Consider the following 72,089-nt stretch of genomic DNA (forward strand, 5'->3'; position numbering starts at 1 on the left):
CCCTAACCCCCTTACTCAAAAGCGTTCAGCTATGTGAGCGTATAAGCATGTATACTTCGATTTACTGAATGAATGGATGAGTGAATAGTATAATATTCATCCCTGGGTATTGTTATTCATGACATTATAATAAGGTATGGGGAATGAATCTGACTTTCCCGAAGCCACCCAAGCCATACGCCACCGTATGAAACACCCAAACACCCCGACAGCGCTCTTGAGAAACAAGTCTTCCAATCCTTATCCCAAGTCCCTAAGCGTAAACCATACATCCTTAAGAGTCTACTATATGTTTATTTCTCTACTATTACCAACGAGACACCTCCGGCAATTAGGAAGATTTTTTTTGTTTTTGTTTCTATGTTAAATAAATCACAGTTTTCTTCCCTGTGCTATTTTCCTTTCATTTCATTTAGGCACAGTTTAGAAAGCCCGAGAAAATCCTCTCAAAGCATCAAAACATTTGTAGTCTGCGCCAGCATCAGACGGAAGATACGCCAAACTGGCAGCCGCACCTTCCGGGTTGATCAGTGGCTTTAACTTGATGTAGTGCAAAGCCATGTCACTTCTCTTCCAACCAACATGATCCATAATTGCATGAAAGTCCACACCAGCCAGTTATAGAGACTGCCGCCCCACTACGAAAACCATGAGGAGTGAAGTGTTCCCTTGTTAGCTGCCAGCGTAAAGACACGGGGTAAACATTTGGCATCGTCTAGGCAGCTCGAGAGGTAATGCATTGAGAAGACACTGTCCCTGTCTTAGAAACAGGGCGGAAAAGGTAGCCCGAACCAAGCTCTATTCCCAGAAGGCCTCAAATGCGAACGTAGAGCTCTAGGCCACCGAGAGGACACACCATCTTATTAGTACCCCTCTTGAAGGTGAAGACGTGCTTGTCCCCCGATCGCAACGTCTTGGTCCAGATATGGTTGAGTAGGAAACCCGAGTTATCCGGAAATGCAAAATATCACCAGTTTTCAACTGTAAAAGATCAGCCGCCCGATCCCCTGCAAAGAATAACACCTTGAACTGTGCCTGATCTCGTGCCAAAACAAAGATTTGTGAAGGTTCTAAAGACGAGCTTTGCAGGAGCCGAGTTTCAATATGCTGAGAAATCACTGCAAGATCAGCCAGGAGGACCAGTTCCGATGGACAAGGGACAATTCTTGACTTTAACTGTTCCTCTTTTACATCTGCCAGGTACTTTTTTACCGTTCTGCATGCCGCCGGGCTACCCACCCCTAGAAGAGGCTGCCAGTCGGAACCCCTACCCTGCGTAGCAAAAATGGAATGCAACTTCCCTATCAAGGCGTCCACTGTTCCAAACGCAAGGTGCCTAGGACAGCTACAAGAGTGCTGTAAACTTGGAGTGTGCACGAACCATACACAATCACACAATCACGCAGATGAACGAGCGTTTTACCATTACGGTCCTTCCATACCAGAAAAGCTAAGCTTAGGGGATGATAAACTAGACAGAAAACTCGCGAGCTCCCTCTCCAAAGAATTCTTCTGCCTGGAATAGTTAGAGGAAGACTGTTGTTTCGATAACCGCTGCAAACGTTTGCCAATCATTCCCTAGTCAATTTCGTCTCTATGAGGGGGATCGGGTACAAAAACATTCCTCCTTGCGTACCAACACCGTTGATAAAAACGAAAATTTTCATCATTAGCATACGCGCACTTTGGGTAGGCCACCGCAGAGGTAAACAGCTTTGGCACCTTGGGTAAAAAAAAAGGGAAAATAGAAATGTGGAAAACCCACAGAAAACACACGAAAATACAAGTTCTAGGGTCAAAAAACACCTTTTTTGTTTGTTTTTCTCCTTTGTTCTTTCCTTTTGTCTTACCTATTACCTAGTTCACAATTCTATAAAGGAGATCACAAAAACCTGCCCGGTAACAACACCCCACAACAAAGCGATAGATGCACAAAAACGGGAAAAAGTGTCTGTAGCGTCCACTCATAGCTACTTGAAACTGTACTTTAGTCAGTTGTTCACTTGCTAGTTCGTTTCTAATCTGCACATAACTTGTATTCATTCCATTCACAAATTGCACGTGAAAGAGAAAGATTCGCTGAAATAACAACAACGCAACTATTACAAAGATGATATCGACCGAATAACCGAAAATACTGCATACTTACAAGTTATTGTGCCTTCTTAATGGAAAGGAAAACTTGTCCTGACGAAACGACAGTATAACTCCATAACAAAACATGTGCTTTTTCGTGGGAAAGAGCGCCCGCGATATTTTGTGTGCGGTCACCGAAGACCACACCATATAACGTTTATTTTCTCTCTTACACGCTCCCCCCCCGAAAGACGACTGGGGAGTCTTTCTACTTTAGCACAAACTAGTACTGAGCGTACAAAAAACCAGTCGAAACTATCCGATCAGTACAAAGTTCCTCAAAAGTTCCCTCAGTTATCTTAACCTTTCGGAACAGTTCAGACACTTCTCGGTGCCCTTCCTACACACATGAACTGGTAGCTTCAAAGAGGTTTTGGCCGCTGTTCCAAGCCACCTAGTAACTGCTCTTCCAATAGACAGAGCTTCCGGACATCTCTGCGGTACACTCCGTCCGCTGTTCTGACGACAACTTGGTGTACCATGCCTTCGCTATCAGGAAAGGTTTGCTCGACCAAGCCCTTTGGCCATTGACCCCGGGGCAAATTCTTGTCTGCAAGCAACACTAAATCTCCTACTATAAAGTTTGGCTTAGGTTGTAACCACTTCTGGCGTTCTTGGAGCGTTGGCAGATATTCCCTTGTCCACCTCTGCCAAAATTCATTTGCGAGAAGATGAACGTGCTTCCATCTGGCTTTGAATCGATCTGACTCCTCGAATAAATCTGGGGATGAAGACGGGTTTCGGCGCAACAGAAGGATATGGTTCGGCGTCAGTGCTTCCAAATCCTTTGGATCATCAGAGACCGGCGTGATTAGTACCGTTATCACTATAGATAATACCTGGAGGGCCTCTTCTACCAACGAAGCATTGATAAAACTGTCAGTGGAGAGGTTGTTAACTAACTCTATGTGAACTGCTCGATATCTTAGGCAAGTGAAGATGCAGCCGTAACGTTTGTTCAGAGAAGGGTCTCTCCTTGATCTTGTGTTAGGTCCTATCTTCACGTAGAGGGGCCCGAAGTAATCCAACCCAACTGCAGCAAATGGATATACGAGCCTGTGACTGTCCGAAGACACTCTAACAACTGGAAGTGGTGCTGTCACTTGTTCTCCTAACTTGGCGTTCTGACGTTTGCACACATGGCACTTGCCAAGAACTTGCTTTATCATGGAAACTGCATTCACGATCCAATAGCGCTGCCTAATTTCGGCCAGAACTTGATAGGTTCCTACGTGTCCATTCAAGTGATGATAGTGGCGAATTATCAACTCAGACACAGGGTGCTTTGCTGGCAGTATCATCGGGTGCTTGGCATCATATGGCAAACTCGAGTGATTCAATCTTCCACCGACACGTATGATTCCTTCATCTTCGAATGGCTTAAGTCTGGCTAGTCTGCCTTTGATGACTGTTTCACTTTTCTCATCAGCAAACGACTGTTCCTGGACGAACTTCACAATTTTCTTCTCCGCTTTGTCCACGTCATGGATTGATAAGGTTTTAGGACTATACTTCACACTTCTATCTTTGTCGTTCTGGTACTGGGACTGGATCGGTCTGTTGAAAGCTCTACATAACCACCCAACTATTCTTCTCAATCGATCCCACGATGAATATCGTTGGAACAAAATGCTCCAGAAATCCGCATGAACTGTGGATGCTCCAACAGTGACTTTCTCCTTTTTCACTCCTTCGTCTGTATCTAGGAGGTCTCCCAATTCCTCTGGAGGCTGCGGGGGCCAATCTGCAACTTCTCTACACAAAAATTCTGGACCACGGCGCCACCTTTCCAGTTTTCCAGTCTCCGAGGCCTTGATCCCTCGGGAAGCATAATCCGCAGGATTGAGCTCTGATCGTACATGCCGCCACTGCCCTGGATCTGATTCTTGACGTATGACAGCTACCCGGTTTGCGACGAAGGTTACAAATCTTCGTACTTCATTGGCAATGTTTTAGAACTATCATAGAGTCAGTCCAGTAAGTCGCACTGTTAATCTTCAGTCTTCCTTCTAACTCTCTCGTTATGACCTTGTTGACTTTCGTTGCTAGAGTAGCCGCTGTCAACTCCAGCTTTGGTACTGTTACAGCACTTTTCAAGGGTTTCACGCGAGACTTTCCCATTACGAAACAGCAATGAATTTGCCCCTGACTGTTAACAAGACGTAAATAAGAGGCTGTCCCATAACCATGCTCTTGGGATGCGTCGGCGAAATGATGAAGCTCTACATTTTTCTCTTCACCGAAGTCCTTTGGCTTAAAACATCGAGGAATACTGAATCCTTGCAAGCTCATAAGCCCTTCTCTCCAACTCTTCCAACATTCACACAATTCTCTTGGGAGCTGATCATTCCAATCCAACTTTAGTTTGCACAATTCCTGATTCATTTCTCTTCCAGGTAAGAGTAGGGGGCTGGCGAATCCGAGCAGGTCATACACCGTTGCAATAGATGATAAGACACCTTTCCGATTCTCTGGACGCTCCTTGTCATTCACTACAAAGTCAATGGTGTCATGTTCAACATTCCAGTGGATTCCTAGTGCTCTATCTGTAGGCAAACTTTCTGATTTCAAATCTAAACTCTTAATGGTGGGTGCTCTTTCCTCCACTGGGAACGCTGACAACACGCTGCGAGAATTGGAAATCCATTTTGTCAATTCAAAGCCTCCTCTCGCAAGTAACTCCTGTAGCTGCTTACTGACTTGTACTGCGCGTTCTGAATCAGCAAAGGATTTAAGCAAGTCATCTACGTAGAAATCCTTAAGCACAGTGTCAACTGCCTCTTGGGAGAAGTCTTTCTCATTATCCTTAGCCGTCTTTCTCAGGGCGTATCCTGCTACGCTCGGCGAGGACTTTGCTCCAAAAATGTGCACGAGCATTTGGTAAGTCTTCGGTCCCTTTGACAGGTCACCATTCGGCCACCATAAATAACACAACGCTCCACGATCTTCTGGTGCTACGAAGACCTGGTGAAACATTCTCTTAATATCTGCCGTAACTGCAACGTCATCTACTCGGAATCTCAGGATCACTCCTATCAGGATGCTGGTGTTTTCAGGGCCTCTCAAAAGTTGCTCATTCAAAGACGTTCCACCACTCCTTGAGGCACAATCAAACACTACTCGCGGTTCTTCGGGTTTTCTAGGATGCCACACCGCATGAGAGGAAGGTACCATAGCGGCTTAAGCACTGGGACTTCGTCATCAGGTACCCGTCGTGATGCTCCCTCGGTCAGGTACTTGTCCATTACGCCACTGTACTTTCGGTGGAAAACTGGATCCTTCCGCATCTTTCTCTCTAGCCAACTTAACCTGCTTGTGGCCGTCGACAGACTCTCAGGAAGGTCAGGCTTCTCTTGGCGAAAAGGAAGCTTAAGCTGATAGTGTCCATTCACTAAGGTCGCTGACTGGTCCATAAGTTCCTGTGCTTTACGGTCCTCAACAGACATGCCTGCCTCAGCATTGGCTTTAGCTTCAACAAATTCCTCATCATACATGCGCTCTAGCTGAACGCTTAAGCTATCTTGGCCGGTGCGAGTAAAGTTCATGTGAACACGGTCCTTAACGGTTTCTCCAATCAGGCCGTGGACTGTCCACCCAAGGGGCGTCCTCACTGCAACAGGTTCGCCTTGGTCTCCTTCTTTCTGATCTAACTGCTTGTCAATCAGGTCTGGGCGATCGTTTCCTATCAAAATTGTCACTTTCTTATCTCCTGTTTCGGGTAAGCTAACGTCACAAAGATGAGGCCAACGCTTAATATCCTCGTTTGTGGCCATTTGTCGTGCTGAAACGGGAAGATTGCTTGTAGTCAAGACGTTTTCGAGTCGAAACTTTGCATCTCCTTCTAACGATTCAATTTCTAACTGGACTTCATGACCATGTCTTAGCTCCCCGTCCGCACAGTTGGTGGTGGTCATAGTATAGCTGATTGGCTTCATATCCGTTACACCTATTTCACGCACCAAACTATCTAGACAGAGCGAGGCGTCTGAACCGCTGTCTAGGAAAGCGTGCGTTATAATCTCTCTGGCGCCTCCCGGACATCTAATCTTGACTGGAACTACCTTAAAGCATACTCTGGGTCTGCCCGCTTCGAGCGCAGCAACCGTCACCAGATCCTGTTCCCTTGCACTTGCCATCGAAGGGCTGCTATCCTTCGTGTTGGGCGCTTGCACATTGCTACTGTTCACTGAACCTTCCACCGCATTACTGCTGGGATTTCTAGGGTTCTTTTCATCAACGCTCTCCGACGGGAAATGTAGCTGGTAGTGGTGATCCTTGCCGCAACCTGATATTCGGCAGGTGAATCCCCTATCACATTGTTTCGTAGTATGTCCTTGGTCAAGACAAAGCTTACAAAGTCCACGTTGACGAACAGTCTTTAGACGGTCATTCAATGAGGCACTTCTGAACTTTCGGCACCTCCAAACATTGTGGGGTCCGGAACACTGAGCACACTTCCAAGGGGGCCTTGGTGATGTTTTCTGGCTTAGGCAGTTCTGGTCAGTTTGAGTCGCGAGGGTAGTAAACTTGGGAGGCGGATCCTTTATCTTGTTTGGTTCCTTTTTTTCTCGGTTACCATGAGAAGAGGACCCTAATTCTTGCCCGTATCTATTGTTTATACGATCTGCAACTCTTCGAACAAATTCAACAAAGTCCGCAAAGTCCGCTCGACCTTTTCGCTTGATGAGATCTCCTGCTTTATCCACCCACTTCCTTTTCAGGCCCTCATCAGGGAGCTTTCGCATCAACGAGATTATGACATCTTCGTTGTCTAACTGACTCACGTAGTTGTGACCCATACTGGTCAGGACCCTCCTAGCATCTTCCAGTCGCCTTACAAACTCCATAAGAGTCGTCGCATCTGCTTTCCGCACTTGAATTTCTCTCAGTTTCTTCATGTGGGCTTCTACTATCATGTGAGGCTGGCCAAAGTTCTCGCTAAGAGTTCTCCAGGCTTCTGTGTACCTTTCACCCACTGTCAAATTAACACAACTCCTAATTGCTTCTCTAGCTTTGCCTGAGCACTGAGCTAAAAGGCGTGTCAGTCTTTGACTCATCAGACACCTGGTTCTCAATACTGTCTCTAAAGTTCGTAACGAACTCCACATACTCCAAAGGGTCTCCACTGAATTTCATCAACTCTACTTTCGGTAAGGATGGCCCTTGCTTGATTGCTTCGGCAACTGCCACCCAAAGATCAGGTTGCATGCGTGACTGCGGACTAGCTTGCTGCTCAAAAGGAGGGGCTGAATAAATGTACGTTGATGTGGATTGCTAAGGAGTGTTGGCAGGATAGAACTCGGTTGCTGATGCATCTAAACCTACAGTTCGTGGACTACAAGACCATGTAGGCATTCCTGGTGATTGGTGCATAGACATTGGTGATGCCGCAACAGCTGTGGATGTTGCCCTTGGCAAATTAAAACGAGGTACATAACTGATAGGCGTGCTGAACTTAGTACAATTAATTGGAGCCTGGGTAGTTAAACTACTAGAATTCGTCCTGTGAATTGCAACTCTTCCTACGTTTGGACCAGAAGTCGTGACCGCTGACCCTGATGCTACGTAACTCGCAGTCACCAATGATGAAAGTGAAGTTTGGGCAATATCTTGTGCTGAAGATGTTTGCATTTTTCCATTGTCAACAACTGGCTGGGATTCTGAAGAGGGTGTGGCACCACCCGTAACAGGCTGTGACAAATGCCCCTTCGCAGGAGGATAATTGGCACTATGCTCTTTTAAGTAATCATTCATCCCATCCTTCGCTTCATTCTCTTCGCCGCGCTCCAGCAATAAGTCAATTTCCGCCTGCTCCATCTTAGTTTTAGCACTCAACAGCTCTAATTTCCTGTTTAACTCTGCTTTACTTCTTTCTACTTCTTCTAATTTGCGTTCTAGTTCCTGCTTTTCCTTTAGGGTCTGCACTTCCAATTTAGCTTCTACTGCCACCCTTCTCTTCTCTTTAACACTGCTTCTATTTGACACAGAACTTCTCTCGCTCGTGTCAGACCCATGGCTCAATCCAGATTCAGAAGGAGGTGTACCTACTCCCTTTTTCCTCCACTGATTTATGAGGATTTCTAACTGTAATTTCACTTCTCGTTCATTCTGATAACTGTCAATAATAAATTGTTTTTTCTCTTCATCATCTTCAAAGCTGAAGTAATTATCATGACTGACAACGAAGTTACGAAATGCTTCTTCATACCTGTAAATCTCGGCTTCCACTCCACTTATCTGTGTGCTAGGGCTTAAAATCAATTCTTGTACACAATTTCGCCGTTTCCGCAGTTCTCCAAGATACCAGTTTCGCTGACGCTTCGTATGAACCGCTTTCTCTACTCGAACTTCCAATTCATCTATTCTTTTGTTCGGCTCCCTTAATCTAACAGGCCTGGAACTACTGCCTTGTTCTACCGGATCCTCGCCATAGAAACCAAATTCCACGTTTCCACTTGTTAATGATGGCCCTACTTGCTCTAATCCACCATTCTCATCACCTTGGAACGTGCGTTGAGGCGATTTCTCTGTTGGCGTCGAATCGGGAACATTTTCCTTCTGTGGAGTCACGTGAGTCGCTGCTTGCTCGTGTCCACCTTTCTTAGCACCACTTTTCGATTTCTTGCTCTTCGAATTCTTGCCAGTCATTCCGTTCCTTTAACCACAGTACTGCTTGAGATCAATAACTTCGAATGATGTAGCGTCCACTCATAGCTACTTGAAACTGTACTTTAATCAGTTGTTCACTTGCTAGTTCGTTTCTAATCTGCACATAACTTGTATTCATTCCATTCACAAATTGCACGTGAAAGAGAAAGATTCGCTGAAATAACAACAACGCAACTATTACAAAGATGATATCGACCGAATAACCGAAAATACTGCATACTTACAAGTTATTGTGCCTTCTTAATGGAAAGGAAAACTTGTCCTAACGAAACGACAGTATAACTCCATAACAAAACGTGCTTTTTCGTGGGAAAGAGCGCCCGCGATATTTTGTGTGCGGTCACCGAAGACCACACCATATAACGTTTATTTTCTGTCTCTTACAGTGTCCTAAGTTTATGGACCACGCATCGATACACATCTGAGGCTTGGTAGGTTCCACTGTCAAGGGCTAGACCACATGTGGAGGAGCAGACACACCCACTTTCCCCCAGACTCTAACGGCCCCACTGACTAGACGTTTCTTAATTTCCAAAGAAACAAACTTCAAGAACCTCTTGCAAGACGCATGATTTACAAAACGTCTCGCGAGCGGCCAATCCGAACGATAATGGACACCTTTATACGAGCTGTAGAATGGTTAACTGAAGTTCAAAATATATACTTTATGGCGAATCCAACCGAGATTCTCCTGTGCCAACAGGTGATGGCTTAAGATCAATTCCCAAGCATTCGGATTGGTGTGGAGGCCACCAGCAATAAACTCATAAGGGTCCCTCAACCTTCACGTCCCTAACTGTGGCTCAACACCCGACATCAACACGTCTTTTCAATGTACCTTTAACTCCTGCTTTCCCTCCCAGTCGGAAACTCCATCTACACTAACCCAAGATTGGGATATTCTGGGTTGCAAAGAGATGACCTTCTTGACAAACTCCTCAACCCCTTCCCTATTTCCGCTTTCCACTCCATAAATTTGCAGTCTTCTTTTCATTAAGGGCGGAATCTAGGAGAAGGGAAACGGAAGAAATGATATGAGAACAGAAATACCCCAAATGAGAAAATATAGACGGAGTCCCCGACCAGGAGAGAGCAACCTCAAACGACTGATAACAGATCGTCCCCCGACTACTGAGAAATGCAGTAGGCTGACGGGGGTTACTCACCCAGATCTGGGAAAAGGTCTTAGCCCTCCCCCAGGGCAACAGGGAAACCCACACAAGCACACACAACGTCCAAAGTAGAATAATGAATTATTCTTTATTGCAACACGCTCTGTATCCATTGAACAGACTTTAACAAGGCAAGCTACTTTTTAAGTTGATCGGAAAATCTGCCTCTCTAAGGTGGGCTAAAACCAGCCCTTCGCAGCAGATGGAGCGGGCAGGAATTTTGATAATGGCCAAACTGGTAACAATAATAGCACTGAACCGAAGAGCAGTTTACACGCTCAGCACCCCTATAATAACTGAACCCGCGAGTGGCCAGTGGGGAAGAAATTCTCATCGCCTTATCTACTTTAGCTATGGACTCCAACACTTTCTCGTGATCCTTATCACCGAGCAACACCTTCAGGTACTTCTTAAATTGGCCATCCGTCGCACCGGTCTTTTCTCTCAAAGCCCGAAAGACTGCCTCAAAAAAACCAATCTTTGGATGATTAGCCTCTTTAGCCACCATCTTGAGATTCAATAGACGATCCTAAGCACGATCCTTTGTGAACATTGGCGACTTGACCAAGTGTGTGAATTCCTCCAAACACGAGTCCACTGTAGCCTTTTGAGCATCCTCGAGCCTTCGAAGGCGTGTCATTACTGCGTCCACATTTTGAGCATCCTTAAACAAACAAGGACAGTGTAAAAAACTGATGTCAAAACAAAATAAAAACAAACCACATTGTCATGCCTTGACTGAGGTCTCTCACAATTTTGTCGGCAACAAGCTGGAAAGAAATTGACGTAACAAGAATTTGCAGATCCAAACTAACATATCCAAGATAAGTCATAGAATGAAAATAGTTTAAAACACGCTCGTTTGTCTGAGCCTCACCTTGTTCTATTTCTTTCAGACAAAATTACTAAAAACCTGTAAACCATAAAACAAGATATACTAAACATGATCCGAATGAAAACGAGGCAAAACAGTGTCACCATTAGTCTGCAAAGTTATCTGAATTCACCCAGGGTATACCGGACAAGCGTGCAGCCCAGTCAGGAAACCGGATTTCGACGAAGCTCTTTCCTTTAGCTCTTTTTCTCCTTGATTTTAATTTATTTCATTTATTATTATTATTATTTGCACAGCAAAAAGTGGCTCGCACTGCCATTCACAGTGTAATGGAGTTAGAAAACAAACGATTAAATGCGAAAACCACAGGAAAAAAACAAGATGTCAATGTAACATCAAATAGAAAATAAAACAAGACCGGAACAATACTAAGCCATTGGGATTTAAATTCCACAAACATACGCTTCTCACCAGACAGGCGTAAAGAAAACTCACAAGTTTACCACTCCACAGGCATAAAAACCACAAAAAAACGTGCCGCCACACAGGCGTAAAAAACATTCACAATTTACCGCCACACAGGCATAAACCTACAAACTTGCCACCTCACAGGCATAAACTTAACACCACACCGGCGAAAATGAAGCTCACAATTTTACTGCCATACAGGCATAAAACTACAAACTTGCCACTACACAGGCATAAACTTATCGCCACACAGGCCTAAATAAAACTCACAATTTACAGCCACACAGGCATAAAAGTACAATTTTTCCGCCTCCCAAAGAAAAACGAAACCCGGCCAAATGAGGGAACTTAAATATACGACCGAAAGATATAAAACACGATACTTCAAGAGGTGGAGCGTTAGCGTGGCCTCCGCCATCATTTGGAGCATTGACAATTTGTTGGACCAGAACTTGAACCTCGGGCTGTCTAGGCTGATTACCAGCTGCCTCCGCTACAGCCAAAAGCAACCTGCTCTGCAGCGGGTGGGTGAAGAACTTGCTCATTCGTGTTTGCCACCATCTTTAGCGAGTAAGTCGTGTTCCACTACCTTCGACGCCAAACGCCCTTCTTGTCACACACAGTGAAGTGAATGGGACAAAGTGTGCTAGTGTTTCCTATTACATATACTCATTTGCATATTATTAATTAATCCCCAGGGATGATATTTACAATTCAGATGGAACGTGAATAGCATTATTTACCGAGGGTGACACTACGAAGTTTAGAACTAGTAAACTTGTGGTCCTTCCCTAAAATATGTAAAACCAGTTTATGAATATTAAAAAGGATAAAAGCAGTGAAAAAAGGTAAAAACGGGTAAAAAGAATGTAATATTAAAAAGGGGTCCGAGGATATAAAAAGTTATGAAATGGCAAAGCTATCTAAGCCAGCATAACCTTCCTTTATAAAATTACAATAGTTCTGTTCGAATGAATTAATACTCATGCTAGATCTTACATTAACAGGTAGAGAGTTCCAAAGTTGTGTGTCTGTAACAAGAAAAGTTTTATTTCTAACTTCTGTCACGGTTATACCTTGGACAGTGTATAGTTATATCGCCATAGCATGAGGTTCTGGTCGACATGTTGCTGATACGCACCAGTCTACTACCTGAGTACTCTGGATATTGTCCATTTAAGCATTTGTAGAATAACCATAATTTCATGTTTCCGTCAACGTAATCGGAAATATATTCTTTGCGGAAACAGGAGTTTATGAGTCGAAAACAGGTGATTCCAAGTTATTTCCATCGCGATAAAAGCACCGTTCAGCGTATTGTTTAACTGCTGTTCACCATTTCTTTCTGAGGGGAGGGGGTGGTTGTACAGAGGCTGCATCTTTGGATGGTTTTTCCCTTTTTTATAGTAAAACTCCATTTTTTTAACATTTTAATGACACAAATACCATAGTGATTTTTTCAAGTATACTTTCTTTATTCTCCTTGGTTCTTAAATTGGCAATCAGGTTTTAAAACAAAAACAGTCCGTTACTTTATGATCATTTCTTCATTCTTTGACAAAATTGTTTCACAAATATGCGGTAGTTTAGAAAAGAATTAATACGCCGATTTTCAATTTGTAACGAATCGCCCAGCGAGGGCCATTAGTTGGGTGGGGTTTTGCTGATGTTGCCTCGCTTATTCGGGCACTTGTACGCTGTTGCTTCTCGCTCAGTCCTTGCAAGTATGTTTCATTGAGTTTAGCCTTGATGTTTTTCAATTTACTGCGCTCCCAGGCCAGCTTTCTTATTTTTCGAGGCTTAGTGCCTTTAGACTCTCCAGCTTTATCTTTGCTTTATCTGTCGACATAAAATCTACCGCATTGGGGGAAGACAGAATCTGAATTTGAATGCGACGGCATGCATTATTACCTTATTACATGAAAAGACTAAAAAAGATGTGTCATGTTCGCAGGGACAGATACGATTTCGATATTTAAAGGAACCAGTTTCGACAAAACTCTTTCTGTTTTCTGGTCTCTAAAAACATCCCAGATAACTATTGCTTTATGGGTAGGTGGTAACTTCAACTTCTAGGGTGTCTGTACCAGATATGGGTTGATGACGGAATCAATTACTTAAAGAGTTTCCTCTTTGTTGGAGTAGTGTTTTGGGTTTTGTGTAAGGCAAAATCCCTTCGGAAATGCAAAGTTTTGAGGAAGACTTGCTTTGGTTTTGTCAAGCTGAAATGACTGAAATGTGCTCGAATCCCTATGGACTGAGTTGACATGTTTGTGTTGAATCCTCTTACAAGTTGGGAAGTCTTGACTAATATCAACTAAGAACATTGCTTTCAGTATACCTTACCCTTTATCCAAAAGTGACAGATGCAACACTTAAACTGGCTACACTACAAAAAGTACAAATCTTTGGTAGTTAGTGGTGAAAGGTATGGCTCCACAATGGGCTCCAGACTTTGTCCATAGCTAACATCATGGCCTCATGGTGCAGTGACAATGGAACTCTTAACCCTGGAATGATGAGGCCTGGAATTGTGCGCAACTATATTGTCCATGGCGTGGAGATTGTAGGGAAGCATATGTTTGCAGTTGTAAACTAGATGAAAGCTGCAGAACAAGACCTTGGGTTTGGAAATTCCCTCTCTGTTTGGCTTGCAGGGCAAGCAACATCTTTGCCTGTTCAAAGGATCCACTCCAACTACTTATGTGCTGAAAAACTTTACTCTGGGCAAAGATTTTTAATTTTCTCTCCCATTCGCGGGAGAATATTGCTCTTAATTAACTACTGTTAAATAGTACATTGCACCATGGTTTAGAACATTTAGGGGACACATCTAATGATGGAATACGGTGGGTCTTCCTGAGACGACCATTCTTATTGTTTTTGCTTTCAAGACAGTATTTTGCTTAAAGGAAACTTGCTGTTGCTACAGAGTAGTTGGTTGTTTAGAGAGCCACAACTTTGTAAATAGGGTGTTTGCAAGGCAATGTTTTTGTGTTACATTTTTCTCATAATATGGCTAAATCTGCAACACGACAGACACTTGTTCCACTATGCAATACTTCTTAAAAAATTGTGGTAATATTGTGAGAGCCACTTCAAAAAGTTTACCAAAATTATGTAGTACGTGTTAAAATGATTGCAGCAATCAAACAAATTGTCATTTTTCAGGCATCTTGCTGTACCAAACATTGCTAAGTGTAACACTGCATCTATATAAGAACAAGTAATTATCAGAAATAAGAACATAATTATTGGGTGTGCTTTCTATATCTTTTCTTAATGAGTATAGTGTATCTGTGTCAGCACTGCCTAAATGAAACGTTTTCAGCATTTATTTTATATGGTCTTTTATCAGTATTTTACACAATAGAAAGATGAGGCATTTCTTACTTTCAACTCTCCGGCGTCACCTCGTGGTCTGCTGTTTACTTTCGAAATAGGCTTTATTTTTTAGTTTATTGGCCAAATATCGAGTTAAAAACAAGCAAGAGCATTAATTTACTGATAGAAGTCATAGAAAAAGCAAGGTTTTGGAGGAAAAAAGCTAATTCACTTCGAATTCACTGGGCTTGAATAATGTGTGTGGCAGACATAGCCGATTGCGACTCGGTGAATTGCACAAAAAGATTCCTACTGTTTTCCTACCTCGATTTGCACGTTTGTTTTGCTCGCTATCCTCCAGAATCCTTCAAAATAATTTGCTTGACGTGTATTTGGTCGAAATTGGTCAACACAAGCTTTCGTTCTTCGCAAAACTCGCGACGAAATGCTCCGCTCAACGGCCACAAGTTTTGTCTATTTAAAAAGATCATTAGTTGAAACTCAAAACGCCCCAGGGGCTGGAACTAAATTTCGAGCAGTCGGAAGTAAAAAAAAATTTTGCGAATTTTTTCAGAGGTACCCAATTACTGCTTTCTGTAAAATGTCTGTGCAGAGTAGCAAATATTGCCTAAAATTTTCTATTACCTGAGAACGGCTAAAACTTTCTCAGTGACTATCCCATTCATGTCCAAGTTTCAAAGCTTACCTAATAAAATCCCGACGATTTTCTGAAGTTTAATTTTCCACATTTCATTCCCCAGGTTTGGCTATAAGTGAAAAAAAAAAAGGGATGAAAAGGGGAATTAGAGAAATTCTCACTTTCGTAAAAGGTTAAATTGCATGTGAAATACTTAAGTTGCCCAAGGATGACCGAACAGATACAAATTTAAAAGCGCCGCTTAGAATGCATTTCTAGAGATCTAAAACTACAGCTGGATAGCGTAAGAAGAGTTTTCAGTGTATTTAGGAGGAAACCATCGCTGGGTGCCCCTGTTTCTTTCGTTATCGTTCCTGAAGGAAAGAAAATTTGTGGGACTGGAAGACATTGAGATAAACATATATGTATATGCCTTTTTCCTAAAAAAAGATCTGTTCCAAGAATGTAATTAAATTACTCAAAATAAGACACCCAACCGGTACATAATATGATCAAGTAAGTGAGTTTGGTCATTTTTCCAAAGTCCTTGAGTTTGGTAAAAAAGTTGACGTTTTTCATCTTTTGTGTTTATCACAAATAGATGGTCAAAAAGTGTTTGCTCACGTTCTGAATAGAAAAGAAGCCTTTCAAGACTATTAGAACATCTCTTTATGAAGAACTCAAAATTTTCTTTTTCTCCCATCGTTTTCGTCAAAAATTTGAAATTTTTTCAACTTTTCGTTTTAAGCAAAATACCCCGAGAAGGAGTATTTATTTTTATCCCAAATAGACCAAGAAAAAGTACCTGGGGACGTTTTAGTTAAAAGGAGGTTTTTCTTTCACACCCTGTAATCCCTTGTAACCCCCTGTAACCCCCTGTTTTCCCTTGCAAGCCCCTGTAACCCTCTTTCGTTACCCACTGTAACCCCTTGTAACCTCCTGTAACCTCTTGAAACCTCCTGTAACCCCTTGTAATCCTCTCTAACAACTTGTGATCTCCTGTAACCCCCAGTATCCCCATGTAATAGATCGTGAAAATACCATTTTTGACGTTTTATATAAAAAGACAAGCCTTCCTGGACTAAGAAAACATCGGTTACCGGGGTTAGTCTGGTTTTGGCCAAAATTTTGAGATTTTGTCAACTTTTCGTTTTAAGCAAAATACACCGAGAAAAAGTACGTGGTGACGTTCTCGTTAGAATGCAAACCTTTCTAGACAATAGTAACATGGATTTAAGAAAACCGCAAAATTGGCATTTTTTGAAAGGGATTCGTTTATGAGTTTGATAAAAACCTTGACGTTTTTTCATCTTTTGTGTTTATCAAAAATAGATCGAGAAAAAGTGTTTGCTCACGTCCTGGATAGCAGGGTGTCCAGTTCCTATATTTTCTAGCCTATTCCTATTTTCTCCTATTTATTAACGAAAACTTTCTATTTTTCCTACTTTTAGTTGGTGAAGCCAAAATTTGTAACAAAATTGAAAATGGAATTAAAGCGGAGCTCCACGCGCGTGGGCAATACCCCATAGCTAAGGAAATCAATTTGGTAATCACGTGACCGTACACCGCCTGTCCGTCCGAACCACAGACAAGCAATGTTCAATCTCATAGTTTCTAGCTCGTTTGGGAGCACAGGAAAGCTGATAATGCACACATTTTGGACATCAATGTTGTGATCAATTGACAGCTGTGAAAACAGGGTATCTGCTGACCAGTATCACTTGACCGTATCGGGGGCTCAGGTGTTGACCCATCGAGGTGAAGTATTTTTGAAATTATCCGCTGACAAGTTACTAGTTTTCAAGTGATTGTAGACTCAAGTTTAATTTTTTTTTAAGTGAATGTGAAATACGGTTTTTGTGCCGCACAATTAAAATTTTTTATTTCAAACTGACCTCGGATGCGAAAATTCAGCCAGCTATGCAAGGTAGACAGTTGCTTTTAACCGTCCGTCCCCACCACAGGAAAACCAATGTTTACTTTCACATTTTCTAACCCCTTTGGGTGCCCATGAGAAAACTGATTGCTCACCAATGTTGTGATCAGATATGGATAATATCCATGGATCAATTGACAGCTGTCAAAACAAGGCATTCGCTGACCAGTATCACCTGACCGTATCGCGGGCTCAGGTGTCGACCCATCGAGGTCGAGTACTTTTTTGAAGTTGTCTGCTGACAAGTTACTAGTTTTCAAATGATCGCAGGCTCAAGTTTATTTTTTAAAAAATTCATATGAAATATGTTTTGTTTATGTCACTATGGCCCGCACTATTAAGATTTTGATTTCAAACTTACCTTGGACTCGAAGATTCAGCCAGTTATTTAGAAATAGATGCGGGGAAGACCTCTTCTTGCCAAGGTCACACGCTGGTCACGCTCTATGTCCCATTTTTATGCTCTGATCGGTCAAAATTTTTACACGTGAGTTCATGCGGAAAATTGGAAAATTAAACGAGTCTCACCTGTAAGTTGAAGTTTGATTGAGATTCTATCACATGACCAAGGAGGCAGGAGATCACATGAGATAGCACAGCGTAAGCGTGACTCCTTATTCAAAGCATGTGGGTGTGTCAGAAAGTATGATAGTAAGAGTTGTTTGCAGGCAAACGATGTAATGACCAACAATGAGTGAGGCATGGGATGGCATGTGATCTCCTGCCTCCTTGGTAATGTGACAGAATCTCAATCAAACTTCAACTTACAGGTAAGTCTCGTTTAATTTTCCAATTCTATCACATGACCGGAGGCTAGGAGATCCCATGAGACTTTAAAGCTCTGACACATCCCCAGCAAACATAGAGTACATGTAGCAATGCTTGTATAATAAAATGATTGTAAGTTTTATTGAGCTTAATGAAACAATGACCTTATTCCACCTGAATACATGTAACATTATAAGTTTTGTCATCAGGTTCATGAACAAAGACATCCCGGAACATTGAACTTACAAGAAAATGTAAACATGAACAAGTATAATTAATGGTATCTGAAACATTGGACTACAAATGTTGTTTGTTTGGTTTGAGTTACACCTAAAGAACTGCGTCCGCTAAGGTATGTTGCTGGATGATAGGTTTGTGGTAAAACTTTTGAAAAGTAGCTGGTGACCCCCATCTAGCAGTAACTAGAATAACATCCAGAGGGAGATAGGGAGATCTCTCTCTCTCTCTCCCTTGCTTTGGATGAAGTAGCTGCCCTGATGCTATGAGCAGTGAATTGACTTGTATCAATTCCTGCTGATTCCAGTCCGAGTTTAGCCCATCTAGAAATAGTGTCCCTAGAAACTAGAAGCTGACAAATAGTTTCCTCTCGGTGCCCCTCAAAGGTGCTGTCCTCTTAAGGTACTCTTTTAGTGTGAGGAGGGGACAGAGGGCATTGTCCGCCAGATAACCGTGTATATCGATGCTATTTTTCCTCTTATTGGGTTTGCTGGTCTTGATGTGTTCTAATAGGTCAAATGTACATGACAGTGACGCCATGGTCATACCGTCCAGGCTCAATAGATAAATGGTTTGTCCTCGTTGCCCAGTGGCTAGCAATAATAGTAAGAGAAGCTTTAGTGTTAAGTCCTTTAAAGAGAGCTCTTCCAATGGCTCTAGTGTCTTTAGGTGTTTAAGTACGATGGCAACATCCCAAATGGTTTTGTACTTGGGCTGTGGTTTACGTGTCTCAGATTACTTTTAAGAACCGGGACACCAGTGGATGGGAGCCAAAAGGGTGTGGGCCTTCAATATTGAGGATCAATGACAAGGCAGATCTTGCAGTTTTGATTGTAGAGTAAGTTAATCCTTGATTATATAAAGACATTAGGAATTGAAGTGCTTCACCTGTCTTTGGAGAACTGTGATTGATCTTCCTTTCACGACAAAATACCAGCCACCTTTCCACATAGGTTTTGTACTGTTTTTTAGTTCCTGTCTGCCATGAGGCCATGAGGATGTCGGTAATGTCTGAAGAAAGGTCTTGCTGTGCGAAGGTGTTCCTGGTAAAGGACAGACCATCAGATGCAGGGTTTTGTGTAGTGGATGTGGCTCCTTGAAGTGAGCTTGATGTAGCAGGTTTGGTGATGGTTTGAAAATCCAAGGTTGGCTGTACAGTAGTTGGAGGACAAGTGGAACCAAGTCTGTGTTGGCTACACAGGGATCAGCAATATTCCCTTTTCTTTGTCTTGTATAATCGTTTGTACACACGTCGGGATCAGACTGAAGGGTGGGAAAGCAAAAAAGTTAAAATTGCTCCAGTTTATGGAAAAAGCATCCACATAGGTTCAACCTGGATCTGGTTTCCACGGGCAATAAGTGTCCAGTTGGTTATTAAGCCGACTGGCAAACAGATCAATGTTGAGCTCAGGGATGGTAGAAAATATTTCAAGGAAGTATGCTTTGCTAAGTGACCACTCATGTTTGTCTGGAAGCATTTGACAATTGCATATGGGATTTGTAGTCACCTTTGTTTAGTTCCAGTGCCTGGGTTTTATCAGACTCCAGGGAACGGTAATTTAGAGGCCCATATTCGGCCCCAGGGAAATTTGATACTATAAGCCCAATGACTTGGCAAACTTCTTCTATTGTTGGGTTGGAGTTATTTAGCAACGATCGACAAGCTGTAACCAGCTTTTGAATTTTGCCTTCAGACGGAGTTACTGTCATAGTAATATAGTTAAGGACAAACCCTAAGAATATAAGTTGCTGGGCAAGGATCACAATTGACTTAGTAGGATGTAAGTAAAATCCTAATTTCTTAAACAATGAGGTCGTATAGTAAACATTGTCAAGGCACTCAGATGATGTGTCTCCTTGTAAGTAGGAATCATTAATATAGCCTAGGCTTAGATATCCTAGTTTGTGTAGTGTGGCATAAACTGGTTTTAGAAGTTTAGTAAAAACTCACGGTGCACAGCTGAGACCATTAGGTAGGCAAGTGTACTGATAAAGGCTACCATTAAATATAAATTTGAGGTATTTCTGGTGATCTGTAGAAATGGGTACTGTATAGTATGCATCCTTGAGATCAATAGATACCATGAAGCATCCAGGTGTCATCATATTTATTGCTGTTTCTAAAGTGTCCATTTTAAAATGATGGTATTGTACAAATTCATTGAAAGCCCGCAAATTAAGTATCATCCAGTAAGTGCCATCAGGCATAGGTTCGAGAAATATAGGAGATATAAATTCTCCTGGTTCGTGACATGAGGGTTTTATGACCCCTTTATTGAACACAATAACAACCTTGGCCACAATAGCCTGTTGTACATGATTAAACGCGCTTGACCGTACATTGTCTTGTTCTGGGCTAAACCCTGGAGTGAACTCTATTCTCATTCCTTTGACAAATTCTAATGTTGTGGGGTCTGAGATTACATTGCCTTATTCAGACAATGCGTTGACAATTTGAGCAGCTTTAAAATTTGGTTGGTTGTGAAATAAAGCGTGTAGAGAGTTATCATTGTCATCAACAAGTGTTTGTTTTGCACATACCTTCGTTGGTGTGATAAAGTTTGTTTCGGTTCCCCCTCCTTTTTGTACTTTTATGGTGGAGGACGGCCTTTGGATGAAAAATCATTCCTCAGCCGCTGGTATGGCTGGAAATGACGATTTCCTTGAGGGCCCTGATTGCGTTGAGAGCTCATGCTGAATTTCCTGTTGGGTCCTCGCACGTGTTGCGGCCTTACTTTCCTTGCCAGTTGTTGGCATCGGAGATATCCTTAGTTAGTTTGGATAAGTCTCCAAATAAATACTCTGAGGTAGGAAGAACTGTAGTGTTCTTGAGGAGGGCCGAGTAGTTGCGATGTAGATCTTTCTTCATCGCTTGGCGCCTTGACAAATTCATATCGTGAAAACATTGCATAGCTAAAGTTATGCATCTGTCAAAGTTGACATAATCTCTTTGTTCTGCGCGGTGGCATCTGCATCTTCACTTTCGAGTACCAAAGTGGTCGCTTTTAGCATGGCGACAATTGAGGCAATGAGAGCGTTCTGTGACTTTTGAGATTTCAAGTCACTTGTGCGAGCTTAAGGTGGATATTTGTCAATTCGTGTTTGGACTTTGTACTCTTGGACTTTATCCTTGAGGAAACCGCTCAGGAGCTTTACAAGCCCTTCATCCACATCATTTCCCGTTTTTTCCTCTATGTCGAGGTCCTTTACTATTTCGGCGAGCAGTTTGCTGCCGGAGGCTGTTGCCACTGGGGTTTTGCTGGTTTCACCAGCGTTCGGTTCTTTCCCGCCAACAGGCGTCACAGCCTCCAGCTCTAGCTCTCCGCTGCATTATCTTCATACTCCCCATAATCCATGGGTTCCAGTAGGGAAGCGACAGTTTTTAATTCGTTAATCTCATTCATCACTGATTTGAACATGACAGTGAAGCCTCTGAACGGCTTGGCCAACCCTCGCCTGAGTCGCTCGTATCTTTCTCTGCCATGTTATTTTGTGGCCTCCAACAACGTTGGAGCGCTGGTACTGGTTTTACTAAACTACCATTTACGTTGGTGTGATACTCTGTTTTCTACGGCCTAATAGTTTTCCCAACAGCGTTGAGAAATAGGGCCAATCTTGTGAAAAAGCTCAGGAGCTCGTTGAGAAGACGTTAGTCGCGTTGCAAGCACATGTGCAAACTGAGTCGCGCGTGCACTGTGCTATCTCATGGGATCTCCTAGCCTCCGGTCATGTGATAGAATTTACGCAGCGTTTTGATTCTTGTTTACTTTGACAGTGGAAGCTGGCATAATTTTGTGTCAACTTGTGATGTTTGTAACTGTCTTTTTCCACTGGATGTAAAAAAAATAAAATACAGCTCCTATCAAGAGTCTTCTGTTATTCATGGCTAGTTTGTTTATTGGTTTTTCGGTTGAGCGTCTCTAGTCAAAGTCCGAAATCCGATTTCGGATGTCATCGTTTTCGTTTTTCACCTTGCTTGAAAAGTCTGAAGCGACACTGGCCTTACTTGATAACAAAGATAACAAAGATGTTAGCAGAACTCTAACAGGCAATAGAGGTCATGGAAAGAACAAATGTAAGTAGTCTTTTTGCTCATATTAGAACATCAAAGTCAAAATTTGAGATTTATTCAACTTTTTTTATGTGTAAAGTAGACCAAGAAAAAGTATCTCGGGACGTTCTAGTTAGAACAAAGTTTTTCTCTAAACCCCTGTTACCACTTGTAACCCCCTGTAACCCCTTATAACCCCCTGTCTCCCCATGTAATAGATCATGAAAATAGATCGTGAAAATACGATTTTTGATGTTCTATAAAAAAACAAGCCTTTCTGGACTATGTAAACATCGGTTTAAAAAAACCCGCCGAATTTGCCTTTTTCCAAAGAGATTGGTCCATGCTTTTCGTCAAAATTGTGAGATTTTGTCAACTTTTCGTTTTATACAAAATACACGGAGAAAAAGTATTTAATGATGTTCTCGTGAAAACAAGCGTTTTCAGACAATGGAAAGGTGGATTTAAGCAAACTGCAAAAACTTTATCACTTTGGTAAAAACCTTGACGTTTTTTCATCTTTTCAGTTTACCTATGATAGATTAAGAAAAACTGTTTGCTCACGTTCTAGCTAGAAAAGAAGCTCTCCATGAGTATTACAACATCTGCTTACGAAGAACACAAAATTTGCTTTTTTTTCCAGAGGTAAGTCCATTGTTTTTTTTTTCTTCTTACCCATTGCTACCCTTGTTACCTAGTTACCCTTCCTACCCCTTGTTACCCTTTTTACCACTTCCTACCCGTTATTACCACTTGTTACCCTTGTTACCCCTTATTCCCCCTTCATACCCCTTGTTCCCCTTCTTACCCCCTTTTCCACTTGTTACCCCTTGTTGCCCCTTGTTACCCCTTGTTGCCCCTTGTTACCCCTTGCTCCCCCTTGTTACCCTTGTTACCCCTTATCACCCTTGATACCTTTGTTCCCCCTTGTAACCCCTGTTACCCCTTGTTACCCTTGTTACCCTTTTTACCCCTTGTTACCCTTGTTACCCTTTCTACCCCTTGTTACCCTTGTTCCCTCTTGTTACCCTTGTTCCCTCTTGTTACCCTTTTTACCCCCTGTTACCCTTTGTTACCTCTTGTTACCCCTTGTTAACCCTTGTTAACCTTGTTCCCTTTTGTTCCCTTGTTACCCCTTGTTACCCCTAGTACCCCTTGTTACCCTTGTTACCCTTTGTTACCCTTCTTACCCTTGATAGCGTTGTTCCCCCTTGTTACCCCTGTTACCCCTGTTACCCCTTGATACCCTTGTTACCCCTTGTTACCCTTGTTACCCTTTTTACCCCCTGTTACCCCTTGTTACCTCTTGTTACCCCTTGTTACCCCTTTTTACCCTTGTTACCCCTTGTTACCCTTTGTTACCCCTAGTACCCATTGTTACCCTTGTTACCCCTTGTTACCCTTTGTTACCCTTGTTACCCCTTGTTACCCTTGTTACCCTTTGTTACCCTTGTTACCCTTTGTTACCCCTTGTTACCCCTTGTTACCCTTTGTTACCCTTGTTACCCCTTGTTACCCTTGTTACCCTTTGTTACACCTTGTTACCCCTTGTTACCCCTTGTTACCCCTTGTTACCCTTGTTACCCCTTGTTACCCTTTTTACCCCCTGTTACCCTTTGTTACCTCTTGTTACCCCTTGTTACCCCTTTTTACCCTTGTTACCCCTTGTTACCCCTTGTTACCCTTTGTTACCCTTTGTTACCCCTAGTACCCCTTGTTTCCCTTGTTCCCTTTGTTACCCTTGTTACCCCTTGTTACCCTTTGTTACCCTTCTTACCCCTTGTTACCCTTGTTACCCCTTGTTACACCTTGTTACCCCTTGTTACCCATGTTACCCCTTGTTACCCTTTGTTACCCTTGTTGCCCCTTGTTACCCTTTGTTACCCTTGTTACCCCTTCTTACCCTTGTTACCCTTTGGATAGGATAAGTGCTTTATTATCAAGATTTTCGCGCAATAATTACAGAGGTGTACATTTGTAAAATTTATACAACTATTAAACAAGGTTATATTTAACGCGTCCATCTTTTTCGCGGAAGCGATCATATACGTATTTAGCCACAATTTTTTGCGTTTTCTCTTCTTGCTTCATACTTATCAACGTTGTAAAGGCAGAGCTTGGAGTCATAGAGTCAAGAATAAGATTAGTTTCCTTTTTTAGCGTATTGAACAGCTCTCTCCTAGGATCCCTATAGGCTATGCAATTCATCAAAAAATGCTCCTCGTCTTCTAATCTAGTTTTACATAATGGACAGATTCTTTGGTTTGGTGGTTGATAGAGTTTAACGTATCGTCCAGTTTCAATTTTTTTTTTCTAGTTTGTGGTTGCTTAATCTTAGCTTTGTGATTGCTACTCTATGATTGATGTTTCTTACATTTGTGAGGTAATTTTCGTAGTCATAGGTAAGTTTAAATTTCCTAAAAGTTCTTAGCTTGTTTTTTTGATGCGGGTCCTTTCGTTGATCATTGTGTATTTCGCTAATCCATGTTTGCTGTTCTATGTCTAAGAGTCTCTGTCGTATATAGTTCATGATTGCGGGAGTGTTTCGCTGACCATATGTCGCCAAGACCTGCGAGATTTAATAGTCGTTTTAATTTGCTTGACGAAAGTTCCTTTTTATCTTGACCAATTTGGTCTGTAATTGCTATTCCAGAGAGTTTATTTTGGTGCTCCGGCTCACAAAATTTCAGCCAATATTTAATGGCTCTGCACTTTGTCTTCGTTCGCATTGGGAAACGGCCTACCTCCGATCTGCACGCATTTGAGCTACAGAATTTGTGAACTCCCAATAGCCACCTTATGAACTTTGTTTGAACAAACTCAATTGGATCATTTTCTAGCTTTCCGTCGTGATCGACCCCCCAGACCTCGCTTCCGTACGTGAGTATTGGGGAAATAACCGTGTAAAAAATTTTCATTGTGAGCTGTACATCGTCTCTGAAATGGTCGCCTATTTCCTTCCTGAGTTTGTACAAAGCTTTAAGGGCAACCTTCTTTATTTCCTGTTGAGTGTTTGTGAAGGTCCCATAAGTACTAAATTGTAGGCCAAGATATTTGTAATTGCTAACATTGTCAAGTTTACTGCCTCTATAGTATAATACGTGCTTATTCATGGTTCTCCCGCAGTCATTAAAAATTAACACCTTAGTTTTATTAACGTTAACCGACAAGTCGTTTTCTTTGCAGTATTCACTGAGGGAATCCAAATAATCCTGCAGTCCGTTTTTTGATTTGGAGAATATGACCAAGTCATCCGCGTAGAGCATACAACTTAACGGTAACTCGTTTAGTTCTACGTCATTTAGGTTCTTGGCCTTAAGTTCCTCTGAAAGGTCACTGAGATAAAGGTTAAAAAGGGTTGGCGAGAGCATGCAGCCTCCGGTACACCGGTATGGCATCGAAAGGCAGGTGTTAGCATATTTTCTATTTTCACAGATGATTTATCATTGGAGTACATTGAATGTAAAATCTCAAGGAAGCGCTCCGTTTCTCCCGCTAGCTTCAATTTTTGAAACAGTTTCCCTCTGGGGATACTATCGAATGCTTTACTTAAGTCAACAAAGCAGGTGAATAAAAGGTTATTTGATTTCTTGGGTTTAGATTTAACATATTTGTCTATTAGTGCTTTTAAAATGAAGACACTGTCCTGTGTACGATGTTTTTTTCGGAAGCCACATTGTGCTGGAGTAATTATGCCTTTTTCAATTAGATAGTCACAAAGTCTGCTATTCATTATTGAGGTAATAATCTTTCCCATGGCTGATAAGAGAGTAATTCCTCTATTTCTCTGGGTTGGACGGATCATCTTTTTTGAAGATTGGTATAATTAGGCCATGACTCCACAGAGAAAGGTACCTGTCACTGGTTAGGATTTTATTGAAAAGGATTGTGAGAGGCCCTTTTAAGGCCTCTTTGCCATGTTTGAGCTGCTCACATAAAATGTTATCTACTCCCGGGGCCTTTCCAGTTTTTAAGAGGTCGATAGCAGTTACCGTTTCCTGTTCAGATATTTCATAATCTAGGGGCCCCAAGGCCTCTGATCTTGTTAGTATGTACTCTTCGTTTTGCTGTTTTCGTGCGTTTAACTTTTTAAAGCTGTAAAACTTCTCTAAGTCCTCAGATGTATTTTTTTACATATTTTTGGATTTGCCCAGGTTGAATAATTTCCTAAGTTGTCTCCACGCAGTTTTACCATTACTGAGATAAATGCATTTAATTATCCGATTATAATGTTGGCGTTTCTTTTTCTGCACAGGTGTTTGAAAGCTTTTTTTTTCTTGTGTAGACTTGATCTCAATTCCTCCACGTTCGGGTTTCGTGAGATATGCCTACCTAATGATTTAAGATTCTCTTTTTCTATGTTGCATTGCTCGTCGAACCATGGTTTTTCACTATGCTTCCTCGTGGTGTTAATGAATCACAAGCCTGCTTGTTTGCATACGTCAATTAAGCTTTGTGTGAATAGATCAGTCATTGTGTCCACGTTATTGTTATTCGGTGCTGTGTTCAGCCTGTTTTTTGTTTCTGTACTTTCTAAGAGTCGGCTTAATTCGTATTTCGCATTATCATCCCAGACTAATTTCTTAAATTCGCTTAACATGATCTCGTCTGATCGTTTTCCGGAGCACCATTTTTTGTGTTTTAGCATTAATGCAAATGAAAGGGAACAATGGTCTGATAGGTGTGGTTCCAGATCGTTGACAATAAAGTAATTAACATATCTGAGAATTCTACTGGAAATGATAACGTAATCTACCACACTGCTCCCATTGTATTTGAAGCATGTTTTTTTCCCTGTAAGATCACCTACCACTCTGCCGTTCAGGATCCTAAGACTGAGAGCTGTGCAAAGATCAATCAGAATCCTCCCTCTGCTGTTAGTTGTATTTTCGTCCTGTGAATAGCGATAATCTTCTGTATCTATTTCATAGTCTTCTGGGATTTCAAGAAATTGATTATCGTCGTCATGGACTGCGAATTCTTGCATGCTGCCGGTGCGCGCGTTAAAGTCATCTTGTAAAATTACATCACCTTTGAGTGTAAAATTTACAATTTCGCTTTCAATATCGTCTAAAAGTTCTTGGTCGATTACTTGTGAAGTGTTTGGACTTATGTAAACAGTGCCTAAATAGAGATCCTTGTCCAGATCGAAAAAAGATTTATCTAACTTAATCCATAGTATATTCTTATTGCGTGAAATTACGAATGAGGTTCCCCCGATAATCGTTTTCCTTATGTATACGGCAATACCGCCTAAGTTACGTTTTCCCTTGCTGTTCTCTCTATGTTTAACATAGTGCCTAAAATCATGAATTTGTAAGTCCGAGTTGCTGTCAGCATGAGTTTCTACTATCCCAAATATATCATGCTTATTTATTATACCTAATACTTCACTTTGCTGGAATTTATTGCCTAAACTTTTACTATTGAAACCGTTGATATTCCAGCATCCAATTCGCAGACTTAGACCTTCCGGAAAGCGACTGAACACTATTTAACAAATGAAAAGAAGCACTTATCTTGGATGGTGCTTTTTAAAGTAGTCAGCAAGGGCGTTTAGTGCTTGTAAAGGAGGAAACTCCCAATTGTACTGCCTCGAATTCCACCTTCTATTTTGTAACCTTGAGGAGTTATACTGCCTACTGTTAGCTTGTTCCCTGTTGCCCTCTCTTCTTAATCCTATGCGTGATTTAATGTTCGCTACCAGTCTCTTGGTCCCTATTTTGTTGTTGAGATGCAAATCGTCAAAGAATACTTCAGGATCTCTGTTTCCAAAAGTGTCAGCCGTCACCCTTTGGTTATTAATGTAGGTGATGTTATGCTCCGAGCAGATTGCCTCGTAGCAGTAATTAATATCGTCAATTTTTGTGTTGTCTCCCTTGAGAGCATATGTGAGACCAGACAAAGCGATTTGTGCATTCGGCCATCGTCGCTTTAGCGTAATTACGCAGCTTTCCATGTTCATAGCTATGTCGTTTACTCTGAGTTTATCAACGTCGTTTGTTCCGGAATGAACAATTATATGATCGTACACATTCCTATCCACCATTGCTTCAATATGCTGTTTCATTTCTCGTATTCCTCCTGGTACATATTGCTTGTTGACAAATCGTTGCGGACAAAATTTTCTTTGTTGGATTCCTCTTAAGATAGAGTCGCCGATCATGAGTATGGGGCCATTTTGCGCCTCTGGTTGCTTTCTAGTCTCCTTCCGCGCTTCATGGTTATAAAGGCTTCCCTGCTGAACATCAGAACTGTTTGAGTGTTCTCTCGTCATCGCTGCTGTAGCTGTAGATACAGGTTGTGTAGATTGTTCATTGAACACCTGTGTTTATCTCTCTGGAAACTGAGGGTCAATTACTGCAAATCTGTTGTGCGTATTCACGGTGATAGTCTGATCCCTTGCCTCTGCTATAATTTCTTCAGTTGCAGTCCTATGGAGAGTCTGCAAGTCAACGTTGTTTGCTGTAACTTCGGCGAACGTGCGCTCATTAGATGCTGTTTGTGATTGAGAATCTTGGCGACTTGCGTCATGCATATGAGAAATCAATGATTCCTCAGAAACGCAAACTTGGTTTTTTATCTCACCCAGTTGTACAATGTGGTTTACTGAGTCTTTGGTCGACTTGGTTCTGGTTTTTAGAGCTTTTACTTCGGCTAATAACTTAGTACTCAGATTTGAGTTTGCTTAACAAGTTTTTGTATCTCGTCGCCAAGTTCAATCTTTATCGCATGTATGCTGCTGTCACATGCCAGATTATCCTCTCTCGATTGATTTTTGCATTTTTGTTCCAGATCTTTTCTTTTTACCCTTGTTACACCGTGTTACCCTTGTTACCCCTTGTTACCCTTGTTACCCCTTGTTGCTCTTGTTACCCCATGTTATCCTTGTTACCGCTTGTTACCCTCTGTTACCCTTGTTACACCGTGTTACCCTTGTTACCCTTGTTACCCTTTGTTACCCTTGCTACCCCTTGTTACCCCTTGTTACCCTTTGTTACCCTTGTTACCCCATGTTATCCTTGTTACCCCTTATTACCCCTTTTTACCCTTGTTACCCTTTGTTACCTTTGTGACCCCTTGTTACCCCTTTTTACCCTTGTTACCCCTTGTAACCCTTTGTTACCGCTGGTTACCCTTGTTACCCCTTGTTACCCTTGTTTCCCTTGTTACCCCATGTTATCCTTGTTACCCCTTATTACCTCTTTTTACCCTTGTTAGCCTTTGTTACCCTTGTTACCCCTTGTTACTTCTTTTTACCCTTGATACCCTTTTTTACTCCTTGTTACCCCTTGTTACCCTTGTTACCCCTTTTACCCTTATTAACCCTTGTTACCCTTGTTACCCCTTTTTACCCCTTGTTACCCCTTGTTACCCATGTTTCTCCTTGTTACCCTTTTTACCCCTTGTTAGCCTTGTTACCCCTTGTTACCCTTGTTACCCCTTGTTACCCTTGTTACCCTTGTTACCGTTTCTTACCCCTTGTTACCCCTTGTTACCCTTTGTTACCCTTGTTACCCCTTGTTACCCTTGTTACCCCTTATAACCCTTTGTTACCCCTTATTACCCTTGTTACCATTTGTTACCCCTTGTTACCCTTTGTTAACCTTGTTACCCCTTGTTACCCTTGTTACCTTTATTACCTTTGTTACCCCTTGTTACCCTTGTTACCCTTTGTTACCCTTGTTACCCCTTGTTACCCTTGTTACCCCTTGTTACCCTTTGTTACCCTTGCTACTTCTTGTTACCCTTGTTACCCTTTGTTACACTTGTTACCCCATGTTATCCTTGTTACCCCTTATTACCCCTTTTTACCCTTGTTACCCTTTGTTACCCTTGTTACCCCTTTTTACCCTTGCTACCCTTTGTTACCCTTGTTACCCCTTGTTACCCTTGTTACCCTTGTTACCCCTTGTTACCCTTTGTTACCCTTGTTACCCTTTGTTACCCTTGTTACCCCTTGTTACCCTTGTTACCCCTTGTTACCCTTGTTACCCCTTATAACCCTTTGTTACCCCTTATTACCCTTGTTACCATTTGTTACCCCTTGTTACCCTTTGTTACCCTTTTTACCCCTTGTTACCCTTGTTACCCTTGTTACCTTTGTTACCTTTGTTACCCTTGTTACCCCTTGTTACCCTTTGTTACCTTTTGTTACCCTTTGTTACCCCTTGTTACCCTTGATACCCCTTGTAATCCTTTGTTACCCCTTGTAACCCTTTGTTACCCTTTATTACCCTTGTTACCCCTTGTTACCCTTTGTTACCCTTCTTACCCGTTGTTACCCTTTGTTACCCTTGTTACCCTTTGTTACCCTTCTTACCCCTTCCTACCCTTGTTACCCTTTGTTACCCTTCTTACCCCTTTTTACCCTTGCTACCCTTTGTTACCCTTGTTACCCCTTGTTACCCTTGTTACCCTTGTTACCCCTTGTTACCCTTTGTTACCCTTGTTACCCTTTGTTACCCTTGTTACCCCTTGTTACCCTTGTTACCCTTGTTACCCCTTATAACCCTTTGTTACCCCTTATTACCCTTGTTACCATTTGTTACCCCTTGTTACCCTTTGTTACCCTTTTTACCCCTTGTTACCCTTGTTACCCTTGTTACCTTTGTTACCTTTGTTACCCTTGTTACCCCTTGTTACCCTTTGTTACCTTTTGTTACCCTTTGTTACCCCTTGTTACCCTTGATACCCCTTGTAATCCTTTGTTACCCCTTGTAACCCTTTGTTACCCTTTATTACCCTTGTTACCCCTTGTTACCCTTTGTTACCCTTCTTACCCGTTGTTACTCTTTGTTACCCTTGTTACCCTTTGTTACCCTTCTTACCCCTTCCTACCCTTGTTACCCTTTGTTACCCTTCTTACCCCTTTTTACCCCTTGTTACCCCTTGTTACCCTTGTTACCCCTTGATACCCCTTGTTACCCTTCTTACCCCTTGTTACCCTTCTTACCCCTTTTTACCCCTTGTTACCCCTTGTTACCCTTTGTTACCCTTGTTACCCCTTGTTACCCTTGTTACCCCTTGTTACCATTGTTACCCCTTGTTACCCTTGTTACCTTTGTTACCCTTGTTACCCCTTGTTACCCTTGTCACCCTTTGTTACCCTTGTTTCCCCTTGTTACCCCTTGTTACCCTTTGTTACCATTGTTACCCCTTGTTACCCTTGTTACCTTTGTTACCCTTGTTACCCCTTGTTACCCTTGTCACCCTTTGTTACCCTTGTTTCCCCTTGTTACCCCTTGTTACCCTTTGTTACCATTGTTACCCCTTGTTACCCCATGTTACCCTTGTTACCGCTTGTTACCCTTTGTTACCCTTGTTACACCGTGTTACCCTTGTTGCTCCTTGTTACCCCTTGTTACCCTTTGTTTCCCTTGTAACCCTTTGTTTCCCTTGTAACCCTTTGTTACCCCTTGTTACCCTTGTTAACCTTTGTTACCCTTGTTACCCCTTTTTACCCTTATTACCCCTTGTTACCCTTTGTTACCTCTTGTGACCCCTTGTTACCCCTTTTAACCCTTTGTTACCGCTTGTTACCCTTGTTACCCCTTGTTACCCTTGTAACCCTTTGTTACCCCTTATTACCCTTGTTACCCCTTGGTACCCTTTGTTACCCCTTGTTACCCTTGTTACCCCTTGTTACCCTTGCTACCCTTTGTTACCCTGATACCCCTTGTTACCCTTGTTACCCCTTGTTACCCTTTGTTACCCTTGTCACCGTTTGTTACCCTTGTTACCCCTTGTTACCCTTGTTACCGCTTCTTACCCTTGTTACCCCTTATAACCCTTTGTTATCCCTTATATCCCTTGTTACCATTTATTACCCCTTGTTACCCTGTGTTACCCTTGTTACACTTGTTACCTTTGTTGCCCTTGTTACCCCTTGTTACCCTTGTTACCCCTTATAACCCTTTGTTAGCCCGTATTACCCTTGTTACCATTTGTTACCCCTTGTTACCCTTTGTTACCCTTGTTACCCCTTGTTACCCGAATTACCTTTGTTACCCTTGTTACTCCTTGTTACCCTTGTTACCCTTTGTTACCCTTGTTACCCCTTGTTACCCTTCTTACCCCTTGTTACCCTTTGTTACCATTTTTACCCCTTGTTACTCTTGTTACCCCATGTTACCCTTGTTACCGCTCTTTACCTTTTGTTACCCTTGTTACACTGTGTTACCCTTGTTGCCCCTTGTTACCCCTTGTTACCCTTTGTTACCCTTGTTACCCCTTGTTACCCTTTGTTACCCCTTGTTACCCTTGTTACCCCTTGTTACCCTTTTTTACCCCTTGTTATCCTTGTGACCCCTTGTTACCCTTGTTACCCTTTGTTACCCCTTGTTACACTTTGTTACTCCTTGTTACCCTTGTTACCCCATCTTACCCTTCTTATCCCTGGTTACCCTTTGTTGCCCTTGTTTCCCCTTGTTACCCTTTGTTACCCTTGTTACCCCTTGTTACCCTTGTAACCCTTTGTTACCCCTTATTACCCTTGTTACCCCTTGTTACCCTTTGTTACCCCTTGTTACCCTTCTTACCCCTTGTTACCCCTTGTTACCCTTGCTACCCTTTGTTACCCTGATACCCCTTGTTACCCTTGTTACCCCTTGTTACCGCTTCTTACCCTTCTTACCCCTTATAACCCTTTGTTACCCCTTATATCCCTTGTTACCATTTATTACCCCTTGTTACCCTTTGTTACCCTTGTTACCCTTGTTACCTTTGTTACCCTTGTTACCCCTTGTTACCCTTGTTACCCCTTATAACCCTTTGTTAGCCCGTATTACCCTTGTTACCATTTGTTACCCCTTGTTACCCTTTGTTACCCTTGTTACCCCTTGTTACCCTTGTTACCTTTGTTACCCTTGTTACCCCTTGTTACGCTTGTTACCCTTTGTTACCCTTGTTACCCCTTGTTACCCCTTGTTACCCCTTGTTACCACTTGTTACCCTTTGTTACTCCTTGTTACCCTTGTTACCCCATCTTACCCTTCTTATTCCCTTTTACCCTTTGTTGCCCTTGTTTCCCCTTGTTACCCTTTGTTACCCTTGTTACCCCTTGTTACCCTTGTTACCTCTTGTTACCCTTTGTTACCCTTGTTACCCCTTGTTACCCCTTTTTACCCTTATTACCGCTTGTTACCCTTTGTTACCCCTTGTAACCCTTTTGTTACCCCTTTTAACCCTTTGTTACCCATTTTACCCTTGTTACCCTTTGTTACCCCATGTTATCCTTATTACCCCTTATTACCCTTTCTTACCCCTTGTTACCCTTGTTACCCCTTGTTACCCCTTGTCACCCCTTGTTACCCTTGCTACCCTTTGTTACCCTTTGTTACCCTTGTTACCCCTTGTTACCCTTGTTACCCCTTGTTACCCTTTGTTACCCTTGTTACCCCTTGTTACCCCTTGTTACCCTTTGTTACCATTGTTACCCCTTGTTACCCCTTATAACCCTTTGTTACCCCTTATTTCCCTTGTTACCATTTCTTATCCCTTGTTACCCTTTGTTACCCTTGTTACCCCTTGTTACCCTTGTTACCTTTGTTACCCTTGTTACCCCTTTTTACCCTTGTTACCCCTTATAACCCTTTGCTACCCCATATTACCCTTGTTACCATTTGTTACCCCTTGTTACCCTTTGTTACCCTTGTTACCCCTTGTTACCCTTGTTACCTTTGTTACCCTTGTTACTCCTTTTTACCCTTGTTACCCCTTATAACCCTTTGTTACCCCTTATATCCCTTGTTACCATTTATTACCCCTTGTTACCCTTTGTTACCCTTGTTACCCTTTTTACATTTGTTACCCTTGTTACCCCTTGTTACCCCTTATAACCCTTTGTTAGCCCGTATTACCCTTGTTACCATTTGTTACCCCTTGTTACCCTTTGTTACCCCTTGTTACCCCTTGTTACCCTTGCTACCCTTTGTTACCCTGATACCCCTTGTTACCCTTGTTACCCCTTGTTACCGCTTCTTACCCTTGTTACCCCTTATAACCCTTTGTTACCCCTTATATGCCTTGTTACCAGTTATTACCCCTTGTTACCCTTTGTTACCCCTTATTACCCTTGTTACCCCTTGTTACCCTTTGTTACCCCTTGTTACCCTTGTTACCCCTTGTTACCCCTTGTTACCCTTGCTACCCTTTGTTACCCTGATACCCCTTGTTACCCTTGTTACCCCTTGTTACCGCTTCTTACCCTTGTTACCCCTTATAACCCTTTGTTACCCCTTATATCCCTTGTTACCATTTATTACCCCTTGTTACCCTTTGTTACCCTTGTTACCCTTGTTACCTTTGTTACCCTTGTTACCCCTTGTTACCCTTGTTACCCCTTATAACCCTTTGTTACCCCTTATTTCCCTTGTTACCATTTTTTATCCCTTGTTACCCTTTGTTACCCCTTGTTACCCTTGTTCCCCCTTGTTACCGCTTTTTACGCTTTGTTACCCTTGTTACACCGTGTTACCCTTGTTACCCCTTGTTACCCTTGTTACCCCTTGTAACCCTTTGTTACCATTGTTACCCCTTGTTACCCTTGTTACCTTTGTTACCCTTGTTACCCTCTTTACCCTTTGTTACCCTTGTTTCCCCTGGTTACCCTTGTTACCCCTTGTTACCCTTTGTTACCATTGTTACCCCTTGTTACCCCATGTTACCCTTGTTACCGGTTGTCACCCTTTGTTACCCTTGTTACACCGTGTTACCCTTGTTGCTCCTTGTTACCCTTTGTTACCCTTTGTTACCCTTGTTACCCCTTGTTACCCTTTGTTTCCCTTGTAACCCTTTGTTACCCCTTGTTACCCTTGTTACCCCTTGTTACCCTTTTTTACCCCTTGTTACCCTTGTTACTTCTTGTTACCCTTGTTACCCTTTGTTTCCCTTGTTACCCTTTGTTACCCTTGTTACCCCTTTTTACCCTTATTACCCCTTGTTACCCTTTTTTACTTCTTGTAACCCCTTGTTACGCCTTGTAACTCTTTGTTACCGCTTGTTACCCTTGTTACCCCTTGTTACCCTTGTAACCCTTTGTTTCCCCTTATTACCCTTGTTACCCCTTGTTACCCTTTGTTACCCCTTGTTACCCTTGTTACCCCTTGTTACCCCTTGTTACCCTTGCTACCCTTTGTTACCCTGATACTCCTTGTTACCCTTGTTACCCCTTGTTACCGCTTCTTACCCTTGTTACCCCTTATAACCCTTTGTTACCCCTTATATCCCTTGTTACCATTTATTACCCCTTGTTACCCTTTGTTACCATTGTTACCCCTTGTTACCCTTGTTACCTTTGTTACCCTTGTTACCCTCTTTACCCTTTGTTACCCTTGTTTCCCCTGGTTACCCTTGTTACCCCTTGTTACCCTTTGTTACCATTGTTACCCCTTGTTACCCCATGTTACCCTTGTTACCGGTTGTTACCCTTTGTTACCCTTGTTACACCGTGTTACCCTTGTTGCTCCTTGTTACCCTTTGTTACCCTTTGTTACCCTTGTTACCCCTTGTTACCCTTTGTTTCCCTTGTAACCCTTTGTTACCCCTTGTTACCCTTGTTACCCCTTGTTACCCTTTTTTACCCCTTGTTACCCTTGTTACTTCTTGTTACCCTTGTTACTCTTTGTTACCCTTGTTACCCTTTGTTACCCTTGTTACCCCTTTTTACCCTTATTACCCCTTGTTACCCTTTGTTACTTCTTGTAACCCCTTGTTACGCCTTGTAACTCTTTGTTACCGCTTGTTACCCTTGTTACCCCTTGTTACCCTTGTAACCCTTTGTTACCCCTTATTACCCTTGTTACCCCTTGTTACCCTTTGTTACCCTTGTTTCCCATGGTTACCCTTGTTACCCCTTGTTACCCTTTGTTACCATTGTTACCTCTTCTTACCCCATGTTACCCTTGTTACCGGTTGTTACCCTTTGTTACCCTTGTTACACCGTGTTACCCTTGTTGCTCCTTGTTACCCTTTGTTACCCTTTGTTACCCTTGTTACCCCTTGTTACCCTTTGTTTCCCTTGTAACCCTTTGTTACCCCTTGTTACCCTTGTTACCCCTTGTTACCCTTGTTACTTCTTGTTACCCTTGTTACCCTTTGTTACCCTTGTTACCCTTTGTTACCCTTGTTACCCCTTTTTACCCTTATTACCCCTTGTTACCCTTTGTTACTTCTTGTAACCCCTTGTTACGCCTTGTAACTCTTTGTTACCGCTTGTTACCCTTGTTACCCCTTGTTACCCTTGTAACCCTTTGTTACCCCTTATTACCCTTGTTACCCCTTGTTACCCTTTGTTACCCCTTGTTAGCCTTGTTACCCCTTGTTACCCCTTGTTACCCTTGCTACCCTTTGTTACCCTGATACTCCTTGTTACCCTTGTTACCCCTTGTTACCGCTTCTTACCCTTGTTACCCCTTATAACCCTTTGTTACCCCTTATATCCCTTGTTACCATTTATTACCCCTTGTTACCCTTTGTTACCCTTGTTACCTTTGTTACCCTTGTTACACCGTGTTACCCTTGTTGCTCCTTGTTACCCTTTGTTACCCTTTGTTACCCTTGTTACCCCTTGTTACCCTTTGTTTCCCTTGTAATCCTTTGTTACCCCTTGTTACCCTTGTTACCCCTTGTTACCCTTTTTTACCCCTTGTTACCCTTGTTACTTCTTGTTACCCTTGTTACCCTTGTTACCCTTTGTTACCCTTGTTACCCCTTTTTACCCTTATTACCCCTTGTTACCCTTTGTTACTTCTTGTAACCCCTTGTTACGCCTTGTAACTCTTTGTTACCGCTTGTTACCCTTGTTACCCCTTGTTACCCTTGTAACCCTTTGTTACCCCTTATTACCCTTGTTACCCCTTGTTACCCTTTGTTACCCCTTGTTACCGTTTTTACCCCTTGTTACCCTTGCTACCCTTTGTTAACCTGATACTCCTTGTTACCCTGTTTACCCCTTGTTACCGCTTCTTACCCTTGTTACCCCTTATAACCCTTTCTTACCCCTTATATCCCTTGTTACCATTTATTACCCCTTGTTACCCTTTGTTACCCTTGTTACCTTTGTTACCCTTTGTTACCCCTTGTTACCCTTGTTACCCCTTGTTACCCTTTTTTACCCCTTGTTACCCTTGTTACTTCTTGTTACCCTTGTTACCCTTTGTTACCCTTGTTACCCTTTGTTACCCTTGTTACCCCTTATTACCCTTATTACCCCTTGTTACCCTTTGTTACTTCTTGTAAGGCCTTGTTACGCCTTGTAACTCTTTGTTACCGCTTGTTACCCTTGTTACCCCTTGTTACCCTTGTAACCCTTTGTTACCCCTTCTTACTCTTGTTACCCCTTGTTACCCTTTGTTACCCCTTGTTACCCTTGTTACCCCTTGTTACCCTTGCTACCCTTTGTTACCCTGATACTCCTTGTTACCCTTGTTACCCCTTGTTACCGCTTCTTACCCTTGTTACCCCTTATAACCCTTTATTACCCCTTATATCCCTTGTTACCATTTATTACCCCTTGTTACCCTTTGTTACCCTTGTTACCTTTGTTACCCTTGTTACCCCTTGTTACCCCTTGTTACCCTTTGTTACCCCTTGTTACCCCTTGTTACCCTTGTTACCCTTTGTTGCCCTTGTTACCCCTTGTTACCCTTGTTACCCTGTGTTACTCTTGTTACCCCATGTTACCCTTGTTACCGCTTGTTACCCCTTGTTACCCTTGTTACACCGTGTTACCCTTGTTGCCCCTTGTTACCTTTTGTTACCCTTGTTACCCCTTGTTACCCTTTGTTTCCCTTGTAACCCTTTGTTACCCCTTGTTACCCTTGTTATCCCTTGTTACCCTTTTTTACCCCTTGTTACCCATGTGACCCCTTGTTACCCTTGTTATCCTTTGTTACCCCTTGTTACCCTTTGTTACTCCTTGTTACCCTTGTTACCCCATCTTACCCTTCTTATTTCTTGTTACCCTTTGTTGCCCTTGTTTCCCCTTGTTACCCTTTGTTACCCTTGTTACCCCTTGTTACCCCTTTTTACCCTTATTACCGCTTGTTACCCTTTGTTACCCCTTGTAACCCTTTTGTTACCCCTTTTAACCCTTTGTTACCCCTTGTTACCCTTGTTACCCTTTGTTACCCCATGTTATCCTTGTTACCCCTTATTACCCTTTCTTACCCCTTGTTACCCTTGTTACCCCTTGTTACCCCTTGTCACTCCTTGTTACCCTTGCTACCCTTTGTTACCCTTTGTTACCCTTGTTACCCCTTGTTACCCTTGTTACCCCTTGTTACCCTTTGTTACCCTTTGTTACCCCTTGTTACCCCTTGTTACCCTTTGTTACCATTAATACCCCTTGTTACCCCATGTTACCCTTGTTACCGCTTGTTACCCCTTGTTACCCTTGTTACCCTTGTTACCCCTTGTTACCTTTGTTACCCTTTGTTACCCTTCTTACCTCTTGTTACCCCTTGTTACCCTTGTTACCCCTTATAACCCTTTGTTACCCCTTATTTCCCTTGTTACCATTTCGTATCCCTTGTTACCCTTTGTTACTCTTGTTACCCCTTTTTACCCTTGTTACCTTTGTTACCCTTGTTACCCCTTTTTACCCTTGTTACCCCTTTATAACCCTTTGGTACCCCATATTACCCTTGTTACCCCTTGTTACCCTTTGTTACCCTTGTTACCCCTTGTTACCCTTGTTACCTTTGTTCCCCTTTTACCCCTTTTTACCCTTGTTACCCCTTATAACCCTTTGTTACCCCTTATATCCCTTGTTACCATTTATTACCCCTTGTTACCCTTTGTTACCCTTGTTACCTTTGTTACCCTTGTTACCCCTTGTTACCCTTGTTACCCCTTATAACCCTTTGTTAGCCCGTATTACCCTTGTTACCATTTGTTACCCCTTGTTACCCTTTGTTACCCTTGTAACCCCTTGTTACCCTTGTTACCTTTGTTACCCTTGTTTCCCCTTGTTACCCTTGTTACCCTTTGTTGCCCTTGTTACCCCTTGTTACCCCTTGTTACCCTTTGTTACCATTGTTACCCCTTGTTACTCTTGTTACCCCATGTTACCCTTGTTACCGCTTGTTACCCTTTGTTACCCTTGTTACACCGTGTTACCCTTGTTACCCCATGTTACCCTTGTTACCCCTTGTAACCCTTTGTTACCCCTTATTACCCTTGTTACCCCTTTTTACCCCTTGTTACCCTTGTTACCCTTTGTTGCCCTTGTTACCCCTTGTTACCCTTGTTACCCTTTGTTACCCTTGTTACCCCTTGTTACCCTTGTTACCCCTTATGACGCTTTGTTACCCCCTATTTCCCTTGTTACCATTTCTTATCCCTTGTTACTCTTTGTTACCCTTGTTACCTCTTTTTACCCTTGTTACCTTTGTTACCCTTGTTACCCCTTTTTACCCTTGTTACCCCTTATAACCCTTTGTTACCCCATATTACCCTTGTTACCATTTGTTACCCCTTGTTACCCTTTGTTACCCTTGTTACCGCTTGTTACCCTTGTTACCCTTGTTACCTTTGTTACCCTTGTTACCCTTCGTTACCCTTGTTATCCCTTGTTACCCCTTGTTACCCTTTTTACCGCTTGTTACCCTTTTTACCCTTGTTACTCCGTGTTACCCTTGTTGCCCCTTGTTACCCCTTGTTACCCTTTGTTACCCTTGTTACCCCTTGTTACCCTTTGTTTCCCTTGTAACCCTTTGTTACCCCTTGTTACCCTTGTTACCCCTTGTTACCCTTTTTTACCCCTTGTTACCCTTGTGACCCCTTGTTACCCTTTGTTACCCCTTGTTACCCTTTGTTACTCCTTGTTTCCCTTGTTACCCCATCTTACCCTTCTTACCCCTTGTTACCCTTTGTTGCCCTTGTTTCCCCTTGTTACCCTTTGTTACCCTTGCTACCTTTGTTACCCCTTGTTACCCTTGTTACCCGTTGTTACCCTTTGTTACCCTTGTTACCCCTTGTTACCCCTTTTTACCCTTATTACCGCTTGTTACCCTTTGTTACCCCTTGTAACCCCTTTTTACCCCTTGTTACCCTTTGTTACCCTTGTTACAGCGTGTTACCCTTCTTACCCTTTGTTACCCTTGCTACCCCTTGTTACCCTTGTTACCCCTTGTTACCCTTTGTTACCCTTGTTACCCCATGTTATCCTTGTTACCCTTTATTACCCCTTTTTACCCTTGTTACCCTTTGTTACCCTTGTTACCCCTTTTTACCCTTGTTTGTTACCATTGTTACCCCTTGTTCGTCTTGTTACCCCATGTTACCCTTGTTACCGCTTGTTACCCTTCTTTACCATTGTTACACCGTGTTACCCTTGTTACCCTTTGTTACCCTTGTTACCCCTTGTTACCCTTTGTTACCCTTGTTACCCCATGTTATCCTTGTTACCCCTTATTACCCCTTTTTACCCTTGTTACCCTTTGTTACCCTTGTTACCCCTTGTTACCCCTTGTTACCCTTGTTACCCTTTGTTACCCTTGTTACCCCTTGTTACCCTTGTTACCCCTTATGACGCTTTGTTACCCCCTATTTCCCTTGTTACCATTTCTTATCCCTTGTTACTCTTTGTTACCCTTGTTACCTCTTTTTACCCTTGTTACCTTTGTTACCCTTGTTACCCCTTTTTACCCTTGTTACCCCTTATAACCCTTTGTTACCCCATATTACCCTTGTTACCATTTGTTACCCCTTGTTACCCTTTGTTACCCTTGTTACCGCTTGTTACCCTTGTTACCCTTGTTACCTTTGTTACCCTTGTTACCCTTCGTTACCCTTGTTATCCCTTGTTACCCCTTGTTACCCTTTTTACCGCTTGTTACCCTTTTTACCCTTGTTACTCCGTGTTACCCTTGTTGCCCCTTGTTACCCCTTGTTACCCTTTGTTACCCTTGTTACCCCTTGTTACCCTTTGTTTCCCTTGTAACCCTTTGTTACCCCTTGTTACCCTTGTTACCCCTTGTTACCCTTTTTTACCCCTTGTTACCCTTGTGACCCCTTGTTACCCTTTGTTACCCCTTGTTACCCTTTGTTACTCCTTGTTTCCCTTGTTACCCCATCTTACCCTTCTTACCCCTTGTTACCCTTTGTTGCCCTTGTTTCCCCTTGTTACCCTTTGTTACCCTTGCTACCTTTGTTACCCCTTGTTACCCTTGTTACCCGTTGTTACCCTTTGTTACCCTTGTTACCCCTTGTTACCCCTTTTTACCCTTATTACCGCTTGTTACCCTTTGTTACCCCTTGTAACCCCTTTTTACCCCTTGTTACCCTTTGTTACCCTTGTTACAGCGTGTTACCCTTCTTACCCTTTGTTACCCTTGCTACCCCTTGTTACCCTTGTTACCCCTTGTTACCCTTTGTTACCCTTGTTACCCCATGTTATCCTTGTTACCCTTTATTACCCCTTTTTACCCTTGTTACCCTTTGTTACCCTTGTTACCCCTTTTTACCCTTGTTTGTTACCATTGTTACCCCTTGTTCGTCTTGTTACCCCATGTTACCCTTGTTACCGCTTGTTACCCTTCTTTACCATTGTTACACCGTGTTACCCTTGTTACCCTTTGTTACCCTTGTTACCCCTTGTTACCCTTTGTTACCCTTGTTACCCCATGTTATCCTTGTTACCCCTTATTACCCCTTTTTACCCTTGTTACCCTTTGTTACCCTTGTTACCCCTTGTTACCCCTTTTTACCCTTGTTACCCCTTGTAACCCTTCTTTACCGCTGGTTACCCTTGTTACCCCTTGTTACCCTTTTTACCCTTGTTACCCCATGTTATCCTTGTTACCCCTTATTACCTCTTTTTACCCTTGTTACCCTGTGTTACCCTTTTTACCCCTTGTTACTTCTTTTTACCCTTGTACCCCTTTTTACCCTTTGTTACCCCTTGTTACCCTTGTTACCGTTTGTTACCCCTTGTTACCCCTTGTTACCGTTGTTACCCCTTTTTACTCTTTGTTACCCTTATTACCCCTAGGGTAATTACCTGTAAGCCCCTGTAACCCTTTATAAGCCCTGGAAAACCCTTGTAATTCCCTGTAATCTGTAACCACTGGTAATCTGCTCTAACCACATGTATCTCCATGTAATAGATCATGAAAATAGAGCGTGAAATAACGAATTTTGACGTTTCATATAGAAAACAACCCTTTCTGGATTGTGAGAAGATCAATTTGAAAAAACTGCAGGATTTGCATTTTTTCAAAGGGGTTAGTCCATTGTTTTGGTCAAAAGTATGAGATTTTGTCATCTTTCTGTTTCATGCAAAATAAACCAAGAAAAAGTATTTAGTGACATTCTCGTTAGAAAACAAAGCTTTCTAGACAATACAAATATGGATTGAAGAAAACCGCCAAAGTTTTTTCATCTTTTGTATTTATCAAAAATAGATCGACAAAAAGAGTTTGCTGACGTTCTTGATAGGAAAGAAGCTTTTCAAGACTATTACAACATCTCTTTGCGAAGAACGCAAAATTGTTTTTTTTTTTTGTTCAAAAGGGTAAGTCCATCCTTTTCATCAAAAATTTGAGACTTATTCAAATTTTTTATGTAAAATAAACCAAGAAAGTATCTGGGGACGTTCTAAATAGAAAAATGTTTTTGTCACGCACTTTAACCTCTTGTTACCCCCTGTAACCCCTTATAACCCGCTGAAACCCCCTGAAACCCCTAGTAACCCCTTGTAACTCCCTGTAATTCCCTGTAACCCCCTGTATTCCCATATAATAGATCGTGAAAAAATTCTCTTGACGTTTTATATAGAAAACAACACTTTCTGGACTATAAAACATCGCTTCAAAAAAAAAGCAGAATTTGCATTTTTCCGAAAGGGTTTGTCCATGGTTTTGGTCAAAATTTTGAGATTTTGCAAACTTTTCGTTTTATGCACAATAAACCTAGAAAAAAGTATTTGGTGACGTTCTCGTTAGAAAACAAGACTTTCTAGATAATTCAAACATGGATTTAAGAAAACCGCAAAATTGGCATTATTCCAAAGGGGTTACTCTATGATTTTAGTAAAAAAGTTGAAGTTTTTTCATCTTCTGTGTTTATCAAAAATAGATCGAGAAAAAGCGTTTGCTGGCCTTCTGGATGGAAAAAAAGCCTTTCAAGACTATTACAACATCTCTTTATGAAGAACAGAAAACTAGCTTTCTTCCAAAGGGATAAGTCCATCGTTTTCGTCCAGAATTTGAGATGTTTTCAACTTTTCTTTTTATGCAAAATAGACTAAGAAAAAGTATCTTGGGACGTTCTAGTGAAAAAGACGTTTTCCGTCCACACCCTGTAAGTCCTTGTACCCCCCTTTAACCCCTTGTAACCCCTGTATCTCCATATAACAAATCGTGAAAATGATCGTGAAAATACGATTTTTTGACGTTATTTAAAGAAAACAAGCCTTTCTGGACTATTAAAACATCGGTTCAGGACAAACCGCAAAATTCGCTTTTTTCCAAACGGTAAGTCCATCGTTTTCGTCCAAAATTGGGGATGTATTCACCTTTTATTGTTATTTAAAATAGAGCAAGACAAAGTATCTGGGGACGTTCTAGTTAGAAAAAAGTTTTTCGATAACCCCCTGTGAGTCCTTTTAACCCATTGTAACCTCCTGTAACGCCTTGTAGCCTCCTGTAAATCGGTGTAACCCCCTTTAACCCCTTGTAACCCTCTGTAACCTATGTAACTCCCTCTAACCCCTTGTAACCCTTTGTAGTCCCTTGTAACCTCCTGTAACCCTTTGTAACACTCTGTAATCGCCTCTATCCCCATGACATAGATCGTGTAAATACAATTTTTGACGTTTTATATAGAAAGGAAGCCTTTTTGGCCTATGAAAAAATCAAAGGAAATTCCAGGGGGGTGGGTGGGGGGATCTAACGCAAAAGTGTCTTCCCTGTGGGGGTATGGATATTTTCTGGAAGTAAACAATAACGTGGTAAAAAATCCAAAGCACCTTGCCCCAGGACTAAGAGAATATGCCAGGTAATCAGCATTAATACCAATGTGTACATTGATTGTTCGGTAGATGGTTAGATCGGTGGATCTCTACATCGATGGATCGGTACATCGCTATATCAGTGGATCTGTGAAACGATGAATGAGTAGATCGATGGATCTGTACATCTGGGGATCAGTTGATCGCTAGATCGGTGGATCTGTGGATCTGAAGGTCGCAAGGTCGTGGATCTGTAGATCGATGGATCGCTAGATCGGTCGATCTCTAGATCGATGGACCGGTAGATCCCTAGGTCGGTGGATTGCTGGATCAGTGGATTTGTACGTCGATGGATCGGTAGATCACTAAATCGATGAATCAGTAAATAGCTACATCGGTGGATCGCGCTAGAGCTCTAGATCTATGGATCTCTTCATCGATGGATCAGTAGATCAGTAGATCTATGGATCTGTAGATCGCTAAATCTGGGCAACTGTAGATCAACAGATCGTTAGATTGGTGGATCAGTGGATCGATGGATTAATGGCTCAGTAGATTGCTAGATCTATGGATCTGTAGATCTGTGAATCGTAGATCCCTAGACCGATGGATCTGCAGATCGATAGATTGGTGCGTCCATTGATCTATGAATCGACGGATCAGTATGTTGGTCGATTTTTAGACCTGTAGATCGATAAATCCAGAGATTGTTGCATCATTTGATCTGTAAATCAATGGATCAGTAGAGCTGTAAATAGATGCATCAGTGGATTGATAGATCGATGGACTAGTAGATCTGCAAATTGATAGATCAGTGGTTCTGTGCTAGATCGCTAGAACGGAGGAACTGTTAATCTGTACATCGCGATATTGGTAAATCTGTAGATCGATGGATCGGTAGATCACTAGATCTTGGATCTGTGGATGGGTAGATCGGTAGATAGGTGGATTGGGAGGTCGATGGATCAGTAGATCGCTAGATCTATTGATCTGTAGATCTGTGTATCGGTAGATTGCTAGACGGGCAGATCTGTAGATCGCTGGATCCATGGAGCGGTAGATTGCTAGGTCGGTAGGTCGATGGACCAGTATATTGCTAGATCGGTGGTTCTGAAGATCGCTAGATTGATGGATCTGTAGATCGCTAGATCGGTGGATTTGTAGATCGCTAGATCAGTAGATCTGTAGATGGATGGATCGGTAGATCGCTAGAGTTATAAATGGATTTGTAGTTGGATGGGTCGGTAGATCACCATATCGGTGGATGTGTAGACCGATGGATCGGTAGATGGGTAGATGGGTGGATCTGTAGATCTGTGGATCGCTAAATCGATGGATCGGTCCCTCGATTTATGGGAACATCGCTAGATCGGTGGATCTGAAGACGGCTACATCGATGTATCGGTAGATCGGGTGGATCGGTAGATTGCTAGAACGGTGGATCTGTAGATCGATAGATCGCTAGATCTGAAGAACTGGACTTGTAGATCGGTGAATCGCTTATCTCTAGAACTGTGGATCCGTAGATCGGTGCATCTTTAGATCACTCGATCGGTAGATTGGTAGATCGGTGGATGTATAGATCGCTACATGTATGGATCTGTAGATCGGAGCATCTTTAGATCACAAGATCGGTAGATTGGTAGATCGGTGGATGTTTAGATCACTACATCGGTGGATATGTAGATCGATGTATCGGTAATTTGCTAAATGAGTGCATCTATAGATCGATGGATCGGTATTTCACTAGATCAGATGATCTGAAGATCTGTGGATCTGTAGATCGCTAGATGAGTGGATCGATGGATCAATAGTTCGCTAGATCTATGGATTTGTAGATATGTGATTTGTAGATCCCTAGACCGCTGGATCTGTAGATCGATGGATTGGTCCGTCCATTGATCTATGGATCGATGGATCAGTAGGTTGCTCGATTTTTGAATCTGTGGATCGATAAATCGGGGGATTACCAGTATATTGCTAGATCGGTGGTTCTGAAGATCGCTAGATCGATGTATCTGTAGATCGCTAGATCGGTGGATTTGTAGATCGTTAGATCAGTAGATCTGTAGATGGATGGATCGGTAGATCGCTATAGTTATAAATGGATTTGTAGTTGGATGGGTCGGTAGATGGTTATATCGGTTGATCTGTAGACCGATCGATCAGTAGATGGGTGGATCTGTAAATATGTGGATCGGTCGCTCCATTTATCGGAATATCACATGTATGGATCGCTAGATCGGGTGAATCGGTAGATTGCTAGAACGGTGGATTGCTAAATCGCTAGAGCGCTGGAATTATAGATCGGTGAATCGCTATATCTCTAGAACGGTGGATCTGTAGATCGGTGCATCTTGAGATCACTAGATCGGTAGATTGGTAGATCGGCGCATCTTTAGACCGCTAGATTGGTGGATATATAGATCGATGGATCGGTGCGTTGCTAAATCAGTGGATCTGTAGATCGATGGATCGGTATTTTCCTAGATCAGATAATCTGTAGATCTGTGGATCCGTAGATTGCGAGATCAGTGCTTCGATGGATCAATAGATCGCTAGATCTATGGATCTGTAGATCCGTAGATTGGTGGATCGCTAGATTGCTAGATCTCTGAATCCGTAGATCTGTGAATCGGTTGATCGGTGGATCTGTATGTCGATGGATCGGTAGATTGCTATATCAGTGAATCTGTAGATCGATAGATCGGTACATCGAAGGATCGGTGGATCTATAGATCACTAAATCTATGCATCCTTAGATCCACAGATCGCTAAATCTTTTGACCTGTAAATCTATAAATCAGTTGATCGCTAGATCGGTGGATCGGTAGATCGCTATATCAGTGGATCTGTAGATCGATGGATCGCTAGACTGCTAGATCGGTGCGTCTGTGAATCCATGGATCTATAGGACGCTAGATCTATGGATCTGTAGATCCGTAGATTGCTAGATCGATGAATCGCTAGATCACTAGATCTAGGGAGCTGTAGATCTGTGGATCGGTAGATAGCTAGAACGGGGGATCTGTAGATTGTTAGATCGGTGGATGACTAGATCGGGAGATCTGTGGTAGATGGCTACAGCAGTGGATCTGTAGATCAGTGGATCGTTAGTAGATCTGTACATCGCGATATGAGTAAATCTGTGGATCGATGGATCAGTACATCAGGAGATCTTGGACCAGTAGATTTTTGGATCGGTAGATTGGTAAATCGGTGGATCGGGAGGTTGATAGATCAGTAGATCGCTAGATGTATGGATTTGTAGATCCGTTGATCGGTGGATTGCTAGATCTATGAATCTGTAGATCGCTTGATCTGTGGATATGTAGATCGATAGCTCAGTACATTGCTAGACCGCTGGTTTGCTAATCCGTGGATCTGTACAGATCGCTAGGTTGGTGAATCTGTAGATCTTTGGAACGGGACATCGCTAGATCAATGGATCTGAAGATCGGTCGAACGGTAGATTTCTACATCGATGGATCGGGTAGATCTTTAGATCAATACATCGGTAATCGGTAGATCTATTGATTTGGTGGATCTGTTGATCGCTAGATTGGTGCATCGCTAGATCTATGGATGTTTAGATCCCTAGATCGGTGGATGTGGAGATCGCTAGACCGGTAGACTGCTAGAACAGTGGATCTAAAGATCGGTAGATCGCTAGATCAGTGGATCTGTAGATCGCTTGATTGGTGAATCTGTAGATCGATGGGTCGGTAGATCGTTGTATTGGTGGATCGCTAGATCGGTGGTTCGGTACATTGCTAGATCGTTTTATCTGTAAATCGGTTGATCGGTAGATCGCTACATCAGTGGCTCGCTAGATCGGTAGATCGGTCGATCTTGATATCGATTTATCGGTTAGTTCCCTAGATAGGTAGATCTGTAGAGAGATGGATCTGTAGATTGCTATATCGGTGGATCTGTACATCGATCGATCGCTAGATCGCTAGATCGGTGGATCTGTTGATTTGTGGATCGGTAGATAGCCAGATCGGTGGATCGGTAGATCGATGGATCAGTAGATAACTGGATCTATGGATCTGTAGATCTTGGATCGGTCGATTGCTAGATGGGTGGATCTGTTGATCAATGGATCGGTGGATCGATTGATCTATGGATGTGTGGATCGATGAATCAGTAGGTCGCTAGATTTTTAGATCTGTAGATCTTCATAGCCCCCCATCCCGGCAATTTCCATTATTGTTCAACTTGCTTGGGTACCCTTTGGATAGAATATTTGTGTCAAAAATGTTGTTGCACTATATTATTACGTGGAAGGTTATTTATTGTGATAAAATTAGAAAAAAACATTTTCATTTATGTTAATATGGTGTCTAACAGTCTCAAGGGCGTTCCTTAGCTAATGATTAACCATACAGTACTGATGTACACAAATAATTTCGTCTGCTGAAGACCCAGTTACATTAAAACTAAGCAGCACGTGAACTTTCATTACTTAATTGCAGTGAGAACATGTTACAAGAGGGCTTGAAAACAACCAAATTACGGTGAATCAAATGTGTAATAAAGCAACAGGTAGATAACCGAAAGTTTGTTCACGAGCCAATGACAGTTATAACATAGCGCGCGTGCTTTCCCTATATGAGCCCGCTTGGGCCGCTTTGAAAAATCTTTATTTACGCACGCCCGTGCGTAAATAATTATTTTTTTTTTATGAGGACGTGTTCAGCTGTGTTATCGTCTCTTTACCCTACGTACTAAGTACCCAAAAATCGACGGCAATGATGAACACGTTCTAGCATTTTTGAACTTTAGCTTCTAGCCACTCAAACCAACAGCAATAGCGTTGAATATGTTTTGCAACTAATTAGAGCCTGAATCGTTGAAAAGTCTGCTGTAAAGACTGACATTCAGCTGGAAAAAGACCACAAATTCGTTTTTGTCGGAAATATCCAATTTGTTTGAAGTATCCTCCGTTTTCAACGTTCGTATATCCTTTACAACACAAGTTAAATACAAAGTAACGTCAATAGCGAAACATTATGCACTTTTGTTATCGCCGAACAATCCGACTGAAGCAGGAAAATTACTCTTGCAATAACAAGACAAATTACACCGCAAGAAGACAAATTTATTAGTCACAAAAACAACTGCTGCCAGGTCTTCTAAAGAAGCCGTAATGACCAGTAATTCTTCTCTAATGAATATAAAGTAGGAAGACAGTCGTCTTCGCTAAAAAGGCAAGTTTTCTGGATTTTGCCGAGCAAAGCATACACATCTTTTCAGCGAATCCAAACCATACTCCACGACTTCATACAAACATGTAAGTATTTTAATTTTAGGTGGACTTTAAGACTCTTACCTTTGTTTGTTCTTAGTTTCCATTGATCGCTCACAATGAAATAAGCAATTTTTCTTTCTCAGTTTTACAGAGCGAATTTTCTTTCAAACTAGACGATTGTCTTCTTGTTTGTACCAGCCAATAGAAGCGTTTGTTTCTCTGTGTCGCGCGTTACGAGAATGTAGTTAGTAAAATGCAAGCATTTTTGTCAGCTATATTATAACAGAATTTGCTCATGCTTTTAGCTGTGCGTATATCGAGTTATAGATGCACGCGGTAAGTTTGGAGAGCACGAAAGATGCGTAAGAGTTTCTCCAGTTCCCCAGTCCCCCAAGTTACCCTGTTGCCCCTTATTCTCCGGTTCCCCTTATTTTTCTTGTTCCCCTGTTCCCCCTTGTTCCTTCTGTTATGTTCCCCTGTCCCCTCTTGTTACCGTTCTCCTCTTGTTCTTTCTTGTTCCCCCTGTTCCCCTGTTCCCCTTGTTGTCTCTTGTTTCCCCTGTTCCCCTGTTTCCACAGTTACCCCTCTTTCCCTCTGTTCCACTTTTCCTCCTGTACCCCCTCGTTCGTTCGTTCTCGTTGTTGTCACTTGCTCACTTGTTGCCCTTGTTCCCATTTTCCCCTGTTTCCTCTTGCTTCCCTTTTACCTTTGTTCCCCTTTTCCCCTGTTCTTCCTTGTTTCCCTTGTTCTCCTTCTTCGCCCTGTTCACCCTTGTTCCCTTTTTTCCTTGTTCTCCTTTGTTTCGCCTATTTGCCTTGTTCTTCCTTGTTCCGCCTGTTTCCCTCTTCCCCTTTGTTTCCCTCGTTCTCCCTTGCTCCTTTTGTGCCCCCCTGTTCCCTCTTGTTACCCTTGTTTCCCCTGTTTTCCTTTGTTCCCCATGTTCCTTTTTTCCCCCTTCCTTCCCTTTTTCTCCCCACTTCCCCTGTTTGCCCTGTTCTTCTTGTTTTCCTTTTCTCCCCTGTTCCTCCTGTTCCCCTTGTCCTCCCTTGCTTCCCCTGTATCCCCTGTTCTTCGTGTTCTCCCTTTCTCCCCCTGTTCCCCCTTGTTCTCTCCTGTTCCCCCTGTTCTCCCTCGTTCCCTCTCTTACAGTTCTTCCCCTGTTCCCCCTTGTTCCTCCGTTCCCCTTGTTCTCCCATGCTTCCCCTGTTCCCAGTTCCCTTTGTTCGCTTTGTTCCCCTGTTCCTCTGTTCCCCTTGTGTCTTCTTGCTCCCGCTGTTCCCCTTGTTTCCCTTTGTTTCCCCTGTCGCCCTTTTTCCCCTCTTTCCGTTGTTCCCCTTGTTCTCTTTTCTTTCTCCTTTTCCCCCTTTTCTCCTTGTTCTCCTTTTCCTCCTTACTCCCCCTGTTTTTCTGTTTACCCTTGTTAAAACTGTTCTTCTTTCCCCCCTGTTTTCCTCTTGTTGCCCCATTTTCGCCTTTTGCTCATTTTTCTCCCTGTGACCGTTGTTTTCCCTGTTCCTCCTTTTTAACCATGTTCCCCTTCTTCTTCTGTTCTCGTTGTTACCCTATTGCTCTTGTTCTCCCTTGCTCTCCCTTGTCCCCCCTGTTCTCCTTGTTTCCCGTTGTTCCCCTTGTTTCCTCCGTTCTCCCATGTTCTCTGTTTCCCCGTTCTCCTATTCCCTTTGTTCTTCCTGGTCCCCCCTGTCCTTCCTGTTACTCCTTGTTCCTCTTGCTACCCATTTTCTGCTATTTTCCTTGTTGTGGCTACTGTCTCCCTTCAGGGAGTGTAGCCACTTTGTCATGGCGTTGTGCGTAAGTCCGTAAGTCCGTAAGTCCGTTAACTTACACAGGAAACCCACTATCTTTGTCCTGTTGAAATTGTGGCCGCGCTAGCTAAAAAGCTGTATAAAGAGATGCTTTTGGCGATGCATTTCGATGGCTGAAGTATTTTGCAGAGAAAATGTAAGCGATTTGGACCAACAGCTTTAAATAAGAGGAAAATCAATGTCTAATAACACAGTTTGAGAATACGTAATCATTCTGAGTGGTGTAGTGGTAAGCATGGAGCCAATAGTGCTGGGTTCGATTCCTGCTACGAAACCTGTCTTTTTTCCTTTTTTTCTTTTCGCTGATGGTTAATACATTCCTTTTTTTACTGCAATATATTCTACAAAACTAAAACAGCAGCCACATGCACTCACAGACTGCCTCTGCCCCACAGTTCTTTGATCGTGTACCTGACGAGCGCGTGGGTTAGGGGGTTCGAGCCTCAGCAAATGAATTTTTGTTTTCTTTTTTATTCGCCCCCTTTTTTCTTGGCTTTTTGTTTTTGTTTTTATTGCTAATTTGGAACCTTTTGTGGGCCCTGCGAGGTATTGCGAGATCCGTATTTAAATAGTCCGTAAATTTCCACCCCCACGAGTTTCAAAATAGCGGACAATCATCTGACTCGGTATCTGACTGAAGACACTCGTGTCGATTTGTGATGTTCAAATCAAACCATCCCTGTTTCTCGATTTTGGCATTCACCTACACCTGTTCATTTCCCCCTCTACATTTTTCGCATTTTTTTACTACAATATATTCTAAAAAACTAGACCAGTAGCCACATGCAGTCACAGACTGCCTTTTATTCTTCCATGCTCTCCATCTTCCCCATCTCCTCCTGTTCCCTCCTGTTAACCATTTTTCCCCGTGTTCTCCTTCACCCCTGCTCCCTTTTGTTCCCTTGTTACCCTTGTTTCCCTTGTTCTACCTTGCTCCCCCTGTTTCCCTTGTCCCCCTTTGTTCCCCGTTGTTCCCCTTTTCTCCCTTTTCTCCCTTGTTTTCTTTTTCTCGCCGTTCCCCTTGTTCTTCTTTGGTCCCACTTTATAATGATATTATTTTTTAGAGTTCTTATAAATATTTTGGAATTTTTAGTAGAGTCTTAATTTACTTAGTTATATAATTCTTAGTTTTTATCCATCGACATTGTAAATAGTTTTTACATTTTTCTGATAGTTGATCTGTTACAGTTATTTTTCCTTTAATAATAATTGTTAATTTTTTAATTGCCCAAGCACCCGTTTATAACAGCTTCAGCTGACGGGTTTATCCTGGTTAAATATGTCATTATTATCATTTCTATTTTTTGTTCTTCTCTTCCCCTTGTTCCCTTTGTTATCCCTTTTTTCTCTGTTCTCCCTTGTTCCCTTGTTTCCCATATTCCGCTATTGCCCTTGTTTTCTAATGCTCCCTATGTTCCCCTTCTTCCCCTGTTCCCCCTGTTTCCCCTTTTTCCTCTTTGTTTCAATTTTATCCTTGGTTTCAATTTTTTTTTTGTTTCAAACACTTTATCGTACATTTTCACACCCAAGACAAGGCAGAATAAAATTGAAACTAAGGATGACATTAAACCACAACACCTACATTTTATTGTCACTGTAGTGTGAAAAATTGTTCGTTGTCAGGGATCTTGTGGAGTAAACCAAGGAGTGTCTGATTGTGGTAGATCAAACAGCAAAATGGCAGAGAATGGAACCACTTTAAACACAAAATTCCCCTCTATCGGCTGTCGCACTTGAGTGTAATTTATGTATGATTTTATTGTCCAGCAAGAAAGTTGATATGACTTGTGTGCTTTCTATTTTACTTAGGAAATTTACTGACACAGGAGAATATAGCTGGCGTACTAACAGAGGTCTCTCCCCTCACTGGCGACAGTGACCTTCACATCTCACAGGTTCGTATAGCACTAGTCAGGCGTTTACAAGCGCTCGGGCCGGAGTCACATAACGCAAGGGGAACACTGCGTGACCGTGACTCGAGCGGTTGCGAAGAAGAGTCAAGTATGGCACATGTGAGTTGTGTTTTGCTAAGGATCGGAGTAATTTATCTTCCTGTCTTGGGGCTGTCACTTAAAGACGGGGCTGCGGATTTCCCCCGGCGACTATCAGCATGACCCCCTGGCTTTTTTCATTGAAAACGAAAGGGAAATTGAAACCAAAAGAACTTCCTGACACTTCCATTCCCCGCCTACTAAATGCAAACACCCGGCAACTTTAAACAATTTTACTCTCCCAAACAAGTCTCCGAGGATTAACTGTCTAAATTTAATATAGTTTCAATTGTTTTTTGGTCTGGTGTGTTCTTTTACAAAAAGGAGGCTGAAGAGTTACTAAGACTAACTTGAGAACTAAACAATCTAAGTGGCTACAAGCAGTATTTTTAAAGTAAAAAAAATATATAACTGATATAGAAGCACCAGCTCAAAAATTGATCGATAAAAGAACGTATCTAAATTAAAAGTTGTCTTGATATTTTTAATGGAATTTGTTAAATTTAATGTGAGACTTAATTGGAGACAGTTTATAAAGTACTTCAGACATGCTTCAACACCTACAACATACACCTGATATACACCTTATATGCACACATGTACACGTTATATACACCTATAGACACCTTATGTACATCCATATACACTTTATATGCTCCTTACATACACCCATATACGCTAAATACATCCATATACACCTTATACATTACCCCTATAAACCTCATATACACCTTATATTCACCAATACCTACCGTATATACACCCTTATACACGATGTATTCAGCCATATGCAATTTCTATACACTTTATATACGCTAATATACCCCATATCCAAATTATACACCAACCCTATTCTCCTGATATACATCTTATATACACTCGTATACACCCAATAGCCGAGCTCTCGCCCGCGCGAAGCGGAGCACCATGGGTAAGACAATTTGGTAAACTATACATTCGAAAAAATTTAGTTACGACTTCAGCGTATTCCGTCCGTCCGTACACTCTTTGGAGGTGATGGAAGGGAATCAAGTGTCGAGGGGAAGAATATCTAAAAAATTACCTAAAAATGGTGTAAAAAGGCTGGTTTACCCGCTACCAGATTTGCAGCGAGCCACACACGAAAAAAATAGCCCTTGTTTTTTATTTTGGCCTTTCCTTTAGACAGAGATAACACCGATAAACTATAACGAGTAAATTGGCTGACAGCGGGGACTATCGTGTTTTTACGGCCTTTATAGCATAAAATTATAAAATAAAGGTGATTTTGGGTGGGCACAAAAGTGATTTTGCTTGGGAATAATTTTTTTTCCACGCCTAAACTACTGTAGCCAAAGGTGTTTTTTATTAGGTTTACAAATAAAACTATTAACTCGACGTAAGATTTTAGATGTTGCTTCATTCTTGCACTCTTTGCAAATTTGCTACACCACCCCTATACACCTAATATACAGCTTATGTACGCCCATAAACACCTGCTATACACCCATATACACCAATATATATCTTTTGTACACCTAAATATAGCTTATTTACACCTAAGATACACCCATATACACCTTATATAAACCTATATACATGTTATATACAGCAATATACATATATACCACCCATATTCACCTGTTATATAACAATTATTCACCGAAGTGGAGGTGGCTAGTCCTGGATATTTACCGAACTGCGAAGCAGTGAGGTAAATATCCACGACTAGCCACAGACACTGAGGTGAATAATTGTTTTAGTATATACTAAAACAGTGAGATAATAGAGCCCAAAAACGGCGATTTTTAACTCAAATACTATTACCAACGATTACAATTTTGGCGCGTAATGACCGGGCGGCCGCGGCCGTCGCTTTTTCTTGCCGGCAACTAAAACTTTTGAAGGCATTTGTTTAGCTCTTGCGGGGAAATTTCTTCAAAAGCAGTTGTGAATTCTTTTTGTATTTAAAATCATTCTATAAAAAAAGATTATTAAATTTAGTTTTAAGCTTATTTATGAACAACTCAACTAAATAAAGTAAGCAAGACTTAAGCTTCATTTGCATTTGTAAACAAAAAACTTTTTCACCGGTTTTATCGATAAATTCGTGTCAAAAAGACAAAGCTTTACCTGTTAAAACTTCCAATCCGAACTTCGTCACCTTCTTCGTGTATTTCGGAAACAGCTTGCTTGGTTAGTTGTGAAATTTCTTTGTTTGTTTACGGCAGCAAACCGGGAAGGCATTTTGCTTGCAACTTACACGAGTTTGGCGTCGCTCGCTCGGAGGAACTGGAGGTGAATCAGTGAATAGTGCAGGATATTCACTGATTGAGTAGCCAATCAGAGGGCGCGAAAAACACTATCCACTGTTTTAGTATATACTAAACACCTATATACAATTGTATATAGCCCTATACAAGTGATATACACCTCACTTACCACCCATATAAAACACCTTATATTTAACAATTATTCTTTGAAATCGAGGTGAACAGTGGGTAAATATTCCTAAAACCAATATTCACCGAGATTGAAAAGAATAATTGTTTTAGCATTTACAGGCGAAGTGATCTCAAAAAAATAAGAAAGGAAACGATTAAAAAGTACGATTTGATTGACGGATCAAATCACGCGAAAGTTTAAAAATAGATCTTTGCAGAATTTCACACATAGCAATTCAAAAGTTTATCACTTCCCAAAGAACGGCGTAAGGGCTTAAATGGAACCGTTAAAAGTTTGAATGTTTTCCTTATCTGAGAACAAAGGTAGAGCTTTGTTGTTTTCTGGTGACTCGCCAAGTTTATAGCCAAAAGGGTTTGTTGTGTCGTTCTTTGCATGAAGTGCGTACAAAAATGGCGGCTCGGTTTTTCGAGGTAAGACGTCGTCTTCCTGTACCATTCTTTTTTCTATTTACTTGAAACGTAAAATTTTTTCAAACATTTGCTTTCAAATTTGTTTGTCAAAAATAAAGTTCGATTTTTGGGACAAATTTTCTTGTTAGGAAACGCTGGGTTCATGAAACACCCTCTTGTACGCGAGTTGTAAACAATCCATCAAGCACAAAACTCAGCTACAGTTAATGCAAAAACGCCGTTTTGAACCTTTCCTAGTCTTTTCTTGCCTTAAAAAAAGTCACCCCCAGGATTTTGTTGACTTTTAAGAGATCGTTCTCTAAAAAAAAGGGGGAAAAACACTGAGCTCGCACATTATCTAATCACTAGGAGGTGAATATTGTTGAATAGTCCGAGACAGCGAATCAATCAGATTGCTAAACACCCATATGGACCTAATATACATCTATATACACCTTATATACACCCATATACAACTTATATACACCTATAACCACCCTATATGCCACCAAGGTACACCGCCTTAAATACTTCAATATACACCCTATAAACACCCATATACACCACTATACACGTTACATTCAGCCATATACATCTTATGCATCTTATACACCTACCTCATACACCTATTATACATCTTATATACACTCATATAAACCGTGTATACACCTGTATACACCTGTTAACACCTTTTAGTAAAATCCAACTAGTGGTCTATTATCAATGCTGCGTTCTGATTGGTTGAACCAGGCTATATGTTATAGCCTACTAGTAGCGGAAACCGCGCGCTTTTTGGCGGCAAAAAAGGATTAAAGTCTAGCTTTAAGTAGAGCTTTAAGTAGCTAAAATTCATTTATTCTCGATATTTTTGACCAGCTAGTTGGATTTTACTAAAACAGTTATTCCTCCCACCCTCATGGCCCCTGACTCAATAGCCCATGAGGTCATGAGGGCGAGAGGAACAATTGTTAAATATACACCTTGTATACACCTGTATACATTTTGTATACACCTGTTTACACAAGTATCCACCTGTATACACCTTGTATACACATGCATACACCTGTATATACCTTCCATACACCTGATATACACCTTATATATACACCGATATACAACTTTTATACACCTATATACACCTTATGTACATCCATATACACTCTATATGCTCTGTATATACACCCAGAAACACCTTGTATACAGCCATATACCATTTATATACACCTTGTATACGCTAACATACACCCGTATACAGCTCATACACCACACTATACACCTGATATACATATTATATGCACCCAAAAGCACCTCATATTCACCGAGAGTGATCTAGATCTCGTGTTGTTTCGTGAGCTACTCTCCCGGTCCGCCATGTTGGTTAGAGAGAACAAACATTGGCGAAAGCGCGCGAAAACTAACGTCATTTGGACCGGACTTTATCACTTCCTGTTTCCGGTCATTTCTATTTCAGCTTCCTCATCTTTTAGTTTTATTGAACATCTTTTAGTTGTATACGGTCACGCTCGAATGATTCGGAAAAGCGATTTATGCTACACAACATCGATGCATAGCATTCGAACTTCATGTACCCCGGTCGAAATTGATTTATGTTATTTTCCAATTTGTTTTATTACGCATAACAATAATGAATTTAACAAAACATTGATGTATTCACGTTCGAAATTTAGTCCGCAAAAAAGCCCCATACTTAACAACGAAAACATCCGTTTCAAAAACGCACAACATTGGCATTTTTTCCATGGTTTTGGTCAAAAATTTGAAATTTTGTTAACTTTTCGTTTTATGTAAAATACATCCAGAAAAAGTATTTGGTGACGTTCTCGTTAGAAAACAAGCCTTTCTAGACAATATAAACATGGATTTAAAAAGAAGGCAAAATTGGCATTTTTGAAAAGGGGATAGCATATAATTTTGGTGAAAAAATTGAAGGTTTTTCATCTTTTGTGTTTATCAAAAATAGATCGAGAAAAACTATTTGCTGACGTTCTAGATAAAAAAGAAGCCTTTAAAGACTATAAAAACAACTGTTTACGAAAAACGCAAAGTTAGAATTTTTCCAAAGGGGTTAGTCCATCGTTTTGGTCAAACAATTGAGATTTCTTGAACTTTGATTTTTATGCAAAATAGACCAAGAAAAAGTATCTGGGAACGTTCTAGTAAGACAAAGGTTTCTATAATCCCTTTTAACCCCCTGTAACACCTTGTCACGCCCTGTCACTCCTATTAACCCCGTGTAACCCTGTGTAACCCCGTGTAACCCCTTGTAACCTCTTGTAACCCCTTGTAACTCGCTGTAACCCCTTGTAACCCTGTGTAACTTCTAGTAACCCCGTCTATTCCAATGTCATAGATTGTGAAAATAAATCGTGAAAAAACGATTTTCGACGTTTTATATAGCAAACAAGCCTGTGTGAAAAACAAAAACATCGGTGTCAAAAACTTACAAAATTGGAATTTTTTCCAAAGGGGTTAGTCCACGGTTTTTGTCAAAAATTTGTAATGTTGTTAAGGTTTTGTTTTATGCAAAATACACCCAGAAAAAGTATCTGGGAACGTTCTAGTTAGAAAAAAGTTTCTAAAATCCTTTGTAACCCCCTGTAACACTTTGTCACCCGCTGTCACCCCTTTTAACCCCTTGTAACCCCTTGAAACCCCCTGTAACCCCTTGTAACCCCCTGTAACCCCATGTAACCCCTTGTAACGCCTAGTAACGCCCTGTATTGCCATGTCATAGATCATGAAAATATAATCGTCAAAAAATTGATTTTTGACGTTTTATATAGCAAACAAGCCTCACTTAACAACGAAAACATCCGTTTCAAAAACGCACAACATTGGCATTTTTTCCATGGTTTTGGTCAAAAATTTGAAATTTTGTTAACTTTTCGTTTTATGTAAAATACATCCAGAAAAAGTATTTGGTGACGTTCTCGTTAGAAAACAAGCCTTTCTAGACAATATAAACATGGATTTAAAAAGAAGGCAAAATTGGCATTTTTGAAAAGGGGATAGCATATAATTTTGGTGAAAAAATTAAAGGTTTTTCAGCTGTTGTGTTTATTAAAAATAGATCGAGAAAAACTGTTTGCTGACGTTCTAGATAAAAAAGAAGCCTTTAAAGTCTATAACAACAACTGTTTACAAAAAACGCAAGATTAGAATTTTTCCAGATGGGTTAGTCCAGCGTTTTGGTCAAAACCTTGAGATTTCTTAAACTTTAAATTTTTATGCAAAATAGACCAAGAAAAAGTATCTGGGAACGTTCTAGTGAGAAAAAAGTTTCTATAATCCTTTGTAACCCCCTGTAACCCCTTGTCACCCCCTGTCACCCCTTGTAACCACTTGTAACCCCTTGTAACCCCTTGTAACCCCCTGTAACCCCTTGCAACTCCCTGTAACCCCTTGTCACCCCCTGTATTCCCATGTGATAGATCGTGAAAATAAATCGTGAAGAAACGATTTTCGACGTTTTATGTAGCAAACAAGCCTTTCTAAACAACGAAAACATCGGTTTCAGAAACCCACAAAATTGGCATTTTTTCCAAAAGGGTTAGTCCGTGGTTTTGGTCAAAAATTTGAAATTTTGTTAACGTTTCGTTTTATGCAAAATACACCTAGAAAAAGTATTTGGTGACGTTCTCGTTAAAAAACAAGCCTTTCTAGACAATATAAACATGGATTTAAAAAGAAGGCAAAATTGGCATTTTTGCAAAGGGGATAGTCCATGATTTTGGTGAAAAAGTTGAAGGTTTTTCATCTTTTGTGTTTGTCAAAAATAGATCGAGAAAAACTGTTTGCTGACGTTGTAGATAAAAAAAAAACCTTTTAAGACTATAAAAACAACTGTTTACGTAAAACGCAAAATTAGAATTTTTCCAAAGGGGTTAGTCCATCGATCATTTTGGTCAAAAATTTGAGATTTCTTAAACTTTGATTTTTATGGAAAATAGACCAACAAAAAGTATCTGGGAACGTTCTAGTGAGAAAAAAGTTTCTATAATCCTTTGTAACCCCCTGTAACCCCTTGTCACCCCTTGTCACCCCTATTAACCCCCTGTAACCCCTTGTAACTCCCTCTTACCCCCTGTAACCCCGAGTAACCCCCTGTATTCCCATGTCATAGATCGTAAAAATAAATCATGAAAGAACGATTTTCGACGATTTATATAGCAAACAAGTCTTTCTGAACAACGAAAACATCGGTTCACAAACCCACAAAATTGGCATTTTTCCATGGTTTTGTTCAAAAATTTGAAATTTTGTTAACGTTTCGTTTCATGCAAAATACACCCAGAAAAAGTATTTGTTGACGTTCTCGTTAGAAAACAAGCCTTTCTAGACAATATAAACATGGATTTAAAAAGAAGGCAAATTTGGCATTTTTGCAAAGGGGATAGCATATAATTTTGTGAAAAAATTGAAGGTTTCTCATCTTTTGTGTTTATCAAAAATAGATCGAGAAAAACTGTTTGCTGACGTTCTAGATAAAAAAGAAGCCTTTAAAGACTATAAAAACAACTGTTTACGAAAAACGCAAAGTTAGAATTTTTCCAAAGGGGTTAGTCCATCGTTTTGGTCAAACAATTGAGATTTCTTGAACTTTGATTTTTATGCAAAATAGACCAAGAAAAAGTATCTGGGAACGTTCTAGTGAGGAAAAGGTTTCTATAATCCTTTTTAACCCCCTGTAACACCTTGTCACGCCCTGTCACTCCTATTAACCCCGTGTAACCCTGTGTAACCCCCTGTAACCCCTTGTAACCTCTTGTAACCCCTTGTAACTCGCTGTAACCCCTTGTAACCCTGTGTAACCCCTAGTAACCCCGTCTATTCCCATGTCATAGATCGTGAAAATAAATCGTGAAAAAACGATTTTCGACGTTTTGTATAGCAAACAAGCCTGTGTGAAAAACAAAAACATCGGTTTCAAAAACCCACAAAATTGAAATTTTTTCCAAAGGGGTTAATCCACGGTTTTTGTCAAAAATTTGAAATTTTGTTAAGGTTTTGTTTTATGCAAAATACACCCAGAAAAAGTATCTGGGAACGTTCTAGTTAGAAAAAAGTTTCTATAATCCTTTGTAACCCCCTGTAACACCTTGTCACCCGCTGTCACCCCTTGTAACCCCTTGTAACCCCTTGGAACCCCTTGTAACCCCCTGAAACCCCTTTTAACCCCCTGTAACCCCCTGTAACCCCTTGTAAGCCCTAGTAACCCCCTGTATTGCCATGTCATAGATCATGAAAATATAATCGTCAAAAAAATGATTTTTGACGTTTTATATAGCAAACAAGCCTCACTTAACAACAACATCCGTTTCAAAAACGCACAACATTGGCATTTCTTCCATGGTTTTGGTCAAAAATTTGAAATTTTGTTAAGGTTTCGTTTTATGCAAAATACACCCACAAAAAGTATTTGGTGACGTTCTCGTTAGAAACAAGCCTTTCTAGACAATATAAACAAGTTTTTTAAAAAAAAGGCAAAATTGGCATTTTTCCAAAACGGATAGTCCATGATTTTGGTGGACAAATTGAAGGTTTTTCATGTTTTGTGTTTATCAAAAATAGATCGAGAAAAACTGTTTGCTGGCGTTCTAGATAAAAAAAGAGCCTTTAAAGACTATAAAAATAACTGTTTACGAAAAACGCAAAATTAGAACTTTTTCAAAGGGGTTAGTCCATCGTTTTGGTCAAAAATTTGAGATTTCTTCAACTTTAATTTTTATGCAAAACAGGCCAAGAAAACGTATCTGGGAACGTTCTAGTGAGAAAAACGTTTCTATAATCCTCTGTAACCCCTTGTAACCCCTTGCCACTCCCTGTCACCCCTTGTAACCCCCTGTAACCCCCTGTAACCCCTAGTAACCCCTTGTATTCCCATGTCATAGATCCTGAAAATAAATGGCAAAAAAATGATTTCGACGTTTTATGTAGCAAACAAGCCTTTGTGAATAACGAAAACATGGGTTTCAAAAGCGCACAAAATTAGAATTTTTGCCATGGTTTTTATGAAAAATTTGAAATTTTGTTAACTTTTCGTTTTATGCAAAATACACCCAGAAAAAGTATTTAGTGACGTTCTCGTTAGAAAACAATCCTTTCTAGACAATATAAACATGGATTTAAAAAGAAGGGAAAATTGGCATTTTTGCAAAGGGGATAGTCCATGATTTTGGTGAAAAAGTTGAAGTTTTTTCATCTTTTGTGTTTATCAAAAATAGATCGAGAAAAACTGTTTCCGGACGTTCTAGATAAAAAACAAGGCTTTAAAGACTATAAAAACAACTGTTTACAAAAAACGCAAAATTAGAACTTTTTCAAAGGGGTTAGTCCATCGTTTTGGTCAAAAATTTGAGATTTCGTCAACTATGATTTTTATGCAAAATAGCCCAGGCAAAAGTAACTGGGAACGTTCTAGTGAGAAAAAAGTTTCTATAATCCTTTGTAACCCGCTGTAACCCCTTGTCATCCCCTGTCACCCCTTGTAACCCCTTGTAACCCCCTGTAACCCTTTGTAACCCCCTGTAACCCCTTGTATCCCCCTGTATTCCCATGTCATAGATCGTGAAAATAAATCGTGAAAAAACTATTTTGGACGTTTTGTATAGCAAACAAGCCTTTCTGAACAACGAAAACATCGGTTTTAAAAACCCACAAAATTGACATTTTTTCCAAAGGGGTTAGTCCATGGTTTTGGTCAAAAATTTGAAATTTTGTTAAGGTTTCGTTTTATGCAAAATACACCCAGAAAAAGTATTTGGTGACGTTCTCGTTAGAAAAGAAGCGTTTCTAGACAATATAAACATGGATTTAAAAAGAAGGGAAAATTGGCATTTTTGCAAGACACATAGTCCATGATTTTGGTGAAAAAGTTGAAGTTTTTTCATCTTTTGTGTTTATCAAAAATAGATCGAGAAAAACTGTTTGCTGACGTTCTAGATAAGAAAGAAGCCTTTAAAGACTATAAGAACAACTGTTTACAAAAAACGAAAATTAGAACTTTTTTAAAGGGGTTAGTCCATCGTTTTGGTCAAAAATTTGAGATTTCGTCAACTATGATTTTTATGCAAAATAGCCCAGGCAAAAGTAACTGGGAACGTTCTAGTGAGAAAAAAGTTTCTATAATCCTTTGTAACCCCCTGTAACCCCTTGTCACCCCCTGTCACCCCTTGTAACTCCTTGTAATCCCTTGTAACCCCTTGTAACCTCCTGTAACCCCTTGTTACCCCCTGTAACCCCATGTAACCCCCTGTAACCCCTTGTAAGCTTCTGTAAGCCTTAGTAACCGCCTTTATTCCCATGTCATAGATCCTGAAAATAAATCGTGAAAAAACGATTTTCGACGTTTTATATAGCAAACAAGCTTTTCTAAACAACGAAAACATCGATTTCAAAAACCCACAAAATTGGCATTTTTTCCAAAGGGGTTAGTCCATGGTTTTGGTCAAAAATTTGAAATTTTGTTAAGGTTTCGTTTTATGCAAAATACACCCAGAAAAAGTATTTGGTGACCTTCTCGTTAGAAAAGAAGCGTTTCTAGACAATATAAAAATGAATTTAAAAAGAAGGCAAATTTGGCATTTTTGCAAGACAGATAGTCCATGATTTTGGTGGAAAAGGTAAACTTTTTTTATCTTTTGTGTTTATCAAAAATAGATCAAGAAAAACTGTTTGCTGACGTTCTAGATAAAAAAGAAGCCTTTAAAGACCATAAGAACAACTGTTTACAAAAAACGCAAAATTAGAACTTTTTCAAAGGGGTTAGTCCATCGTTTTGGTCAAAAATTTGAGGTTTCGTCAACTATGATTTTTATGCAAAATAGCCCAGGCAAAAGTAACTGGGAACGTTCTAGTGAGAAAAAAGTTTCTATAATCCTTTGTAACCCCCTGTAACCCCTTGTCACCCCCTGTCACCCCTTGTAACTCCTTGTAACCCCTTGTAACCCCTTGTAACCTCCTGTAACCCCTTGTAACCCCCTGTAACCCCATGTAACCCCCTGTAACCCCTTGTAAGCTTCTGTAACCCTTAGTAACCGCCTTTATTCCCATGTCATAGATCCTGAAAATAAATCGCGAAAAAACGATTTTCGACGTTTTATATAGCAAACAAGCCTTTCTAAACAGCGAAAACATCGATTTCAAAAACCCACAAAATAGGCATTTTTTGCAAAGGGGTTAGTCCATGGTTTTGGTCAAAAATTTGAAATTTTTTAAAGGTTTTTTTTTATGCAAAACACACCCACAAAAAGTATTTGGTGACGTTTTCGTTAGAAAACAATCCTTTCTAGACAATATAAACATGGATTTAAAAAGAAGGGAAAATTGGCTTTTTTGCAAAGGGGATAGTCCATGATTTTGGTGAAAAAGTTGAAGTTTTTTCATCTTTTGTGTTTATCAAAAATAGATCGAGAAAAACTGTTTCCGGACGTTCTAGAGAAAAAACAAGGCTTTAAAGACTATAAAAACAACTGTTTACGAAAAACGCAAAAGTAGAATTTTTCCAAAGGGGTTAGTCCATCGTTTTGGTAAAAAATTTGAGATTTCTTCAACTTTGATTTTTAAGCAAAATAGACCAAGATAAAGTATCTGGGGACGTTATAGTTAAAAAAAGTTTCTATAATCCTTTGTAACCCGCTGTAACCCCTTGTCATCCCCTGTCACCCCTTGTAACCCCTTGTAACCTCTTGTAACCCCCTGTAACCCTTTGTAACCCCCTGTAACCCCTTGTATCCCCCTGTATTCCCATGTCATAGATCGTGAAAATAAATCGTGAAAAAACTATTTTGGACGTTTTGTATAGCAAACAAGCCTTTCTGAACAACGAAAACATCGGTTTTAAAAACCCACAAAATTGACATTTTTTCCAAAGGGGTTAGTCCATGGTTTTGGTCAAAAATTTGAAATTTTGTTAAGGTTTCGTTTTATGCAAAATACACCCAGAAAAAGTATTTGGTGACGTTCTCGTTAGAAAAGAAGCGTTTCTAGACAATATAAAAATGGATTTAAAAACAAGGGAAAATTGGCATTTTTGCAAGACAGATAGTCCATGATTTTGGTGAAAAAGTTGAACTTTTTTCATCTTTTGTGTTTATCAAAAATAGATCGAGAAAAACTGTTTCCGGACGTTCTAGATAAAAAAACAAGGCTTTAAAGACTATAAAAACAACTGTTTACAAAAAACGCAAAACTAGAATTTTTCCAAAGGGGTTAGTCCATCGTTTTGGTAAAAAATTTGAGATTTCTTCAACTTTAAATTTTTATGCAAAATAGACCAAGAAAAAGTATCTGGGAACATTGTAGTGAGAAAAAAGTTTCTATAATCGTTTGTAACCCGCTGTAAAACCTTGTCACCCCCTGTCACCCCTTGTAACCCCTTGTAAACCCCTTGTAACCCCTTGTAACCCCTTGTAACCCCCTGAAACCCCTTGTAACCCACTGTAACCCCTTGTAACCCCCTGTTTTCCCATGTCATTGATGCTGAAAATAAATCGTGAAGAGACGATTTTCGACGTTTTATACAGCAAACAAGCCTTTCTGAACAAAGAAAAGATCGGTTTCAGAAACCCACAAAATTGGCATTTTTTCCAAAGGGGTTAGTCCGTGGTTTTGGTCAAAAATTTGAAATTTTGTTAATTTTTCGTTTTATGCAAAATACACCCAAAAAAAATTTTTGGTGACCTTCTCGTTAGAAAGCAAGCCTTTCTATACAATATAAAAATGGATTTAAAAAAAAAGGCAAAATTGGCATTTTTGCAAGACAGATAGTCCATGATTTTGGTGAAAAAGTTGAAGTTTTTTCATCTTTTTTGTTTATCAAAAATAGATCGAGAAAAACTGTTTGCTGACGTTCTAGATAAAAAAGAAGCCTTTAAAGACTATAAGAACAACTGTTTACAAAAACGCAAAATTATAACTTTTTTAAAGGGGTTAGTCCATCGTTTTGGTCAAAAATTTGAGATTTCTAAAACTTTCAATTTTTATGCAAAATAGACCAATAAAAAGTATCTGGGAACGTTCTAGTGAGAAAAAAGTTTCTATAATCCTTTGTAACCCGCTGTAAAACCTTGCCTCCTCCTGTCACCCCTTGTAACCCCTTGTAATCCCCTGGAACCCCTTGTAACCCCTTGTAACCCCCTGTAACCCCTTGTAACGCCCTGTTTTCCCATGTCATTGATGGTGAAAATAAATCGTGAAGAGACGATTTTCGACGTTTTATCTAGCAAACAAGCCTTTCTGAACAACGAAAAGATCAGTTTCAGAAACCCACAACATTGGCATTTTTTCCAAAGGGGTAAGTCCGTGGTTTTGGTCATAAATTTTGAAATTTTGTTAATTTTTTGTTTTATGCAAAATACACCCAGAGAAAGTATTTGGTGACGTTCTCGTTAGAAAAGAAGTGTTTCTAGGCAATATAAAAATGGATTTAAAAAGAAGGCACAATTGGCATTTTTGCAAGACAGATAGTCCATGATTTTGGTGAAAAAGTTGAAGTTTTTTCATCTTTTGTGTTTATCAAAAATAGATCGAGAAAAACTGTTTGCTGACGTTCTAGATAAAAAAGAAGCCTTTAAAGACTATAAGAACAACTGTTTACAAAAAATGCAAAATTAGAAGTTTTTCAAAGGGGTTAGTCCATCGTTTTGGTCAAAAATTTGAGATTTCGTCAACTATGATTTTTATGCAAAATAGCCCAGGCAAAAGTAACTGGGAACGTTCTAGTGAGAAAAAAGTTTCTATAATCCTTTGTAACCCCCTGTAACCCCTTGTCACCCCCTGTCACCCCTTGTAACTCCTTGTAACCCCTTGTAACCCCTTGTAACCTCCTGTAACCCCTTGTAACCCCCTGTAACCCCATGTAACCCCCTGTAACCCCTTGTAAGCTTCTGTAACCCTTAGTAACCCTCTTTATTCCCTTGTCATAGATGCTGAAAATAAATCGTGAAAAAACGATTTTCGACGTTTTATATAGCAAACAAGCTTTTCTAAACAACAAAAACATCGATTTCAAAAACCCACAAAATTGGCATTTTTTCCAAAGGGGTTAGTCCATGGTTTTGGTCAAAAATTTGAAATTTTGTTAAGGTTTCGTTTTATGCAAAATACACCCAGAAAAAGTATTTGGTGACCTTCTCGTTAGAAAAGAAGCGTTTCTAGACAATATAAAAATGGATTTAAAAAGAAGGCAAATTTGGCATTTTTGCAAGACAGATAGTCCATGATTTTGGTGGAAAAGGTAAACTTTATGTTTTGTGTTTATCAAAAATAGATCGAGAAAAACTGTTTGCTGACGTTCTAGATAAAAAAGAAGGCTTTAAAGACTATAAGAACAACTGTTTACAGAAAACGAAAATTAGAACTTTTTTAAAGGGGTTAGTCCATCGTTTTGGTCAAAAATTTGAGATTTCGTCAACTATGATTTTTATGCAAAATAGCCCAGGCAAAAGTAACTGGGAACGTTCTAGTGAGAAAAAAGTTTCTATAATCCTTTGTAACCCCCTGTAACCCCTTGTCACTCCCTCTCACCCCTTGTAACTCCTTGTAACCCCTTGTAACCCCTTGTAACCTCTTGTAGCCCTATGTAACCCCCTGTAACCCCTTGTAACCTTCTGTAACCCTTAGTAACCTCCTTTGTTCCCATGTCATAGATCCTGAAAATAAATCGTGAAAAAAAATTTTTCGACGTTTTTTATAGCAAACAAGCCTTTCTAAAAAACGAAAACATCGATTTCAAAAACACACAAAATTGGCATTTTTTCCAAAGGGGTTAGTCCATGGTTTCGGTCAAAAATTTGAAATTTTGTTAAGGTTTCGTTTTATGCAAAATACACCCACAAAAAGTATTTGGTGATGTTCTCGTTAGAAAACAATCCTTTCTAGACAATATAAACATGGATTTAAAAAGAAGGGAAAATTGGCATTTTTGCAAAGGGGATAGTCCATGATTTTGGTGAAAAAGTTGAAGTTTTTTCATTTTGTGTGTTTATCAAAAATAGATCGAGAAAAACTGTTTGCTGACGTTCTAGATAAAAAAGAAGCCTTTAAAGACCATAAGAACAACTGTTTACAAAAAATGCAAAATTAGAACTTTTCCAAAGGGGTTAGTCCATCGTTTTGGTCAAAAATTTGAGGTTTCGTCAACTATGATTTTTATGCAAAATAGCCCAGGCAAAAGTAACTGGGAACGTTCTAGTGAGAAAAAAGTTTCTATAATCCTTTGTAACCCCCTGTAACCCCTTGTCACCCCCTGTCACCCCTTGTAACTCCTTGTAACCCCTTGTAACCCCTTGTAACCTCCTGTAACCCCTTGTAACCCCCTGTAACCCCATGTAACCCCCTGTAACCCCTTGTAACCTTCTGTAACCCTTAGTAAGCCCCTTTATTCCCATGTCATAGATCCTGAAAATAAATCGTGAAAAAACGATTTTCGACGTTTTATATAGCAAACAAGCCTTTTTAAACAACGAAAACATCGATTTCAAAAACCCACAAAATTGGCATTTTTTCCAAAGGGGTTAGTCCATGGTTTTGGTCAAAAATTTGAGGTTTTGTCAACTATGATTTTTATGCAAAATAGCCCAGGCAAAAGTAACTGGGAACGTTCTAGGGAGAAAAAAGTTTCTATAATCCTTTGTAGCCCCCTGTAACCCCTTGTCACCCCCTGTCACCCCTTGTAACTCGTTGTAACCCCTTGTAACCCCTTGTAACCTCCTGTAACCCCTTGTAACCCCCTGTAACCCCATGTAACCCCCTGTAACCCCTTGTAACCTTCTGTAACCCTTAGTAAGCCCCTTTATTCCCATGTCATAGATCCTGAAAATAAATCGTGAAAAAACGATTTTCGACGTTTTATATAGCAAACAAGCCATTTTAAACAACGAAAACATCGATTTCAAAAACCCACAAAATTGGCATTTTTTCCAAAGGGGTTAGTCCATGGTTTTGGTCAAAAATTTGAAATTTTGTTAAGGTTTCGTTTTATGCAAAATACAACCACAAAAAGTATGTGGTGACGTTCTCGTTAGAAAACAATCCTTTCTAGACAATATAAACATGGATTTAAAAAGAAGGGAAAATTGGCATTTTGCAAAGGGGATAGTCCATGATTTTGGTGAAAAAGTTGAAGTTTTTTCAATTTTTGTGTTTATCAAAAATAGATCGAGAAAAACTTTTTGCTGACGTTCTAGATAAAAAAGAAGCCTTTAAAGACCATAAGAACAACTGTTTAGAAAAAACGCAAAATTAGAACTTTTTCAAAGGGGTTAGTCCATCGTTTTGGTAAAAAATTTGAGATTTCTTCAACTTTGATTTTTATGCAAAATAGACCAAGATAAAGTATCTGAAAACGTTCTAGTTAAAAAAAGTTTCTATAATCCTTTGTAACCCGCTGTAACCCCTTGTCATCCCCTGTCACCCCTTGTAACCCCTTGTAACCTCTTGTAACCCCCTGTAACCCTTTGTAACCCCCTGTAACCCCTTGTATCCCCCTGTATTCCCATGTCATAGATCGTGAAAATAAATCGTGACAAAACTATTTTGAACGTTTTGTATAGCAAACAAGCCTTTCTGAACAACGAAAACATCGGTTTTAAAAACCCAGAAAATTGACATTTTTTCCATGTTTTCCAAAGGTCCATGGTTTTGGTCAAAAATTTGAAATTTTGTTAAGGTTTCGTTTTATGCAAAATACAGCCAGAAAAAGTATTTGGTGACCTTCTCGTTAGAAAAGAAGCGTTTCTAGACAATATAAAAATGAATTTAAAAAGAAGGCAAATTTTGGCATTTTTGCAAGACAGATAGTCCATGATTTTGGTGGAAAAGGTAAACTTTTTTTATCTTTTGTGTTTATCAAAAATAGATCAAGAAAAACTGTTTGCTGACGTTCTAGATAAAAAAGAAGCCTTTAAAGACCATAAGAACAACTGTTTACAAAAAACGCAAAATTAGAACTTTTTCAAAGGGGTTAGTCCATCGTTTTGGTCAAAAATTTGAGGTTTCGTCAACTATGATTTTTATGCAAAATAGCCCAGGCAAAAGTAACTGGGAACGTTCTAGTGAGAAAAAAGTTTCTATAATCCTTTGTAACCCCCTGTAACCCCTTGTCACCCCCTGTCACCCCTTGTAACTCCTTGTAACCCCTTGTAACCCCTTGTAACCTCCTGTAACCCCTTGTAACCCCCTGTAACCCCATGTAACCCCCTGTAACCCCTTGTAAGCTTCTGTAACCCTTAGTAACCGCCTTTATTCCCATGTCATAGATCCTGAAAATAAATCGCGAAAAAACGATTTTCGACGTTTTATATAGCAAACAAGCCTTTCTAAACAGCGAAAACATCGATTTCAAAAACCCACAAAATAGGCATTTTTTGCAAAGGGGTTAGTCCATGGTTTTGGTCAAAAATTTGAAATTTTTTAAAGGTTTTTTTTTATGCAAAACACACCCACAAAAAGTATTTGGTGACGTTTTCGTTAGAAAACAATCCTTTCTAGACAATATAAACATGGATTTAAAAAGAAGGGAAAATTGGCTTTTTTGCAAAGGGGATAGTCCATGATTTTGGTGAAAAAGTTGAAGTTTTTTCATCTTTTGTGTTTATCAAAAATAGATCGAGAAAAACTGTTTCCGGACGTTCTAGAGAAAAAACAAGGCTTTAAAGACTATAAAAACAACTGTTTACGAAAAACGCAAAAGTAGAATTTTTCCAAAGGGGTTAGTCCATCGTTTTGGTAAAAAATTTGAGATTTCTTCAACTTTGATTTTTAAGCAAAATAGACCAAGATAAAGTATCTGGGGACGTTATAGTTAAAAAAAGTTTCTATAATCCTTTGTAACCCGCTGTAACCCCTTGTCATCCCCTGTCACCCCTTGTAACCCCTTGTAACCTCTTGTAACCCCCTGTAACCCTTTGTAACCCCCTGTAACCCCTTGTATCCCCCTGTATTCCCATGTCATAGATCGTGAAAATAAATCGTGAAAAAACTATTTTGGACGTTTTGTATAGCAAACAAGCCTTTCTGAACAACGAAAACATCGGTTTTAAAAACCCACAAAATTGACATTTTTTCCAAAGGGGTTAGTCCATGGTTTTGGTCAAAAATTTGAAATTTTGTTAAGGTTTCGTTTTATGCAAAATACACCCAGAAAAAGTATTTGGTGACGTTCTCGTTAGAAAAGAAGCGTTTCTAGACAATATAAAAATGGATTTAAAAAGAAGGGAAAATTGGCATTTTTGCAAGACAGATAGTCCATGATTTTGGTGAAAAAGTTGAACTTTTTTCATCTTTTGTGTTTATCAAAAATAGATCGAGAAAAACTGTTTCCGGACGTTCTAGATAAAAAAACAAGGCTTTAAAGACTATAAAAACAACTGTTTACAAAAAACGCAAAACTAGAATTTTTCCAAAGGGGTTAGTCCATCGTTTTGGTAAAAAATTTGAGATTTCTTCAACTTTAAATTTTTATGCAAAATAGACCAAGAAAAAGTATCTGGGAACATTGTAGTGAGAAAAAAGTTTCTATAATCGTTTGTAACCCGCTGTAAAACCTTGTCACCCCCTGTCACCCCTTGTAACCCCTTGTAAACCCCTTGTAACCCCTTGTAACCCCTTGTAACCCCCTGAAACCCCTTGTAACCCCCTGTTTTCCCATGTCATTGATGCTGAAAATAAATCGTGAAGAGACGATTTTCGACGTTTTATACAGCAAACAAGCCTTTCTGAACAAAGAAAAGATCGGTTTCAGAAACCCACAAAATTGGCATTTTTTCCAAAGGGGTTAGTCCGTGGTTTTGGTCAAAAATTTGAAATTTTGTTAATTTTTCGTTTTATGCAAAATACACCCAAAAAAAATTTTTGGTGACCTTCTCGTTAGAAAGCAAGCCTTTCTAGACAATATAAAAATGGATTTAAAAAAAAAGGCAAAATTGGCATTTTTGCAAGACAGATAGTCCATGATTTTGGTGAAAAAGTTGAAGTTTT

The 72,089-nt window shown here is 40.6% G+C and overlaps 2 protein-coding genes and 2 pseudogenes across 2 annotated transcripts; all 4 read right to left on the bottom strand.

Moving 5' to 3' along the window:
* Window positions 1-2,498: 2,498 nt before the first annotated feature.
* Window positions 2,499-5,112, bottom strand: LOC140945299 (uncharacterized). The gene is made up of 2 exons (XM_073394341.1): window positions 4,125-5,112; window positions 2,499-4,072 (listed from the first exon to the last, which is right to left on the bottom strand). Exons 1-2 carry the CDS (start codon window positions 5,110-5,112, stop codon window positions 2,499-2,501), a joined length of 2,562 nt encoding a protein of 853 aa, XP_073250442.1.
* A 140-nt stretch (window positions 5,113-5,252) lies between these two features.
* On the bottom strand, window positions 5,253-7,244 carry LOC140945300 (uncharacterized). Its single transcript, XM_073394342.1, has one exon. It carries the CDS (start codon window positions 7,242-7,244, stop codon window positions 5,253-5,255), a length of 1,992 nt encoding a protein of 663 aa, XP_073250443.1.
* Window positions 7,245-20,773: 13,529 nt separating this feature from the next.
* LOC140945301 (uncharacterized) lies at window positions 20,774-21,666 on the bottom strand (annotated as a pseudogene).
* Window positions 21,667-24,228: 2,562 nt separating this feature from the next.
* Window positions 24,229-25,604, bottom strand: LOC140945302 (uncharacterized; annotated as a pseudogene).
* Window positions 25,605-72,089: the final 46,485 nt, after the last annotated feature.

The sequence above is a fragment of the Porites lutea genome, chromosome 8 (assembly GCF_958299795.1).
Source record: "Porites lutea chromosome 8, jaPorLute2.1, whole genome shotgun sequence".
NCBI lineage: Eukaryota > Metazoa > Cnidaria > Anthozoa > Scleractinia > Poritidae > Porites > Porites lutea.

Excerpts from the sequence above, each read along its gene's own strand:
- LOC140945299 (XM_073394341.1), bottom strand. The coding sequence starts at position 5,112 with ATGTTTCACCAGGTCTTCGTAGCACCAGAAGATCGTGGAGCGTTGTGT. Across the intron at positions 4,073-4,124 it reads AGGAAGACTGAAGATTAACA|TACGAAGATTTGTAACCTTC; the intron begins GTGCGACTTACT and ends TTGCCAATGAAG.
- LOC140945300 (XM_073394342.1), bottom strand. The coding sequence starts at position 7,244 with ATGTGGAGTTCGTTACGAACTTTAGAGACAGTATTGAGAACCAGGTGT.